Here is a 71,433-nt window from a genome sequence, read left to right as displayed (position 1 = left end):
TAAACAGATACAGAGGAAATAGAACAGAAAATAATTAAAACTTACAAGATCCAAAGGAATATCAAACGATGAAGAATCAGATCTTCTTTTATTCGTCTCTGAAATCCTTGATCTTATATTAAAGAAAGCCTTACAAGTAGGTAATCTTGTATTAACTCTAGAAGAAAAACCACTCAAGTTTCTCGACCAAGCAAGACGACTAGAATCAATCTTGTTTTCACATTTCAGTGTTTTCATTGCTGGATTCAGTTCCATCAGTGTTCCTCCAGTTGACGCCATTACAGATCAAACTATAAAATGAAAAAGAGAGAAGAAGACGAAGTTGTAATAACAGGAGAGAGAGAGAGAGAGAGAGAAGAAAGGAAGAACTTGAGAGAGGAAGGAGGAGGCGACAGACGAACAAAGAGAGCTTCGTGTATTTATTATAGAGAGAGAGAGGGGGGGAAGGCGGGTTGTGTGTGCTTTTTCTTGTTTGCGTTTGTGTCGTTAGAAATTAGGAAGGTTTGGTGGACGCATTGTGAAAACTCTTTTTAGAGAGAGAAAGAGAATTTTGTAGAGAGAGAGAAAATACCTCCTCCTGTTGTTTCTTTTGAACCCTCACAAACCAGCCTCACAAACCAGAGGAATTTTATTTGGTCGATAGTTTTTTCATGTCAGGGTAAACAAGGGAGATAGTTCAACAAAAAAAAAAAAAAGGGTAAACAAGGGAGAGAAACGTGTGAGGCTTTGTTTGATTTGGGACGGCACGAGCTTTGTTGGTTGTGAACTTGCGATCAGTCTCTGCCCTAGAAATTTATTTGACAATGTAGCCCTAATTTTGTTGTTATTTACACACACTAATAGGATGTTTGAGGTTGTCTATGTGTGAACACAGAAGAATGTTAGAAATGTTAAAAAAGACAAAATGGACGTGGACAAGTTGCAAACTCTCTTCCTTACATAAAATGTCTTAATACTAATTCTATTTCAGACTCTGCTTCCATTTGTAACATTTAATTTGTGTAAATTAATGTATTTTGATATTCTTAGGTAGGTGGTAATCACGCCTGAAGGTAATTTTGTGTGTTGTCCAGTATGTTAAAAGACTATAACCTCTAGTTAATCTTAGTGATCTATACAGGCGGGGGTGGATTCAGGGTGGTGTAGTGGTGTTTTTATCACATCGTAGAAGGAAAAACAGAAAAATAATGGACTAACTGAAGATATTGTTTAAGTATTTTCTTTATCAATTGCATATTTTATCATTTATAATTCAAGTAGGTCCATCATAGTAGTACAAACTATGTATTGCGCTTATTAAGTAGGTTGGATACTTTCAACAAAAAAAAAAAAAAAAAAGTAGGTTGGATACCTTTCAACCTAAAAAAAAGAAGTAGGTTGGATATCACAAATTGTTTGAAAATACTATAGAGGTCTAAATTACTTGACGACATAATCGACGTGATAGTCCATGCTAACTTGATTTATACACCCCCGTCTTCCTATAGTGTTTAACATGGTAGCTTATCTCATGTTGTTTTTCATCAAAAACGCCTCTCAACAAATATTTCGCGGTTTGACGAGAGTTCTTTACCATTTCCCTCCCGACACTTTTGTGCTTCATTTTCTTTTCGGCTTCGCCAGACATATCCTTTTTCTTTGGTTATGTACTTGAATCTTTTGACCTAGTCATCTCGCGGAATGCATAGAAAGTGATTTGTGTATGTAGTACATGAGAAAACCTGGAACTAAAAGAAAGATGATCTCTTCTCCAGTGTTTATCATCGAAAGTTTATGAAGATTGAAAATACTTGAAATGTATCATGCATTGAAAATTGTTTAATCTTTCTGCATCGCCTTTACCAAATCATCTTTTGTCTAGTTTTTATGTTCCTCATATACTTTTCTACTTCGTTCATCTGTCCAAGCCACATTTTTTTAGCCAACCATCCAAGTCGGTTTCAAAGAAGAACCTATTTATTCGTTCAACCATTTTTAAGAAAGATTATTTAACGTTTCTGTATCAACTTTCCCAAATTGTTCTCTTATTTTTTCTTGAAAGGAATTCTGAACATCCATAGTAAATGGGACAACATTGTACCCACCAGCTTCAACAAAATTCCCTGAAAATTTTTGTTTATTAGATACCTGCTTTATCACATAATTCGAGTTTCCTTTTTACTGCCTTACTAATACATTTGAAATACCGAGATCTTTTAAGACTAATGTTGTGATTGTGGATCACATGAACTTTTGAAATCATCGAACATCTATTTTATTCAACCGTAGCACTGACCTTAACCTTACAACCTGATTTAGAGCAACTCCAGTCCCAGCCGGGCTGAGGCCATAAATTCAAATTTATGACCTCCGCCCGGTGCTCCAGGGCAAGTCTCCTGGGGCAGAGGCTGGAGCCGCTCCTTCAGTCGCCCCTAACATTAGAGGCGACTGAAGGAGTCCCCAAGTGACCATTAGGGCCCCCAACGGTCACATTGGGGGACTGATCTTGGCCGTTGGATTATCCAACGACCAGATCTGCATTTTTTTTGTGTTGTAAAATAAAAATACAAAACAATTTAATATAAAATTTAAAATAACTAAAAAATCGAAACCAACATTAATAATAAAATTATATTAATACAAAACGACTTTTGCATTAAATTATCAAAATACATTGAACGAAAGTGTCGGTCCCCGAATAATTTTTCAACCTTGGAAACAAAATATTATTTCGAAAATAGTTTAAAAACGTGTTTTGTATATACACAAAACCACACACGTTTCCCGCACACTAACAAAAACGCCACACACGCATTTCCCACATAAACAAATTTTCGGCCTCTAGAGAGTCTCCATCCCCAGTTTGTCTTAGGCCGAAAAATCCACTTTTTCATCCAAAATTTTTTGCCTCAGCTCAACCTCAAAAATTCAGCTCCAACCCCAGCCTCTCTTGAGACCGAAAATTTGAATTTCCCTCTTTTCTACCATATTAAATATCTTTAACCATCCAACCACCATACTAAATATCTCATATTTCTCTATAAATACATCTCCATTTCTCTACAAACTCATCAAACTCCATCTTCTTCTTTCTCATCAAACATCTTCTTCTTTCTCATCAAACTTCATCTTCTTCTTTCTCTGCCATGGATCCTATGACTCCCATAAACCCTTTGAATCCCACAAATTTCAATTTTACTTTATTAATGTTGATGTTTGAAGAAGATGAATGGGCTCGACAAAGAGATGACGATGATCGTAGAAGGTTATTATCTTGCTGATGGGATATACCCTCCATGGGGTACTTTAGTTAAAACTATTGCTAATCCACATGGTCCAAAAGAAGCATATTATGCCAAAAGACAAGAGTCGGTTCGAAAAGACGTTGAACGAGCTTTTGGTGTACTGCAAGCTCGTTGGAAAATTATCCAGGGACCGTCACGTTGGTGGGACGTAAAGACCATGAGTGATATTATGAAGGCATGTATCATAATGCATAACATGATTATTGAAGACGAAGGTCCAAATGCTACAATCAATATTGAGGGATGTGAAATGGGTCCGATAGAGCGTGGAGAAGACTTATCGGACGAAGTGCTTGAACGTGTAGGTCGAATTAGAAGCCAAGATACTCATTCTCGGTTGAAGGCAGATCTTATTGAACACTTATGGAATACGAGATCAAACGATGACAATGAATAACTTTTAGTCGTTGGATTATTGGTAATGTGTTTTCGATCATCGGATTATTACTTTTGTGTTTTGATCGTTGGATTATTAGTAATGTGTTTTCGATCGTCGGATTATTAGTTTTGTGTTTTGGATCGTCGGATTATTAATGCAAAAGTCAGTTTGTATTAATATAATTTTATTATTAATGGTGGTTTTGATTTTTAAGTTACTTTTTAGTTATTTTTAATTGTTTAATACTTTCATTTTTAAAAAAGAAACAAAAAAATAAGGCAGAGATCTGTCCCCAATGTGACCGTTGGGGACCCCAAGGGTCACTTGGGTACCCCCTTCAGTCGACCCCCTTCAGTCGACCCTAATGTTAGGGGCGACTGAAGGATAGGCTCCAGCCTCTGCTCCAGGCGACTGGTCTTGGAGCGCCTGACTGGAGCTATAAATTTGAATTTATGGCCTCCGTCCGGCTAGGGGTTGGAGTTGCTGTTAGAGCTTAGACGTTGCCTCTAAAAACGTATTTTTGAGTCTATAGACCAAAAATAGGGTCCTAATAGGAGATTTAATCCTCTATAATCCTAAAAAGGATTTGAAAACCTAAATAATAATCTTAATAGATATCCGGTCCTTTTAGTGTCATCTAGAGAGATTACACAAATCCATATAATATTTATTATATATGCAATACCTATATTAACCTTCGGTTAATATCTAATCGTGATTTTCCTTCTAAACCGTATTAGATTTCTCTCCATATTTATCTCAACTTTCTCTCTCCAATCACGTTCTTTATGTAACTAACAACTCTCTCTCTATAATTCCGTAACCGAAATCCAGAAACTTTCCCATTACCTCTCTAAAAATGAAATCATCATTAAACCTTCATTAAACTCTCGCCCAGCTGTGAAAAACTCCATTGATTAGTATTCAATCAAGAGCCATCATCACAAACTCCATTGTCATTTAGATTTTTTACTCATCTTCTCTTTATTCTAGCCACAACTATTCAGGTTTAACATCTTCATTACATTTGCTTATAGTTAACGATTCATATTGAAGATTTCATAAATATCAAATGATCGTCTTTTCCATTCATCATTCAAAAATGAATCTGTATTGCTGTAATTTTCCATCAATAAAGTGTTATTTCATGTATTTGATATCTCTGTTTCATTTTTATTGAATCCATGGGTTCTAGATCTGATGTTTTCATTTAAATATTTAGATTTTTCACATCTAATATTATCTTCACATCAAATTGAACTGATAGTACAGGTAATGCTGGGTATTAGATTTCAGTCATTTAATCTCAGATCTGTATGGAAAACACTTAGTTTGTAGTATACATTATGTATAATTTACCTTACATAATATATACTTTTTAACAATATTATGTTGTAAATAACATGTACATATATAAAATTTATCACAAATTACGCATACTTTCTTACATAGTTGTCTATAAAATTTTGTAATAGGCATAAATTACAATTTTACATGCGACAAAGTATGCGTACTTTATTTACAAATGAATAATATTTTTCTGTTTTACAATATCAATAATTATGTTTTACAGAACAGATGGAGATTCAAGCAGATTCATCATTACAAAGCAAGAAGACGATATTAAAATCTGATGGTTGGGATAAAATGTTTACAGAACCTGGTCAATTATTTCCCGGGGGTGCTAAAGCATTTCGATTTGCTCTTCGTCAATATAGTATAAATACTGGCCATGATTTTAAATTTATTAAAAATGATTAGAAGCGGGTAACTGCTGTATGTCCTGTTGAAGATTGCAAATGGAGAGTACATGGATGTGCGCCATTGAAATGCGAATCCATGTTTATTTTGAAAGACATGGAAATGAAACATGACTGTGAAGATTTCATTAAGAAGACCAAGAAACCCAAACTAAACAGTTCATTTGTTGGGAAACTTATTTTAGATGATGTTACAAGAAGCCCGGATCGTTCGACAGCAAGTCTGAAAAAAGACTTCTTGAAAGATTACGCTGTCCAACTTCCATATTACTACACTTATGAGGGGAAGAAAGTAGCAATGAATGAAGCATTTGGTCAAGAAGGAGACTCATATGCAAAACTTAGATGGTATGCTGATGCCTTTTCACGTTCCAACCCAAACAGCATAGTACAACTTGAAGTTGACGATGTGTCTCGGAGATTTAAAAGAATTTTCATTGCACCACATGCTTGTATAGCTGGCTTTCAATACTGTCGACCAGTTTTATACGTGGATGGTACATTTTGCAAGACTCGTTTTAACGGTTGCATACTGGCTGCTGTGGCTAAAGACGGTAACAATGGTAATTTCTGAACATTTTATGAATTCATCAATTTAATCTAAAAAAGTATCTCCTTTCTCAACATCATTTTTCAAAATTTTATGTACATTATCATACATTTGCGAAAAAGTATGCAAAAACATTCATAAAGTATGCATATTTTACTTAGGTTTCAAACTTTAAAGTATGAACATTACTGTAAATTTATCATACAATAAGATAATTTTACATAAGTATGCTTTATGAATATTTAAATTTTCATACTTTCACTAAAATATTTTCAACTTACAGGTCTATTTCCGTTAGCATATTCTGTTGTTGATGTTGAGAATGACCAAAATTGGGACTGGTTTCTAAGGCATTTGCGGAATGCTCTGAATATGGAAAAGACGTATATCTTTATTTCAGACCGTCACAATGGTATAATCAACGGTGTCAAGAACATTTTCCCGACAGCACACCATTCCTTCTGTGTATGGCATCTAAGGAACAATCTGAATTTAAGATTGGCAAATGGAGCTAGAAAATCAAAATTCTTCCAAACATTAATTTTCAAGGCGGCTAGAGCTCTCCCCGAATCTGAATATCACGCAACTATTAATCAGATGATACAAATGGGTGGTTCAAAAGTTGCAGCATTTTTTAATTCCTTAGACCCTGCCTCTTGGGCAGATGCTTTCTTTCCCGGTATAAGGTGCGATCTGATAAATTTGTGTATTCATTTCATTTACTATATTGATATCTTTATTGACAGTACATATTGTACCGTATACAGTTTTGACTTTAAGTAACAAATAACATGTATTTTACACCGCACTCCGATAGTTTACTGAAAAGTATGTATTCTTTTTGTTACAGAATATCGACTTCAGAATGAAATATTTAAAATTTATATACGTTTTATTTGATACAGATACACGGCGATATCATCTCAACTCTCAGAATCCTTTAACAATCAGATTCGACATGCTCGTGCACTACCAATTACAGCAATGTTGGAGGCAATTCGTATTCATATAATGAACAAAATGAACACAGCAAGAGAATTGTCTAAAAAATGGACGACGTTCTTGTGTCCAACCATCACTGATTTGTTGAAAGCAAAACATGATAGTGCTGCAACCTGTAATATTGCCCAGGCTGCCCCATTTATATTCGAGGTTTACTCAGAACCTTCTCATTGTGTTAATCTTCTACAGATTTCTTGTACTTGTAGAAGGTGGCAAGTTGATGGTGTTCCTTGTGAACACGCAATGTTGTGTATTAAAAGCTTGTCTGAAGACCAACAAGATTGTTTTTACGATCCTATTTGGACAACGGAGTCTTATGTGAAGACTTACCAGGAACATATAATGCCTATATCCAATGTTGATGAACCAAGGATTTTTTATGAAGCCACCAAAATTCTCCCACCGTTGATTCGTCGTAGACCAGGTCGTCCAAGAACAGTACGGATTGAGAGCTCTGGAAATATGCCAAGAAAATTAAGGATATGTGGTAGGTGTAAGCAACCTTCATACCACAATCGGAAAACATGTAGGGTAAACATCTGATGTATTTAAATATATGTTACATAACACTTTCAATCCACTTAATTTTCAAATATTCAATCTTTTTTTCCTATGTTTTGTTTCACTATTCTATCTTTATTCTCTATCAGAAGTTTATTCTATACATGAAGGTCATACTTGCCTAACATATGTGGTTAATATGTTAGCAAAACCAATCTCACCAAATACAGTACAATTGATGTATTTGGTGCAAAATTGTTAAAGTTTTTACAGAATTTAAATTTACATACATGTTCTGGTTAAAAGTTCTTATTTTGTTTGATAAATTTACTGTTATTTATTCTTCAATATTCATACTTTGTCTCATGTTGTCCGTACTTTATTTCATATTTCATACGTGTTTACTACATAACACGTTATTTGTCAAAACGTTACTCATGTTTCTGAAATAAATGAAAGGAAGAAACTTGATATATTTCAGACATTTTTTAACAAATAAGAAATTTTAATTAGAAATTACAGTTCCACCCATCAAAATATTTTGTACTTCAAACTGGCAATTATAATTCATTACAACGATTTTAAATTTCAAAACATAAAACCATACTTTAATCTAAACTATATTAAAGTTTTTTTCCACAAATCTCTGGTTTCATTTAATAGCTCGTACGTCACTTCCGCTCTTCTACGCTGAGCTAGTTCAATCCAATCTCTTGCAAGGTATTCATCCGGTACTGCCCATTTGTAATGTTTCATAAATACTAAATCCATATGAAGCATAACAAATAGTCCACAATCCGCACTGTCAATCATTGATATAACATTTAGTATGAAACCACAAAATGATTTATAAACTATGTAATTATCTGTATGCATTACAGTAATCATAAAAATGTGAAATATTATGTACTTACTTTTCTCCTTGTTGATGATCATACGGCGTCTTCGAAATCTTACATTTCTTCTTAAATTCAGGACTCACATATTTTGTTTTGTGAAGCACATCTAATATGTATTGTCCATATCTTGCAGCATTTTCTTCACATTGTTTACGTAGCTTTATGTCAAAGAACAACGAGTTGTAATGGGTCCAAGACTGATCAAAGTAATCAAATACTAACAAAGTCCAATGAATACCCCTACTAACATCTGTACTCATCGCATGACACATTGGAGCCACTATATAAGATATAAGCCCTCTTTCAGCCTCCTTTAATAACCGTCCGGATAGGTGGGGGTCTATGTTTGACTGGGCTGACTTGCAATTTATCATTGTCTGTCAAATAAAAACAACATACTGTATAAAACAAAACAGATACACTGCTATAAAGTATTCATAATTTACAACAAACAAAACACTTGAACCTAATAAAGTATACATAGTTTTCTTATCATGCAAACCTTTTTATTTGACAAAACATGTAATTTATACACATAAAAACTTTTCTATTATGAAATTATGACTTCTGTAATTAAAACTTACCCATAATTCAGATGCGAGAACGAAAACTTGTCCAGCCCCTTTTAAAACTTTTGAAGATAGATGCTTTGACCACCAATTTATAAGCTGAGCATCGGTTTCACAGTTCATCATAAGCCAATTCACCTCTCTTCCTCTAACATCACTTGTTAGATTTGATTCCCATACAATTGTTCTGCATGTTAATTGTTGTTAGTTTAAGAGATGAATTTATAGCAAAATATTTATATTATATTAGATATATTAGATTATGTTTGTTACAATCATCATAATGTAACACAAACAACAAAACATTTCATAACATATTGAAAATGATTCGAAGCACTTCAAATTCATTACTTCATCTTCACTCCTTGGTTGAACTCCTCAAGCAGACCCTTCTCATTGTCTTTCACTTTCTTCCAAACCTTGCTCTTCTTCCAGTTGCTAAGTGGTTCATCATCATCAATTGAAACTCCCTTCCCCTTTTTATCTTGTTCTTCAACATTGACTACCTCCTTTTTCCCAATTTCCTTCTTTTTATCTTTCTCGGCCTTTTCTTTTGGCTCGGCCTTTTCAGTTTGTTTCCTTGTTCTCGGAGCTTGTTTGATTCTCTTAATAAGAGAATTCTGTTTAGGTGTTTCACCCCCATCAACTGTTCTGTCCGATCCACCCTTAATAGCTTTTGATTTTGTTCTCTTCTTCTTTACTGATGTTGGAGTAGTCTCGACAAAGTCATCATCTACGAGTCTTTCTGTTTCAGCATTCTCTTGATATGCTTGAGCAACTTGAACAACGTCGGTGAAGTCGGGTGCATTTGTGAGATCTATTCCCAAATCAAAATTGGGAGTTGAACTATATTGCTTCTCTTCCTCATTAGGCACCAACACAATGGCCGTGCATGGCACGTTACCATCATCAACTGAAAACAACAATCATATAAAAAAAAATGGATTCATCACGAAATTGACATATAAATATTATATCATTTATTCTGTGATAATTATATTTTATGTAAAGTATGCATACTTTACCAAAATGAGTAATAGACAAAAGTAAAAGTATGAATAAATACTGACCTTCCTGTTGTTGTTCTTCCACATTTTCATCTTCCTGTACTTTATCATCATGTTCTACTCCATCGGACATCTCATCATTGACATTTTCTTTCTCCCCAACATTATCTACATCCTCATTCTGGTCCCCATTATCTTGACCCATTCCTTCATTATGATAATCATCCATCAATGAATCCTCCCTCTTTTCAGACTTTAGAAGTAACCTCAATTGTATTACTTCATTCCTCAAACTTTCAATTTCCTCATCCTTTTTCTTTAATTCTTCTCTTTGATTACTTACTTCTCTACTTAGGGCTTCGATTTTCTCCACCCTATTCAACTCTTCATCAAAAGGTATATCCACAACTACCTTTTCTGTAAACTTCAACATTTCTTTCTCTTCTTCACTCACATCATCCACAACATCCTCATAAACCTGCAAGTAAAGAGTTACATAAATCACAGGGTGTTCTTTATATGCATTCGAATAATTTATCATAAATTATATGTAATGTATGATAAATCACATATAATTGAAAAAGAAATACAATATATTTATAAAGAAATTAAACTTTCATTAATAAAAGTTCACATAAAAAGTTGGTTTTACCTCATCAGGTTCAAGACCAGCTAATTCATTTTCCATTCCATTCTTGAATCCATCAACAGACCACCTCAAGAACCTTGGGGTTCTTGTTTCATTCAGTGCATTCTTCGCATACAGATTAGTATGCATGCACACCCAGAACTAAAGAAACAAAAAAAAAGTATTAAAAATTACTCATACTTTATAAGAAAGTATATGCTATTTAAATAACAAATTAATACAAAAAAGAATACTCACAGGCAACAGTAACAAGCAACCAGATGCTTTGGTGGGGTCTTCTGAATGCTTCTCGATCGTTTCCATCATATATGAATGTATGGCTCTTGGCCATGACACCCTGTTGATTGCTCTTCTAGACTGGATGTTCTTATAAATACTAGGCAATACAGTGAAACCAGCCAAAGTAGCAAATAGGAAGCTTGCCGAAAACATCATAATTAGAAGTTGAACAAATTCTATTGCTGGTTCACTGTTCCTTACGCATTTGATTAGTGCATTCCCAACAACAGCACTTGAGAGACCCATATTTTTGTTTCTTGATGCTTCAAGTGTTTCCTTGAAGTATTTGTTCAAGAAAGCACACTTCAAAGGATCTAGGTCATTTTTCTTAGGGAATGCCTCATATTCAGAACCCTCCATTGGCATTCCCAACAACAAAGATACATCTTCGGGTTTGAATTCTAACTCTTTACCCCCAATAACAAATTTCTTTGTCGATTTTTTATATCGACAAAGAACATCCAAAATGGCAATTGTAGGACGACTAGTATAATTCTCCCTTAATATCGTACTTTCTGCCATAGCATCAAACAATTGACTGAAAGGAGTTTTGCTAATCTCCTCCTTCATTTCTTCAGTCATGTAGGTACGTATGCTATTGATTAACTCTATTGGTTTGCTGAGAGTGTATCTGAATAGTGCCGATGTTTTTTGCACCGGTATTAATTTCTGTTCACCTATTATATCAATCCACTTACTAGAGCTTCCTTTGTCCTTAATCTTCAAACTTTTTGAACTACCACCAGCCTGCAAATACGACAAAAAAACACAATTGTAAACTGTCAGCCATTAATCATCTAAAGTATGCATACTTTAACTAACATGATTGGAAATTTGTTAGACAGAATGAATAATTTAAACTTATATCCAAAATTTGTACATCAAACTAGGCATAATTTGTTAAATGAAACAAACATATATGTATGTAAATCATAATTTATCAATTTTTCTTCGAAATAACAATAAATTAGAACAAATTCCAGATACTTTACTTCAGATACTGATGTTTCTTTTGTTTTCGATTTCTTCTTAACAACTTCTTCTTCGACAGTGGCCTTTCTCTTCATAGGACTCCTTCTTAATGTGCTTTTTTCTTCTGTAACATTCGTTTTAGATTTCCCTTTTGGAGCCATTATCAAACTATTGCTGCAATGTAAAGGACATCTCATTAAACCCTAAACCAAGATCAAATATTTCATTAAACCATTTTTAAGAAATATTGTTTAATTTTATATAAATTATATGTTTTTTATAACACAAAGTTATCTTATTATTAAACAGAAATAAAAGTTTAAAAAGAATATTTAGGTTTTTCAAGTAAAACAAAAGATTTTAATGTCGAGGCGTTCTTTGTAAACATCTAAAGATCTATTATTCATGTGACAAAATCGATTTTGTACCCCTTTTTTAAATAAAAACGAACGAAAAAACCCTAAATCTGTTTTAATCTCCTTTAAAACGAAAACAAACATCATATCTACAGAGAAATCTTTACCAAAATCAACAAATCCTCTTCAATATGAAGTTAAACTGACATGCAACAACTATTTATAACGATTTAAACTGAAAGAACCTCTCGTTTCGCTTTCAATCGATTTTATAACGAAAAGGGGTTTACTTTACAACTTACCTTTTCACCTGAAGCGATTCTTCAATGTAAAAGATGAATGGAGAAGATGAAATGATATAAACTTTCGGGGTTTCTAGATCTATTTAGGGTTTATCGTTTCGATCTTCTGAAGAAAGTTGATGAAAATAGAAATCGGGTATTTTAGAGAGAGAAAATGTATTTATGAAGGGATATTATCACTTTCTGTTTCGCCTTCCTTAGAACGGCCCGAAATCACGCCCGGCGGTTTTGGGAAAGTTTCCCAAAACCCTCGGAAATTCAAATATCCCGGGTTTTTTAGATTTAGGATACATTGGGTAATATCCAAAAAATAATCCATACTTTATGCCCTTCTTGTAAAAGGACTAAAAATCCATAATCTAAGAGGAATGGTCTATAAACCTATTATCAAAATGATTTTGGTCTATATACCCATGGACTCTCTAAAAACACATTGTCCAGTATTCTCTTCTGGATCAGTATTACAAGTTAACCTACTTATGGGTGAATTTTGGTGATAAACAATTGGAGGAAAGTCAACATCTGAATTTGTTAGTGGTCAAAGTTGAGTCAGGTCCAACATTAAACGCCCCGTTTCACCTCTCACTCTCAATTCCCAGGCAAACAGGGAACGATCTGCCCAATTTCTCTTCCCAATTTAGAGAGAGAAAATACATTTCCTCGGTTTCTTATCAGATCTCTCAATAGAGAGAGAGAGAGAGAGACTAGCGCCCTCAAAATGTGGAGAAACTCTGTAAATCAATCTTCAAAGTTTCTATCTTTCTCAAACCCTAAACCTAATCCAAATTCACTCTTATTTCTTTCTTCCAATTTCCTTCGACCCACGAGCATCTTTGCAGGTCATGGAGTTCGTGGAGGAGTTTCTCATATCCAGATTCACTCATCAACTGGGGGATTTCATAATTCACTAAGTTCATTAAAATTAGGGTTTGTGAAATCTGAAGGAGAAAGGGCTGTACGATTGGCATCTTCCGCAGCTGTTGTTGATCCATCGGTTGCTACAACTGAAGCAGCTGTAAGTAAAGCTAGTGATTTTGTTGAGGGGGTTCGTCATTATGGTAGATGCTATTGGGAGCTTTCAAAAGCTAAGCTTAGGTAATATGAAAAACTTCATTCTCCGTTTTCATGTATAAAGAGGATTATTAGGTTCATTTGATTATCTATGAACTGTAAATTTTTTGATCTGTATGTTTACTATGAACTGTAAATTTGATACTTTGCAAACTTTATTTAGTCCGTGCTTACGGTTGTAGATCATTAGACACAGTCACTTATATACTTGAGTACTAAAGTATAGGACAAAAGAGGTGAAATTGCTATGAACTATATTACACAACATGGATTAGGGCAAAAAGGAAATCGAGTCAGGTAATCAGCAGTGGTTCTCAATCAAGCTAGTGGAATTTTATATTTGAATTAAAGAATAGTTTGTCAGTATTTCAATAAACATAGGTTTTGTGGATGGAACCGACTAACTAGTGGAAGTGTTCATGGGGGTGGATGATGAAAGAAGTAAATTTAGAATTGTGAGTCGAACAGTAAGTAAACTAAAGAAATGCACAAACCGGTGCACGAAAAAAACAACTCAATCTAAGTTCCAGGCAGTGAATAGACACAACAAAAACTTCCCGTATCGCTAGACTGAATACTCGAAGCCCATATCTACAGGATTTTCTGACTGATTTCATGGCCACAACAACTTCGTCTAGATCTTGATTAGTGATTTGGTGTAACAATTCTTACAATTCATATAACAGCGGTGCTATTATTACAGTGATGGTAAATGGTCAGTTCAATGTCCCAATGACTAAAACTATCTTTCTTTTGTGTTCATTAGCATGCTTGTTGTTGCAACCTCTGGAGCGGGCTTTGTTCTTGGGAGCGGTAGCGCAGTTGATCTAGCAGGACTTTTCTGGACTTGTACTGGTACCATGATGGTTGCAGCATCTGCAAGTTCCTTAAATCAGGTTAGTGTTGCAACTATGTCATATATCACCTAATCCCACCCTCTTTTGGTCATTCACAGGTACAGTATTATTTGTAGGTAATCCTATTCATCAAGTTTCTTTGGCTTTCGGATGTTGTAATATCTACCTTATTTTTGTTTCACACAGGCCTTTAACTAGCTTTATACCACGTAGCTATGATGTATTAAGCGAGAGGTAAGGCAAGGCGACAAGGCTGCCACCTTGCCTCAGCTCGCCTAGGCGAGTGCCTCGGATTGGCATCCTTTTGCAATTATTTTTTGTCCTGAGCTATACATGAAAAAACAGAAAGAGTGATTCCCTTAACTATACTAAAGTGAAGAAGAAGAAAAACAAACATATATCTCCGAAAGAGAAGAGAAGAAGAAGAAGAAAAAAAAAGAAAATTGAATCAAAAAAAAGAAAAATACATACCTTTGAAGTTCAATAATGGCCTAATTAAAATGACTTCTAGGAGAGAGGAAAACTGCTTTTCTCCCTTTCTTTTGGTAGGTTTGGGCGGCACACACGAATTTCTAATGGGCACCCTCAGTTGCCTCTGCTTGACTAGGAGCTTTCCTTAGTCAAACTGAGTCGATCGACTAGACGACTCGAGTCGATATCAGGGAAACCAGAAGAACAATTTTCAGGCGAGTCGATGGTTTCTGGTCACCTTGCGCCTTGGTTGACTATGGCGCGCCAAGTCGCGTTTTTAACAACTTAGCGTCATAGTTGATTATGTATAGTATATGTACTCTATACAGTGAAGTAACCTAAAGTACATTTTTTGAGTGCACCATGAATGACTTGAGGATCTATAGTCTGCACATGAAGCTCCATATTTGTTATCTCGGTTAACTGAAGTAGTTTGTGGCCTTTGTATTTTTAGGTTGTGTCATGTTTCAGCTTGCTTCCTTTGAATGTCATGAGTTTGTTTGTATTTCTTGCTTGTTGGACTTGTAATATATTCATTCATCATTCATATATTTTTTTTGATGTTGCTCTGGTCATTCTTACTGCTGAATGCCTTAGACCTAGTCATCTTGAGATGAAACAATATATTGTAAAACTTGGAAACGATAAGTTGTTGCACCATGAGAGAACACACATTTTTATCTCTGACCCTTTTTTCCATTCACTTATCTTTTTTTATTGTTTTGAAATATTCTCAAGCAATAATTATTAACATATTATACAATAGGTGTTTGAAAAAAACAATGATGCTCTAATGAAGAGAACAAAGCAAAGGCCATTGCCGTCTGGTCGTGTTAGTGTCGCTCACGCAGCTGCCTGGGCTACTACTGTTGGACTAGCAGGCACATCTATATTGGCATGCAAGGTGTTCAACCAATCTTTTTTACCAGTATTTAAATTTCCCTTTCTAGAAAAGATGAGTTTTTATTCTAAAGATTTAATATGTCATGAATGCCTCTATGGCAAGGTTGTTGCAGGCTAATATCTTGGCAGCAGGGCTTGGAGCATCCAATCTTGCTCTTTACGCATTCGTATATACTCCTCTTAAGCAAATACACCCTGTGAATACATGGGTTGGGGCTATCGTTGGTGCCATTCCTCCCCTTCTTGGGTAACTTCTATATGTTAATATTTATCTTGCAGATATATGCTTGATGTGATTTTATGTTATTTCTTCCTTATACCCGGTGCATGAATGTCTATGGCTGTGAATGGTGCAAAATTTTAACCCACTTCTCTTTTTGTTATTTTCGTGGGAGGAATACTTAACTTGTGAACATACATTTGAAATGTGAATGCCTTCTGTAGTCACCAATGACCAAAAACAAATGGAGTTTCAGTTGTTCTGTCGCCCTAGAAATATCTTTTTTTCAACCTTGAGGCCATCCATTTGAATTGGATGGAGCAATGGTGCAAGGTATGTTGCTACCCTGCTTGGCTAATGATAACATTTGTAAGGTACTAAGATCAGTATCTGTCTTTGAGATTTTGGACCTAGACTGGTGCTTACCTTGTTGGTCCTGGTGATGTTCTGAACAAGCCTGACCAAGGTTCATATTCCTCAACCCAGTCCAAGCTGGCCAAACGTTGGGCATTGAATTTCTCTTCCCGACACAACATGGGCGGTCGGCATAGTATATTGTGAATTCTACTTGCTATCAGTTTCATCAGTTCAGACATATCTGTGAAGTTGCCCGTGATCATTAATCCGACCATGCATGAACCCAACCTAATGTTGAGGATTTGTATAAGTAGTAGCTTTTGAAAAATGACTCGTTCAATTGACCAATTGTAACTTCTTGATTTGAATATTTGAAACATTTGGGAAAGAAGCAGAATGATTAAGAATAGAAAATTTTATTTGAGTTTTTTCTTTCATATCTTGATTTCTGTTCTTCCAGCTTTCCCTCTGGATCCATCTAGTGCTTCAACAGATTCTTGCTTTAAGTGTACATGAATGATATGATACTTACCTTGGTATTTCACTGTACTTCTTTTAACTACATTGCTACCGAAGAAGGAATATTAATGAAGACGTTCCCGTGGGGTTGTGGATGTTGTTGTTAAATCTGTAACCTTTAGCCGAAGCATTTTTTGTTTCTGAAGTAGAAGTATGCAGTTTGTCTCGTGTAGCTCGCTGAAATTACTTTTATTTGTATTTTTAGGTGGGCTGCGGTCTCTGGTCAGGTCTCTCTTAATTCATTGATTCTTCCAGCGGCCTTATATTTTTGGCAATTACCCCATTTTATGGCTTTGGCGTACTTGTGCCGCAATGATTATGCTGCTGGAGGGTATATTTCATCCTAAAACTCTATTTATTAATAGATTCAGAATTTCTTAAATTTGTTGATCAAGAAATACTTGGGGTAGGATTTTCCACATTTGATATTAGTTACACCATTGGATGTGCTTGGACGTGAAAGGGGGTAGGATTGTAAAGTCTAAAGGATTAGAAGTGCATATGGAAATTGCAAAATATGTTGGTAGAATACGAAGACTGGTTATGTCCGTTCTTTAGCTTCTTACATTCTGCTATTTGTGTACAGGTTTAGGATGTTTTCTCTTGCTGATCCTTCGGGTAAAAGAACTTCTTTGGTGGCTTTAAGGAACTGCTTGTATCTTCTTCCGCTGGGGTACTTAGCCTATGACTGTGAGTTCTCTTATCCCGCCACTCATCAAATTTATTGTTTCACCAATAATTTCAGGAATAGCTCGACAAATCATGGAAAACATTATTATTATATTCTAATTGAGCTTATCTATATTGCATTTCATGTCATTCTATTTTGACACGGTAGCAATACATTCAAAATTAATCTGAAACGGAAGAGAGTCTACAGATGTAACTTACTTTTGCCATGTTCTTATCTAGAAGGGATATATTGCTTCTAAGTTCTAACTATATAAGATTATAAAACAAGAAATTCGTCAATTATTTTTAGATTAAGGTAACCTTTTTTGGTTTAATAACCTTGCTATTAAAAAACTGCATTAATTTGTACAAATTTTCCGTCATTTCATTGAAATTACAATTTTGTAGTTACTTTACATTAACTTAAGATATTTCCATTTCCAAGTGTACAATAATGTAGACTGAAACTGAAACATGGAACACTATGATTGAGATTGTGTCCATAACAGTACCAAACAATCACCTCATCATTTCTATGAATTTTTAGTTAGTTCACATGTACTTTCGGTTGGATATTGTTTTCTAATTCAAAAGCAGGTTTATGATACGAAATAGAAAAATAATTATATCAACGATTTCGTGTTAGAATCCGTCAATTGTTATCGAAGACTTATTCCAGTTACTGCTTTCTAATGAATTTTGCAGGGGGGCTGACTTCTGGTTGGTTTTGTGTTGAATCGACACTTCTTACACTATTTATGACGGCTGGAGCAATCTCATTTGTTCGAGATCGAACAGCAAGGGGTGCGAGGAGGATGTTCCATGGAAGCCTGATTTATCTTCCTATATTTATGTCTGGACTTATGCTTCATCGTCTCACTGATAACGAGCAAACCCTAACGGAAATCAATCTAGGTTCCCAGCAGGCTCACAAAATAAGCTCGGACGATGATACTTATCTAGTAAAACCTCGGAGGAAAGCCTCAATCGGCATTCAAGCACGACCACCTGTTGCTTATGCATCTGTTGCTCCATTTCCTTTCTTGCCGGCTCCTATTTACGCAGATTCTGATTTATGACTCGACAAATTCTAATCTCTGCTAGAAGCAGAAATAAACAGCTTTTATGTTCTTCTTTTGGAAGTGGAAGGTCTGAATCGTGTTTCAGATTAATTTTGTTTTCTTCTAGCGATATTGATATTCAAATATCTGAATGAGTGTTAATAATAAGTGATGTTTGTAATCATAACTTCTTTTTGCGTTTTCAACAAAAAAAAAGAACTTTTTTCATGTGAACTTCTTTTTTATTAATCCAAGGTAATTTAATGGGTTGCCCTGGTTTGCACAAGTTTTTGGTACAAATCACTATCTTGACGGCTGAAAATATTTTGGTTGAGCAAGTTGAGTAGAATTTGTTGTTACCTTTATCGCCTTCTTCTAATGGGTGAAAGGATGAGAGCAGAGTAACGAAGAAGTCAAATGATCTGCAAGTTCGGACGGAGAGGAATCGAGGAAAGCTATAATGTCTGCTTCTTCTATTGAGGTTTTACATTAATCCCCGTGGTTTTGTGTATAATAGTACTCCAAGACAGCATTATAATTGTTCGAAATAAGACTTCTGGACTATCAAATTAAGCTTGCCCACTTAGTTTCTTGGATTGGTATTATGCCCCTTCACTATTTTCGGATCAATATTAAGGTTAGTTACGGGTTAATTATCAACTTGTTCACTTCTCTTGGAACGATATTAAGCCTGTTCATTTTAGTTATGTACAACTTGGCTGTGCCAATCTTAGTAATTACAAGTAATATGATTCAAATCCGAATTTTAATACTAATGTCTTGTTATATATGCCGTTTTCTCAATTTTAATACTACGGTGAACTTTCACATGTTTGGAATGATCTTTCTAAAACCTTAACAGTATACATAATCAATTGTTTATGTCTCTAGGTTTAGGATTTCGTTATTGTTCGCGGACCGCTAATAATATTCAAACTGTTATGCTTATCCATTCATGGATTACTTATTTTTATTGGTCGTTTGGGAAAACTTGTCAGGAAGATGATTTAGTTTTATTGCAATGATGTTAGTTAGGACAATACATCAAACACAGAGTAACTTGTGACAGAAGTTGATTATAGCTACTTTTATAAACTTTTCTTTCTGATTATGACAATATTCAAGAATTCAGTGAAAAACACAAGAGCTTAAACGAGTTAACCTCTTTAGATAAATCATTTGTTTAACTAAAAATAAGATTTTCATAATAAAATGCGTCTACGAGTCTATAAGCACAATCTTTCTTTGTTCTTCTTTTGTTATTGTAGAAATAATAACTCTTGTTGCTTTCTAATGGTGCAACTCGTCGACCAGTGGTTGCACCTATAGCAGAGGAATCCCCTGATCAGGAGCTAGACCAGTGGTGGGTGGTGGTGCAACTCCTTGAGCAGTGGGTGATGGTGGTGGAGCACTTCGAACAGCTGGTGGTGGTGGTGGTGATGAAAGTCCACCAATGGAAGCACAATAGTTCTTGACCAATGGAGGAAATAGAGGGTTAAAAGGTGGTAAACCCCATACCCAACCTAATGAGAACATCTTTGAGAAGCAATTCTCACTAAGTTCATTAATGGCTTTGCAACATGCTGGGCCAAGATAGATATGGCCTTTGAGAATCGAGGTAAAGATCTCAAGCTGACAACCTTGAACACTTTCGATAGCCGACCAACATTTTCTGATGTCTTGTTCAATTGGTATTCTTGGATTCCATGGCCTCAGAAATATATCAGTTTGAGCTTCAGGTTTGGGATCAGCTTGACTTGTTGTGATCGATAACAACACCATTATCAGAACTGCCACCAACATCTGCACAACCTTCCTCATCATCTTCCTGTTTTTTAATCTTTTAATCTTTTTCTTTGTTTTACTTGTAATACTAATTTGAGCAGTACTCTTATATAGAGTTAGGAATAGTTGAGAGTGAACTTGTGGTTTAAATGCTGTAATTAAGATTTTGGGTTTTTCATCTGTATTTATTGGTAAAATGTTAACCTCCTGTGTTAAGATCAAACTGTTACAGAGTTTTAATGAAATATCTCTTTTCCTTTATCAGTTTCATTTGGCAATAAGTTTCTAAGCTAAAACCGCTTTCCATAATTATCTTACAGACGATAACACTTTTGACCAAAATGTGTATGTATGTATATGAAAAGTGGTGTATGAAAATAAAAATGGTTCCGAACTATGAGTGTAGTTGGTAAAAAATGGTAGGTGTATATAAAATTACTACTAAATGGTTGTTGACGGAAATACCCGTTTATGAAGAGCCATACGGTGGATTTGCACATAATATTTTCTCTTATACCCAGCTCGAACTTGTCCAACGAAATTAATGTTTTTGAATTTTAGTATCAGTACATCCGACCGGACATTCGGTACATAATCTCCACCCTATATCCCGCCCTTGCGTTTACTTTTATCCTCAGCATTCTAGCTCTGCCCTTGCAATTATGTGCAATTGAGAAACCCTCAAAGTTGTTGGAATCGGTACTTAGCTCAAAAAGAGCTGGACCGGTTTTTCCTTAATTTGAGGTACCTATATTCATCGGAATCTCGATCAAGACGTCTAGTTGGATTCGTCTCGTCGAGCTCTTGAATTTAGACTCAAATTTTGTCCAAATCCGATTCCGTATGAGTGAGTTATTACAAAATTCGTTTGGTATGGGTACCATTAACTCAAAACCGGGATTTTGAGTTAGTACCACATTTATGAAGGAGGAAACATTTTATTTCCTTATATAGAACCTTCCATATATTTATGGTATGTTCTTTAGAATAGAAAGGTGACTCACGTGGTTTGCACCACGCAAACCACGCACGCGCGGCGTGGGCGAATGGGCGTTTAGGGCGCATTGGGCGCTTTTGAGGCGCCCGCACGCACTTTGCACTTTGCACTTTGCATCGTCGCGAGGAGCGATTGGAGCCTTGGATTTTACGATCATAGATATGATCTGACGGTCAGGATATTTGGCGCTCTTTAAGATAGATCCGTTGATGATCTAACGGTGGGCGTTCAATGCACGAGATCTTAATAGATCCGTTAAGATCTGACGGTCAAAATGGCACCCGAAAACCAACAGACAAATATGACTGTTGGGAAGCATCCATTCTTTTCAAAGCACCTGTCTGAAGTGTCACCAATACTTCTATAAATACCAAACAGAATCCAGCAAACTAAATACGAAAATTTTAGCATTTAGAGTTTAAGAAGTCGATTATTCTGTCGTTCTTACTACTTGTTCTTAGTTCGCACGCTTTCAGAAAACGAAGTACTCTTAGTCGTCATACTGAAAGGTACAACCGTTGTATCCTGGGAGACAAACACCTTACTGGTTTTAGTACTAATACCAGGGTGTTCACTGTCTTAAGGAAAGAGACAACTCGACTCGGCTTTCTCTCTCTAATCTTTTATTTAATCCTTGGTTTTTAAATAATATTGTTTTCCTTTTAATCTGTTTGAGATATAATATTAATTTTCGTTTAGAAATAAAATTATCTCTGAATCTATTTCAGAAAGACACTCTAAAGTGTATCCTGTTTTAATACTAAATAAAGACAGGAAGATCAGATTCTTGTTTTCTTTCATAATACCAGAAGAACAACAAAAGTAACATCCAATTATGTATCTCCATGATTCCTAGCCACACAGAGATACACTACCAAGGTAAAACACTAAAACCTGAATAGGCCTTGTGCCCTTGTCAAAACTACCTTAAACCCTTAAAGATACTAAACAGGGTTGGCCCTGAGTTTGGTGGCCCAAAACGAATAGAAAAAATGTGGCCCTCTACTGTATGTGAATTCGAGGTATGTAGTTCTTGTGCCTAAGGTACAATCATAGTTCGATTTCATGCGAATTGATTTTATTAAAATTTTGGATGGAAAAATGACTTTGTTTTCCCCCGAACTCTCACCATCACTTCTCATCTTTACATTGAATACTGTCATCAATTGCTACTCTTCAAAAAAAAAAAAAATTAATCTATTTTCTCTTCCACGTCTCCTCCCACCACCACCAACCACCACGGCCGCCACCACCACCCACCACCATCATTTCTCTCCCTCTTTTCTCTCTATCTTCTTCCTTTTCTCTTTATCTGTTCTGGCGAAAGGAAGGGTCCTTTTCGCAAGGTTGACTGCCTGTTCGAGGTATTTCCTTCAAACCAGGCCGCATTTTGATTTGACGAAAATCCCTCAATAGATCGCCGTCTCGGGGAACACACATTGTTCTTCGGCAAATCGGAGATAAAGAGAGGTAGGAGAGAGAGAGAGAAAGGGAAGAGAAAAGAGAGGGAACCAAAGGGAGGAGGAGAGAGAAAAATGATGGTATGATGATGTTCAATGGTGGGAGGAGAGGAAGAAGGAGAATATCTAATATTTTTGAAGGGTTGTCAATAATAAAAGTCTACTTGTGACCCTTGCAGGCGTGATGAGAAGATCAAGTGAGTTTGAGTGAAACAAAAATAAGTTTCCATTTAGAAGTTTTGAAATCAACAAATATATTTTTTTCCCTAAAATATCGACCTTGATTTTTAGTGATAATCGTGTTATGAACCAAAGTAGATTAAAATTCGATTTTTCTTGTCAAGACATATCACGTTAAAACTTTTTGGAAGTCAGTAGTGACGTTGATTAAATTTGTCAAAAGATTCTAAAAAGCTGTATGTGGCAACTAAAATTGTTAACGTTTGAAGAAATCAGAATTATGATGAGGTACAGAAATAGAGTTGACAAATTATAGTACAGTTAAAGAGAGGAGGAAAATAGAGAGTTTGTCGGATTAATACGAGACATCTTTATATGGGTCATCAATTATTATAGATGGGGGCACTAAAGAAGGAAGAAAGAGGTCTAGCGGGTGATTTATGTGGCCAGTTCTATTAGGGGTGACAATTTGGTCTGAACCGGCGAGTTTTTCCCAAACCCGACCCTAATGGACGGGTTTTACCGCCCCGTTAATTAAACGGTTCGGGTTTGGTATGAAGTTAAAAAAAACTAATTGGGTTCGGGGCGGGTTTGGTATTAGATAGTAAATTCCGCCCCGAACCGATTAGTATGTTACATATTAAATATATGTTTTATTTAAGGTTATGTTTCTAAAACTTTAATCTTATATTATCAATTTAATTATTTTATGTTTTATATTGTTTAAGTAGTTGCAGTGTTTATGATTGATAAACTCAAAGTCTTATAAAATTTTGTTAACAATTGTCATGTTACTTCAAACTAAAATAACTTTTGTGAAACAAAATACTTTGAACCCGACCCGACTCGTTTTATATTAAACGGTGCGGGACGGGGTGGTAATGATTTAGCAATTTTTAATTGGGACGGTTATGATAATTGAATATCCACCCCGATTAATTATTAAGACGGTTATGGTAAAACCGTTTACGAATGGGACGGAATTGGGAAGGGGATGAACCGTCCCAAACTCGTCCCGTTGACATCCCTAAGTTCTATTCAATATTATATGGGCCTCCATCTAATATCCTTATTGATTTCTTCCTAGAACAGACTCCTAATATTGGTGGTCCAAAGCCAACAAAGGGTAGTCTACTAAACAAGGTAGTTACCGTTTATTTGTCCATTTATACAGGTATCTATTGTTGTTTTTTTTTTGAGTGAAGGAGAATTACCATTAACTAATAACATTCAGTTACATAGAAATAAAGTGAACAATGGGACTATCAGTAACATTGCCCTTTACACAGGGACTAAAGCTAGAGATGCCAGATTATGAGCCAATGAGTTGGCTGCCCTTAAACAAAACGTGTAAGTCACGCGGTATCTATTGTTGTTTTAGCGTAGAGGTGTACGCCTAACCACAGGGGACTCTAACTCAGAGGTCACAAGATCAAAATTTGAATAGAATCTATCATTAAATGATTTTATTATGTTAGTAACCGTATAAATATTTACTTAGAATAGAATATTCACTGTTTATAGTGTATGAGTATATTTATTTTGACAATCTCATGAAAATCACAAACATATTCCATTGTTATAATATATCATTGCCATATAATTGTTTTCGAACTCATATAATTTTACTATATGAAAGAAAAATAGGGACTCTAACTCAGAGGTCACAAGATCAAAACTTGAATAGAATCTATCATTAAATGATTTTATTATGTTAGTAACCGTATAAATATTTACTTAGAATAGAATATTCACTGTTTATAGTGTATGAGTATCTTTATTTTGACAATCTCATGAAAATCACAAACATATTCCATTGTTATAATATATCATTGCCATATAATTGTTTTCGAACTCATATAATTTTACTATATGAAAGAAAAATAGGGACTCTAACTCAGAGGTCACAAGATCAAAACTTGAATAGAATCTATCATTAAATGATTTTATTATGTTAGTAACCGTATAAATATTTACTTAGAATAGAATATTCACTGTTTATAGTGTATGAGTATCTTTATTTTGACAATCTCATGAAAATCACAAACATATTCCATTGTTATAATATATCATTGCCATATAATTGTTTTCGAACTCATATATTTTATTATATGAAAGAAAAATAGTTAATTTGATCAACCAAAGAAGAGGTAAATTTTGCAAAAAGAAAAGAGAGAGAACTCCTTCGGTTTTTTTCTTTGTTTTTGAGAAATCGACTACAATCAACGTTAGTCGTTACAAGACATTGGTAATACATCATAAAGATGTGATGAGCACGTTAACCGTCTAATTAAAACATAGTGAAAGAGGCCTAAAATTGGACTGACTGCGGAAATGGTGGTGGACACTCCTTTGGCTTTTTGAATCATACCGTAGCAAGCAAAATCTGGCACTACGGTCAGATGAAGGCACACGGGGAGTATTGATTTCCTCTATACATCTACGGAGGATGATAACACTAATTTTGAAATTCGAATTTTCCACACGTGTGACATTTAAAATTCCGACAAACATTTCTACTCAAAGAGTCAAACAAAACCGTCAAGATAAATAATCCAAAGAGCAATGTCACCTTATATCCGATTCTATAGTATCATAATTTCCACAATCTTCCGATTTCATATCACACAAATCTCTAGAAACTTAGGGCCTACTTTTGTTCGTCTTCTAATAACTGGATGATGATTCCAGAAGCACAACCTTCTAAAATAATTTCTACTAACTAAAAGGAATATTTCTCTCTCTAGTTCTTTCTCCATTTTCCGACCAGAATTTTTTTAGGGTTAGGTTTTTAAAAAAGATGGCAACGATGGAGAGTTTGATAGGTCTTGTTAACAGAATTCAGAGAGCTTGTACTGTTCTTGGTGACTATGGTGGTGATAATGCTTTACCTACTCTTTGGGAAGCTCTTCCTTCTGTCGCCGTTGTCGGAGGCCAGGTACTTCTCTCTCTCTCTCTAGGCTTCTTGATGTGTTCGTTTTGATAGCTCAAACTAATTGCCTGTTTGAATTTTGTGAATTTGATATGTGATAGAGTTCTGGAAAATCTTCGGTTTTGGAGAGTATAGTTGGACGAGATTTTCTTCCCAGAGGATCTGGTTAGGGTTTTCACTCTTGCATTTACTTGCTACCAAAACAAGTTTTTCAATTTTTTGGCCATTTCTTAAGAGTGTTGGATTTTTGTTCATTTTTTTGTTGTGTCTTCAGGGATCGTTACCAGACGGCCGTTGGTTTTGCAGCTCCATAAGACGGATGAGGGGCAGCAAGAGTACGCAGAATTTCTTCATTTGCAGAAAAGAAGGTTCACTGATTTCAGTAAGTCACAGATTTCTTCTGCATTTAGTTGATGGTTTCACCTTTTTTTTGTTCTTTTAGATATAGTATAATAGTTTTATTGATCTTATTGGTGAATTGAATTTTTAATATTTCTACTCGATAAGTTTATAGCTATCATTTATTTTGCTTTAAGTTCTATTTGGAATTTTGGCTTTACTTGATTGTGTTATTTGCTTCTGCAGGCTTGGTACGAAAAGAAATTCAGGATGAAACTGATAGAATTACAGGAAAGTCCAAACAGATTTCGCCAATTCCTATTCATCTCAGTATTTACTCTCCAAATGGTGAGAATTTAGAATATTGGTGGCTCTCGTAAGATAAATTAATGTGTCAAAATTGTTTTCGTTTGTGAATTCAAAGGTTTAAGTATCGTTGTATTGTAGTATGTAGATTCCATCACTAGTTTTCTTATTTTGGTGGCATATCTAATAGACTGAAAAAAAAAAATAGTGCAGTTATATGAACCCAGGGAATGATTTCAGGCTAATAACTTGTGTGCTTGTACTGGAGCTAATTGCTCCTATCTGTACTAAGATCATTAACAATGTGAAGGACATGAGCTAGTTTCAAAGACATTCAAGTACTGGAGTCAGACGATGTCTTATACAAGATCACCTAGTGTAATGATCCCTTTGTGATATTTCTAATAACAGAGTCAACCTGAGATGGGAAATCAACTCAGTAGAATGACCGAGTTAGCTCGTTATTCTCTTCTTTATGGATTTTGGCTGGTTATATCTATTTTCCCCATGTTTTATGTTTTCTTCTAAAGTTATCTTTGTAGTAGTTTACTCAAGAACTGTAAGGGGACTTCGTAGAAGTAAGGAGGAAGGCCCATAACCTAAGATTGGAATTTCAATGAATGTTCTTTCGGGATGATATTGCTGACTATTCAGTGCTTTCCTTTTCGCAGTTGTTAATTTGACTTTGATAGATTTGCCTGGACTGACGAAGGTTGCAATAGGTAAATAATTCTGGTATTGTTATTCCTTCCATCATTCTATCGGTGTTTATGCGCTTCCAGATTTATGAGGTTTTTCTTTGCAGAGGGCCAACCTGAAAGTATAGTTGAAGAAATTGAAAACATGGTTCGCTCTTATGTTGAGAAGGTATGGACATACAATCTTGGGCCTGTGACATTTTACCTTTTCGAGATCCACTGATTTATATATTAAAAAAGGGGCAAAAAATAGAACACTGATGTTCTGGGATTAGACTTGAACTTGTACATTTGTGAAGTGTATGGGGTGTAGTTTGACCGAGATCTAGCTTTTGTTTCTTGCTTTAAGGGGTTTTGCATGACATGAATCCTCTACTATTTGAAATATATAATAGATTCCATGAAACAAGCTAAATGTAATTATGTAAGTATATACCCCATTGTTTTACTTAATTTTTTCTCACCGAGTTTGCAATGTATATTCTAGTTTAGTTGCTTGATGTTACTGGAAAATCTGTTTCTTTTGACGTTATGTAATATGTTTATTTGTAGCCCAATAGCATCATTCTGGCGATATCTCCAGCGAATCAAGATATAGCAACATCAGATGCTATTAAGCTGGCTAGAGAAGTTGATCCATCAGGTACCTTTCCAGAAGTTAGCTACATAGACAGGATATGGTTGAGTACTTGAGTTTCACATGAAAAATCACTCAGTGCTATTGTAACTTTTGAATCTATATCACCTTTGTTTAGGTGAAAGAACGTTTGGGGTTTTGACGAAGCTAGATTTGATGGACAAGGGGACAAATGCACTTGATGTAAGTTTTCGTATCTTTCAGTTCATTAGGGCAAGGGCAGTCCGGACCATCAGATCCATCATGAAAACATATATAATCAGTAAGGTGGTGGTAGGCTGTAGTATGCAGCCACATGTTTACTTTGTCCACAGTCAATTAGGTCTTTTAGCCCCTGTACTTTTATCGTTTTGAAAGTTACTCCCGTTTTCGCCAATTGAATTAACTGGTAACAGGGAAAAGTTACATCCTGCTAGGTAAGTGGAGGAATGATCTACTTTCTAAATAACATATGAAGTTATGAACCTTTTACTTGAAGGTGCTAGAAGGGAGAGCATATCGATTGCAACACCCTTGGGTTGGAATTGTCAACCGTTCTCAGGCTGATATCAACAGAAATGTTGACATGATTGTTGCACGGCGTAGAGAGCGTGAATATTTTGCATCCAGTCCTGACTATGGGCACATGGCAAGCAGAATGGGTTCAGAATATCTTGCGAAACTTCTCTCAAAAGTATACTTATTGTGCCTTTTTTCGACAGTTAAATTGCATCTGCGCTTATTGAGAGCAGTCTTTAAATATGTGAGTATGGTTTCAGCACTTAGAGTCCGTGATTAGAGCACGCATACCGAGTATCACATCCTTGATAAACACAACGATTGATGAACTTGAAGGTGAGATGGATCACCTTGGTAGACCAGTTGCTGTTGACGCAGGAGTGAGTGTTTATTACTCTTTTCCTTCTGAAGTTAGACATTGACCATTTTAACTTCGTAAGTATTAACTGTTCTTCTACATTCTAGGCTCGGTTATACACCATTTTGGAACTTTGCCGTGCATTTGAAAAGATCTTCAAGGAGCACCTCGATGGAGGGTAATTACTTCCTTTCATTAGCATTCTATTTTCCATTGGTTCAATGGGATCTAAACATTTCTCTGAACTGTATACAAATATAAGATTCACATTATATATTTTTAGACTTCAAAATTCGATTGGGTTGATATACTTTTTCTGCACTGATTGCTCTAGTGGTCTGTTAAGTTTTACAAAGGTTTGGTAAAAATGGAAATTTAGTACGTCCTGGATTGTGCTAACATACTTCTGAACTTCAATTTATCCACAGGAGACCTGGTGGAGATCGTATATATGGAGTTTTCGACAATCAGCTTCCTGCTGCTTTGAAGAAGCTTCCATTTGATCGACACTTGTCGTTGCAGAATGTAAAGAAAGTGATCTCAGAGGCAGATGGTTACCAACCCCATCTGATTGCTCCAGAACAAGGTTACAGGCGCCTCATTGACAGCTCTCTGAATTATTTTAGAGGACCAGCTGAAGCTTCAGTTGATGCAGTTAGTATTCCTCTGCCTCATATTTTCCTCTCTAAATTGTAATAGTTACAACCTCTGATTAAGTGCCGGATAAGATAATAGTCGAATACCGTTTTAAACAAAAACCTCTGCAGGTTCACTTCGTGTTGAAGGAGCTTGTCAGAAAATCAATTGGAGAGACACAGGTAAGGTACTAGGAATAGTAAAGCTAGATTGATTTAGTTCTCTTGACCTTTTGGGGTCATGTCACCATTAGTTTCATAATTTTCGAGAGCTAAATAATGTATGTTGAAATGATGGGTTTCATGTTCGTAACGATAGGTAACATTTTAGAAGCAGTAGAGTTAGACGGACCCCATTTTTACTTTTTTGGGTCATTTCACCATTGATTTTGAAAATTTGTAAGGTAAATGAATCGTGCATCAGCGTAAAATGTAATAAATTTGAATTGTTAAACTGGGAAGTAAGAAAAAGATTTAATGGGTGGTCTTGAGTAAGCTCGGAAAGATCTTAAACTAATATTTTCTTATATGGAGCAGGAGCTGAAGAGGTTTCCAACGCTACAATCTGAGGTAGCAGCTGCCTCGTATGGAGCCCTGGAGAGGTTCCGAGAAGAAAGTAGGAAGACAACTTTGCGATTGGTGGACATGGAATCATCCTACTTAACAGTGGATTTCTTTAGGAAACTCCCTCAAGAAGTAGAAAAGGGAGGAAACCCTGCTGCTGCTTCTACTATGGATCGATACGCAGAGGGACACTTCAGGAGAATTGGATCAAATGTTTCTTCCTACGTCGGTATGGTTTCCGAGACTCTTCGAATCAACATCCCGAAAGCGGTTGTTCATTGTCAAGTTCGAGAGGCTAAGCAATCTTTACTCCATCACTTCTATGCGCAAGTGGGTAGGAAAGAGGTAATCTATGTCAACTTGTGATTCTAGACTCCTCGTAGATTTTCAATTTCAGTTGGTTAGAACAAGCTGTAGGTGGACAAAACACAACTTCACACTCTCTCTAAATTCTTTTGCAATTTGGTTTGTAGGGCAAACAGCTTGCTCAGTTACTGGATGAAGATCCTGCCCTGATGGAAAGAAGGGTGCAGTGTGCTAAGAGGCTGGAACTATACAAATCCGCAAGGGACGAGATTGACTCTGTATCATGGGCACGATAAGACCCCGCCCTATTTTGTTGGATGGCTTAGGTGTGTTTATTGAAGGTTTCTGTAGATGTTTACTCTGGTGTGGTAATTTCATACTTTTGGTGTCAATCTCAGTATTGACTGTTGTGAGATTGGTTCTCTCTCTCTCTCTCTCTCTCTCTCTCTCTCTCTCTCTCTCTCTATTTATATATATATACACAATTTTGATTTTGCTTTATTTTGTAGACCTCCATCTAATTTCTTCAACATATAATACTAGGAGATTGAACTTACCTGCTCCTTATGACCTCCCACTTGAAGACCCTTAAGTCCTTAACTAGGACCGCTTGACCCTCTAGTCTTCGACTCGGAGAACCCTAACAAGAATGTCTCTGACTGTCCTACGAGTTGATGTCGAAAAGAGCCCGGAATTTACTCTTATAGGTTCCAAGTTTCCATTGTTTACTAAAGAAAGAGGATGTGACATGAACATGGGCGAAAGATTTCTGACTGTCCAATATTTCAAACTATGTTACATAAACTTCGGGGATTTACTATAAAGGTGTGTATATATATATTCTTGTAAGAGACATATTTTAGTTGATAGGTGTTACTTTTGCAGCTTTACCTTCAATTTCTTCAAGAGCAGTCCAAAGTTTTGGATCTTCAAAATTGTTAATAACCAAAGAAGCTCCTGCTTTCATGAGTAAATGTTCAGGATTACCTGTTGTTAAAGCCACAACTGGCATTCCAGCTGCAACACCAGCTCTTGTTCCTGATACAGAATCCTTAACAATGAAAGAAATAGACAACATTAGAAGACGAGAAAACTAAATCAAGACCACATTTAGTTGTTCATTGTAAATAACCGAGGACATAGTTTGTACGTCTTTTTTTTTTTCTCATTTTGGAATGCTTTTGGTCAATAAATTCTTCTGAAAGATTTCAAGCTGAAATAGACGAAGGAGAGTCCATGTAGTTCACATTTATTTCGAAATTTCCTAAAGGCTTAGTAGACTGGTTAGAGGAGATCATTTCAACGTATCAAATACAATCTACAAACGAGTTTCACCACCTATAAATGTGAGTTTACACTATGTCTAATTTGACTAAAACAAAGGCTTTATTTGTTTTCGAAAATAGAAAACCCTTTTTCTGACTCAACGGACACATAGGAAGTTACCATTGAAAGAATGAGATAAGTTCTACTTCTTTCGGATTTAAACATGATAAAGATAAAGATTCTGTGAAGGAGCGAACATATTCTCTTTCCTTAAGATATTTTACACCCATGTAACAACACCAAGAGTTGAGTGAGTGTTTTCGTGATTTAACAATTATTCGTTTCAGAGTTGTGATGGTACTTCAAATTTTGAAAGCAACAGAACCTTAGTAGGTTCTGAGCTCTGAACTTCTGACTTAATCTTCTAAATGAAAGCTTCTTACTTGAAACTAGACTAGATGCTCTTTAATAGACCCAAGAAGGAAAGATTAGAATATGTTGATCAAACGTGAAAGGATGGCTTTTGACCTTCAGCGGCGCTTCAGAAAGCATCACGAATGAGGGGCAGGCCACGTGGTACACTTGGGTGTGTATGCACTACGTGTGGCGTGCTCAGGTGCGTTGTTGAGCGGGGTCTTCTCGCTTTAGATGCTCGCCACCTCATCACTCCAATTTACCATTTGATCGAATCAGATTGCCAAAACAAGAAGGCTCCAATCGCCACTCGCCTAAGTGCTAAGTGCCTCCATGCCAATCATTTCAAAGCACTTTATAATGGTAAACAATGTATTATATGGACTTAAGGAGAGGCAAAGCAAACGAGTCTTAGGTCTAAATTCAAGAGCTTCGGCGAATATAACTATCTAGAGAGCACCTGGTTTCGACGAGTTTAGGTCCCTCAAAATAGGGGAAAACAACCTAACTAAAGGGTCTGATTCCGATAAAAAAGAGAAATGTATTTTCACTCCAAGGTTTTACTCAGAAGGCGGCGTCCGATCTTTCTGGCCACACATTTCATCCATTGTTTTTTTTATATCTCAATAATTTAAAGTAAGGGGTAAAGAGAGTGCCATATAAGTACTGGTGGATGCACAATATGGTTGTTTGTATCGATTTACTTGAAAAAAGGAATGAACGCAACTTTATAACCTGCACAATTTGGTTGAGAAGTTAAGCATATACCTCAAATACAAGAGTATGATCAGAAGAAACCTTGAGTTCTTCAAGACCCTTTAAGTAAGGATCCGGAAAAGGTTTTGCTCGTTCACATTCGCTACCAATTACGACCCTTTCGAAAAAATCAGAGAGGCCCAGGCTTGACAAGATTAACTCGGCATTCGGCCTTGGAGCATTAGTAACTGCAGCACATTTCAAACCATGCTCCTCAACCCAATTCTGTAGTTTTTTTAGGCCTTTCACGGGCGTCAATTTTTCCGAAGCCAATCTGTAAAGACCTATCAAATATTATTAATCAAGAAAGAAGCAAATGAAGAAATGATTAAAGCAATACAAAGACGGGTGCTTGATGTTACTTGCGAAACATAGCTTCTTTATCGTCCATAAATTGTAAGGCTTTCTGAAGTTCCCAATCGGGAAAGAGTGCTCCTGAGATTTCATTGTTATGCTTGCCACTGATGTTCTCTATAAAGAAATTTTCGTCGATGGGAATACCACCATTGAAACCTACCTGTGAAACACCTATACTCAATTGTTTCCAAGAAGTATCAACATGAGTTGCTTTTAGTTTTCATTCAAGAATGTGTACCTCTTGAAGCATTACACGGAATGCATGGAAATGAAGAGGATCAGAATCACATAGTGTCCCGTCGATATCGAATAGTACTGCTTCAATAGGAGCTATACTTGAAATAGAACGACTGTCGCTTCCATTAGATGAAGGAAACAAGTCAAAAGTGCTAATAATAGTACTAATGACTAACTATATATCAATTCATTCTCCAAAAGAGTGAAGAACTTCTAATAGATATTTCATGACAAAGTGAGGAACATGAAACCCAAGCAATTGCTAATGCTGTCCAAGTGTTGCTACCTAGGTCCAAAATGAATGTGCATATGGAGCCCATCCGAAATGCTGACAGTCACTAAGTTTGAGCTTCCACCTATGGCCCGGGGACCGAATCGTCCTCGAGGAGAAATAGGCCTATCACATATCTTCTTCATATTGGATTGGTTATGAAGTAAGTTATGATGGGAAAAGATCTAAACCCTCCACCATTGCAAAAAGCTCTATAAAAGCTAAAAGCATTTTGACTGAATATAAAATTATATCAAATGAATCAACCTAGATTGGTAGAAGGAAGAACTTCACCACCACAAGCAATCCTTAATAACTAACTTAATGGTAAAAGAATTGGGTCTGGATCTGAACCATCCACCAATATGAATCTAAATCAAGATTAATCAACTATGAGTAGAAATTAACAAAAAAAATTGTAAACAATTTCATTCATGAAATTGGATTTTTTTGGAATTGATAATATGAACCAAAGTATACACAATTCCTAATGAAACCCAATATGATGATTTCAAGAAAACTGTAGAATGATGGCAAAAAATTTACCTTTCTAGAGAGTTGGGATATCTTGAAACTGACATCTTTGAATGGATGGACACAAATGTACTGAAATTATGTTTCTTTTTTATCTTTTTGAGATGGATTTTTGTGGGGAAATAATCAAGAAGTGGAAGGTAATGATGGTGGAGATGAAATGAAAGGAGTGAAGGCATAATAAAGAAATGAAAAACAGAGTGAAAATCTCTAGGAAAAAGTTTTGATTTTTTGCAACTTTGAATTGGAAAAATAATTATTCTGTTAAGATTTCCATCTTTCTTGGGAGCTTTGTTGATTGGGTTGTTAGATACCTTCCATCCACTTGTTTGTTTTTGTGGTTTGCATGGACTGAGGACATCTAAAAAAAATATTATATTTAAGAAAACGTTACAGTCGTAATAGTTCTATTTCGCCGGCGAGTGCCCAAAGCTTGGGCTATAACAAATGCTCAAGCTTTGTAAGTGTCAGAGACCTTTTGTGGGACTCGTGGAGCCTTCCCCAAGAATCATGTTCAAGTTTTCTGATTTGAATAGATTTGTACCCACAACTTTTTCAAAACTCTAGTATGTCGCATATGGTCGTTTGAAACTTGGAACGCGGCATTAATATTTTGTTCCAAACGAATTAGAAGAAAGCAGAAGAACAAATCGATTTTATTTTAACTCTTCCCATAGCATACGAAAAAAACCAGTAATTTGAAGTTGTTGATTGGATTAATACCTGAAAATTAGCCCGGAAGAGAATGAAATCCTAGTGATGCATAAGATATAACAACTCCATACTTGGCATTGCAAATATGCTAGATGCTAGGATATATACCTTAAAGTCCTTTAAGGCGAGGACGCCAAAATGAAAACATGGGTGATATTTATCTTGAAACTCGGCTTGGAAGGTGAGTGAACCCAGCACTTCATCAGCCAGTCTACGGCAAATTTGACGTCTGTTAATGCAAGAGCAGGTTTCATAACCAATGACATGTAACGAAAAATTGGGATTTGTATCTCGAAATCAACTTGGAAGGGGATAAGAATCGAGAGTAAAGTATGCACATGACGAATCTTTAGTTACAGAAGCACGGGTGGCGATAGGATTAATTACATGCAATCTGCTGGGAAGGGGAGATAACTAGTTCCTGAGCTTGTTTGTCACATATTCTAGTCATACTAGCAGCTAACTTTGTTTTCATTTTAGGTTATGAAATTCATAGACTCTCAGTTCTGACCTAAAGTGGAAATTTTGATTAGGAAATTATCCTGAAGCTCAATCACATTTGACCAGACCGAATAAACCGATATTACTAGTACCCAGACAAGTCCAATGCATTAGTGTTTCGGGCTTAGGTTATAGACAAATGGTAACAGTTACTGTTCGGATCATTGGTAAATGTACGCACATTATATTATATATTGGACGGTAAAGAAACTTAAGAGAACGCAAATCTTAATGTCTCACTCCATGTTACTTAAGAAAATGGAACTTCGAGAATGCAAATCTTGCCAACAAAATATTGTTATCGGAGTATTGGTGAGAAGGGATAGAAGGAACGGGGCTGTCCATGACCATTCTCTGTCGTTGTTTCAAGCTCATTTAGCTAAGGATTCCGTTAACTAATTACAAGTACGTGGAATAAAATTGAAAGAAACAGATATGAAGCTTGCTTTGAGATTCTGACCTTGATATGATGAATCAGTGTTTGGTTAACGCCCTCACTATTGCTTTCGTTTCAGTTTCTTCATTAGTGTGAGCTTTATAATAACTGTACCTTCTACTCTAAATATGTTTCGAATTGGTTGCTGGGTGGCATGTTAGACCTGCTACAACCTAGCAGCCCACTTCAAAACGCTAGGGTGCTAAGGCTTTCTCTAATATGGCCGCTTCGCATGGAGCTCGTTGCTTTCCACAGTAACCTGCTGCTTGTAGCCTCAAAACGCATTGAGAATCAACCAAAATAGCGATGTGTTCATGCACTTTTGGCAGATTATTTTTCTGTGATGTGCGTTTAGGGCAGTCAGATTCATACAGACACAAAGGGACCCTATAATAAAGTCGTAAAGTCATTTCGATTCATTCCATTCTTCGGGAACTGGGCAGATCATTTCTACAGTTCCCGACCCATTCAAGCAGTCGACCGAACAACAAACATGCCCAATAAGATGCTCTCTTGGATCCAATCGGGGACCAAGCAGTTAGAACATTCTCATGCAACCCTTGGGAACTACCTTAATCGCTAAGATATAGATGAAGATAGCTAATGAAGAAATTACATAACGAAGTCTTCGGAAATTTCTTCCCGCGTCACTCCGCGAATTTCATTTTTCGCGAGTGGGGGTATTTGGGCCTCACCCTGATCCGGGACGGTGGCTGTCCCGGTTTGGGTAGACAGATAGTAAACATTATGATTAATGTAAAGTAAAGAAGACTCATGTGGAATTAATTTATCATCATAAGAATGTAAAAGGAGAACTAATAAAGAAACAAACAACCATCATTTAAACATGTTCATTACAATAATAATACACAAACATAGTTCGTAAAGGTATATTTCTTGATAGTCGTGATAACATTCTAGTTAGGTTGGCAACCTTTGGTTAATTAAAAAAAGAAATCAAATAGTGTTTTCCTCATATAACATGTAATGGCTACAATTTTGAACCTAAAGAAAAATGGCAGAACTAAAACTGAGTTCAGACAAAAATTATCCCATTTTCTCTTATTGTATTGAGGATGATTTCAAGTTTACCTTCGATCCTTTCATTTTTCTTTGGCTCATAAGCCATGGCAAAGACATCAGCTTCTTTAGATCGCTCTGCTATCAGCAACCCAACAGTTCTACAAGCACTATCGTTCGTAAGAGAAGGCAAAGTGTTTCTTAGATCCTTCGCATTAGTACTAGCGACCGAAATAACCTTACAAGTTCCACGATGAACCACTTTTGCATGAATAAATCTCTTTGAGAAGAAAACATTGAGTAGGAATGGCCTCATATACATATCTGTTCTTTGTTTCCATGATTTCTTGTTGGGTCTTTTTGCAGCTTCACTACGAGATCTTCGTGTCCAAGCAGCGGCTTCAATTACGAGACCCTACAAAAAATTATATGCGAGAAAGGTTACTCATGTTTTCCATTCTTTTTTTTTGGAGAAATAGTGATCAGTTATATATTCTTACTCTTTTTGGTTGATTCTAGAGATAATGTAGGTTCACATTGATCAATTGTTATTGTTTAAGACAAATTCGACCATATCAGAAAAAAAAACATCCACCTCTTCCTAAATAAAGAGATTTAGGACGCAGTACTTTTTCATATGTAAGTGTATGCAAGTCCTAAATTTTTTACCGTCCTCAATGTTCCTAAGCTTGCATCTTAGAAATATGAATGATGTATACTAATATTGTAGGAAAGGAAATGATTCTCTAACGTAGAGTTCTACTCAGTGTCTGACTGAGAAGCTCAGAAGCTAATGTCGCATCATCTTGACTAGTAACTTTCTTTCATCAACTACCCATTGAAAATCTTTTTGAGTTAAGACATCATTAGGAAGGTTGTGCCATCAATGCTTAGAGTAAAATAATGAGTGATTATACCACTTATACAATAACTAACTCCACATTGCTAGACGGAGAATCTTATCATCAAATATATTGAAAACGTAAAAGAACTTATTCAAGCTTTAACCAGTATCACGTTATTACAGGATTTGAGATATAAATAAATACGGAGTACTAGTAGTCCTAGTTAGAAGTAAGAAATCTTCATATTGGACCAAGTTCAAGTGCAAACACACCCAAGATGAAATGCTTTGGTTCAAACTTGGGTGGGTTCGTAAGTTTTCTAATTCAACTCACCCGCACCGAGCATTAATTTAGGCATCAAATCATACATAATATAGTCACTTGTTTGATAGATAAATACTCCATTCATAACTTACTCGCACATAAGTCACACAACAAAGTAATAACTCTTGAAACTTAAACTACTAGTGAGAAAATAACCCAAGACTAATTTTAGAATAGTCTCTTGTGATCAAGTTCCAATTTGAACCAAACCATATAATTCTTCAAATTAGACTTTTTTTCAGACCTAATAACATAACTGAACCATTCCTATCCAACCCAAGTTTCCAAATTTACTATCTAGTTAAAATAATAAATCAAACAGAGAAAAGTGGGAAAAGAGTTAAGAGGATAAGGAAAGTTACCTTTTTGTTAAGAGTAAGAGGAGATGTGTTTCTGATTGAATCGACAGATGAGATCTTTAATTGAGGAAATGAAGAAATAAATGACAGTGAAGAAGGGTTTTTATCCGCTCTGTTTCTAGAGAAGAAGTCGGATGAGAGAATTAAAGATGATGACGGAGCTGATGTAGAAATGCAGCAGGCCATGTGTTCTCTCTGTTTCTAGAGAAGAAGTCTATTACCAACACATACACATACAGACATACTAACAATTAACACCAAATTTAAACAACAATGTTATATTGCTATTACTAACACCAATTTAAACAATTAACAGTGTATAACAGTAACACTAATACACATACTATTAGTATTACTAACAGTCTAACACATATTTCTTTATACACATACTAATATACTATTACTAACAATATACCAGTAGTTTGAAAAAAAAAAGAGAGAAATCGAGAGAATGAGTATGAAAACCTAGAGGGAGAGAGAAGAACACCTAGAGAGAGAGAAGAAAATCGAGAGAAAGAGAGAAGAAAATCGAGAGACATACCTGCTGTTGGCTGCTGCTGGTTTCTTCAGTTCGTGGAGAGAGAAAGAAGGAAAAAAAGCCCTAACATTTCTATTTTATCCCCAAATTCTAAATACACACCAGTGGTTCCAACTCCCCGTACGCTTTGATGCGTACCGTCCCGACTCGTACGCTTAGGTTCAAGAAGGCGTACGAGTTGAAATTGATGGCCAAAGCGTGTGACTCGATTCGGTTGGGTTACGCATCGAAGCGAAGCGCGCCTCGATGCGTCCGCGCCGCGACTTTGGGGAATAAAGAAAATTCTCCGAGGAATAAAGACTTTTCTTAAAACTAGTCAAATAAGATTGACTTTTTATGTTTCTTTTTATTGCTAAGGGGATTCTAATTTTAGAAGATGCTATAAAAAAGGCTCCTCCATCTCATCACCTCTCTCTGCCACTTCATCTTCCCGGCACCTCATCATCTTCTCCGACGAAAGTCGCCGGTCGGCGACCTTCAAACATAAAAAAAAAAAACTTTTTTTTTTTATTTTTCTCTCTCCTCTTCTCTCTCTAATTTTTTTTTCTTTTCTCTATCTCTAGAATAGATCTAGAGAGAGAAGGTTTGTTCTCACTGGTCTGTTCGTGAGAACATACCACAATTAAACAACCCGAATTTCCTTCTCAGAACAATTATCAGTATTTCTGAAACCACACGATAAGTACCAATGAAACCTAAGGCACAACAAAATGGGTAGAAACGATCCAGTATCTAGAAGAAATCATCTCAACAAAGAGAATACACCATTTTCCAGATCAAAGAGTTGCCCAATTCTAAGAAGAAGTAAATTATTACTAAATTGATCAAGCTACTAAACTCAAAAAACTACAATCTTTAGATCAATCAAACTATAGAAACTCTGATTTGTAAAATAAACCTAATTCTAGAATCAATTATCCCATCAGAATCATTAGTAAAAATAGAAAACGAGATCAATAAATAAATTCTTAATAAAGTAAGCAACTTACATGGCTGAACTATGATTCGAATTGCGAAGGCGTGAATTATACTGATTCAATTAAGGAAGAACTCTGGAGTTGGCAACCATATCCATGATGTGAAGAGACTAATCAAATCGATCGATCAAGGTAGTTTAGAGAGGGAGAGAGGGGGGGATTTAGGAATTAGGGTTTCTAGAGAGAGAAAAATGTAGAGAGAGAGAGAGAGAACAGACGGTCTGTTCTCTCTCTCAATTGAAAAATGTAGAGAGAGGGGGATTTAGGAATTGTGGTCTGTTTGTGAGAACATACCTTCTCTCTCTAGATCTGTTATAGAGAGAGAGAAAAGAAAAAAATTTAGAGAGACAGAGAGGAGAGAGAAAATAAAATAAAATAAATTTATGTCTTAATCGGCGGCCGGAAAATTGCCCGGCCGACGACTTTTGCTGGAGAAGATGATGAGGTGTCGAGAAGATGAAGTGGCAGAGAGAGCAGATGAGATGGAGGAGAACTTTCAAAAAAATGTATTATGTATTCCTCATAAAAATTTATTCCCCGGAGAATTTTCAAAAAAAATCTGGATTCCCTCGAAAATTTATTCCCCGGAGAATTTTCTTTATTCCCCAGAGCCGCGGCCTAAAAAAAAGGTTGATTAAAAGGGACAATGTTAAAGTGTTGTTTATAGATTGAAAGCACTCCAGTGGCATAATATTAAGCTTGAGTGATTTAACACAGGTAATAGCCATTTCGTTCGTTCATTCGTTCGTTCTAAGTGGTTAGAATCAAATCAAGTTAATATAGAAGTGCTCACCTGAAATCTTCACAGTGTTTTCCCCAAATTGGAGTATCCGAAAATCGAAAGTTTAACCAACCCAAACTTTAAAGAGAAATAAAAACCCCTAGTTGCTCGGTAGAACGGCTCCTTGCTGTGGCTACAATGAAACCATCCGAAACCTCGAGAGAGAGAGAGAGAGTTCAAAGTGAAACATTCATTAGAAATCCTACTCGAGTTTTTGACAAGTTAAGTTAAATCCTCCTTTTTTTTCCCGTCCCGAGATTAAAAAAATTTACAGCAGGTTAAATACCTGAACTGTCCCTACTTTTCCAGTGGGATTTGACCCTTTTAATTTTCAAATCTTATTATCAAGGCATCTTTTGGAGTTTTAGAGACGCCCCGCATTTTCTCACGCTTGCAGTCTTGCAAACGTGAATGCACCAACTAAACACCCATTAGGAAGTTTTAGGCGCCTCACAACAATGGGGCTGTGTCTATGTGTCTAATAAACTAAAGACATAAACTGGTAAAGGTGCTTTCCAAATCAGTTCTACCCGTTTCTTTTAATTTTGAGGAGTGTACATTTAGTGTCCGTACCGACCAAACCAATCCGACCCAAACATATTTGGGAACCGATACAATGTTTATCGGGATTGGTTTGGATACTAAAATGTCAAAACTGAACGGTTTGGTTCGGTCCATGGATTGTTTGAAATATAACCCATAAAACAGAACAAAATCATTTATTATTTATATTATGAATGTAAGATATATGATTGGACATGATTGATGGTGGAGATTCAATTGCTTATTGTTTTCTTCTATCTTCCTCGAATGCTGATAAAGTATGTCGAATTAATCACATACATATAGACTTAATGGTTTGTGAGGTAGTATTAATTTTTAGCATGTTCTAAGTATAATTGTACTAAGTTTTAAAGTTGAATACTCAAAATTTTGTTCTTGCCAAATTTTAACCTTTGGGCGGTTATCCAACCGAACCAAACCATGAACTGATTGATTCAGTTAGAAATTTACAATAACCGAACTCTTTAGATCGGACTACGGATAGTTTCAAAAAGTCGGTTATCCAACTTCACCCCGCCTTACTAATTTTCAAATCATTTGGAATCCCTTTATAAACCATAAAAAAATGAACGGGTATTTTTCATTTACAAAAGGAAGCCAATAAATCAACAATCCACATGCAACATCCTCATATAGCCATCAGGCTCCCAAGTCCCATGTATTTCAGCCTGGTGGTAACAATCCATAGTGGATAACATGAAAATATAAGTCTGAGTTTGCAATACCACGATTTGTAAATTATAAAGACTTAATGGAACTCTACTTTTGTTCGGATAATCCCCGTGAGTTTTATTTTCGTTCTTATTCGCTCAAGTACTTGTACTCGTTATTAAAACAATAAGGGTTGGAAAGATTATGAAAGGAAGACTTACAACGAAAAAGCCAAATCGACCCAATTAGCATTAGTAACGTACGACGATTTTAACCCCATTTACTAAACTCTTTCAATCGAAAAAAATACGAGTCTTTCATTTCATCATTTGATTTGGTTAATGCAAGAGCAGGTTTCATAACCAATGACATGTAACGAAAAACTGGGATTTGTATCTCGAAATCAACTTGGAAGGGGATAAGAATCGAGAGTAAAGTATGCACATGACGAATCTTTAGTTAATTACAGAAGCACTGGTGGCGATAGGATTAATTACATGCAATCTGCTGGGAAGGGGAGATAACTAGTTCCTAAGCTTGTTTGTCCCATATTCTAGTCATACTACCAGCTAACTTTGTTTGCTTTTTAGGTTATGAAATTCATATGAGACTCTCAGTTCTGACCTAAACTGGAAAATTTGATTAGGAAATTATCCTGAAGCTCAATCACATTTGACCAGACCGAATAAACCGATATTACTAGTACCCAGACAAGTCCAATGCATTAGTGTTTCGGGCTTAGGTTATAGACAAATGGTAACAGTTACTGTTCGGATCATTGGTAAATGTATGCACATTATATTATATATTGGACAGTAAAGAAACTTATGTTAAATTCACGATTATATAAATAATCGGAGATATGATAAACATGAAGTAAAGACACGATAATTTAACGTGGTTCGGTCGAATACTCAAGACCTACATCCACGGAGAAATAACTCTTTATTATAATTCACCACATACAATTGTATGTGGGTTTGATCAGTTACATTGGTCAGACATAACTCGATGAGTTTAATTCCTAGAACCCTCTCTTATTTATAGATGACTTAGGGTTTAGGGTTTCCTAGTTCCTAATTACTAAACTAGGAAATAATACAAAATCTATCTAATATTACCATTAGATAGTTACAAGAGATATTCTGAATATAAGAAACTAAATCTTCACATATCTTCAATATATCTTCAATATATCTTCTAATATCTTCAATATTCTGAACTCTTCTTGATCGTCGGATCTCGTCTTCTCGATCTGTCACGTACATACACGTGTTACACACGTATATTATTTCTGCAACTTATCTTGACCGCCGGATCTCCTATTTTCGATCCTCCTTATGTAACGTATCCTATTACCCCCCCGCAAGTTGGAGCACGTAAATTTTGAAGTGTCCGACTTGGAGAGAGAAAAAGAAAATACTTCTTGATTCGTCGTATTCGTCTTCTTGCAACCCTTGGATTGTGGATGCGTTGGAAGATGATTGAACGATGATTAAGTCACAACCAAAAGGTTGGTAGTTGCGGTCAAAAAATTGAGCGAAAATCAATGACAACGAAACTACATGTATTTTTCTCATGTATGTAAAGTTGGTCATTGTATGAAGAAAATGTCAACAACTAAAAGGTTGTGATGATCAATATCTTGTCGTATAAAAACGTCAAGTATGATTTAGGAGTGACAACAAAATAATGTTGTTTTCTTTAAAATCGACAAGAAATCATTGTCGTAATTGCCAAAAAATATTGGAGAAGAAACAACCACAAAGATGGTCGACATTAAATTCATTGCCAAAAATATGCAAGATCAATATAATTCCGAAAAAATAGAGATATTCTATTCATTGAATAGATATTCTATTCGGTGGAGAAATATTCCAAAATGTTATTTGGTAGGAAAGACAAGTCATCATAGAGAAAGTATGAGTTGGAAAATGTCACGGGAGAATCCGGAAATATAGGTCAAAATAGATATATTCTATTTGTGGTAAGTAAAAGTCCAAAATATAATTGGAAGAAAGAAAATAATCATGAGAAATATATGATTATGAAAATTTCGCGGGTTGAATTCCGGAATTAAAATCCAAAATAGAAATTCTTTCTCCGTTGAAGAGAAAGTCCAAAATTTTGGTAGAGAAATAAAGTCGTCATAAAGAAAGTATGACTTTGGAAATATCACGGGATATCCGGAAAGAAAATTAGATGAAATAAATCTATTTTTAGTGTCACAAATAGAAGAGAAAGTGACAGAAAAATTGTGTCACAACTAGAAAAAGTTGGTTATAGGTGACATTAGAAGTCTGTCACAAAATAAATTTTCGACAGATAAACTGTGGCAAAACAAAGCTGTCACAAAACAGTGGGATGAGAAACTGTCACAAATACTTAATTTGGGGAAATTTAGGAACTTCTATATTAGGGTTTATCAAAATTGAGAAATTTCTCAAAATTTGGATTTCCCGAATCAGAAGTTTACAATAAAATCATCTGTGATTTGTAAGAAACTCCAAATCGATGATTGATATAGACCATAGCTATCAAATTCGGTCAAAAACGACCTTCAATAGATTGTTTAGTCTTTAGAGAGAGAAAGCTCCAAAAAAATTATGAATTTTCCGGCTATAAAATTCTCGATTCTTCACCATATCAAAAGGGAATCGTCGGTTGTTAGTATATGATGTCCAAATCGATGGTAGAAGTCGATTGGTGACGAAAAACGCTGGAAAATGTCCCCGGAAATCGAATCAAACCGTGAGGGAAGAACACTTAGGGTTTTGCACGGACGAGATGTATCTCGCGTCTGGAAGAAAAAATATGGTAGGGGAGGTTCTAAAGGCGCCCGTACTTATTGCTATACCCGCCATAATCCCCTTCACTAAGTTGCCTGTACAGGGCGCTAAAGGAAGGAACTTAGGGTGTCTGTAGAAATTCTCAAGACAAAGAAATGCGCTAAAGGAAGGAACTTAGGGTGTCTGTAGAAATTCTCAAGACAAAGAAATCATGTTGATAATCCGGGTTGTGAATGGGGTCTTTAATGTTTAGTCAAGCTAAGGGGAACCAAACAGATTAGGTAAACTATGATTTAGTGAAAAAAGAAAATCTAAACAAGTGAAAATAATTGAACATGTAAAAAAAATGTACTCTGACCTTTAATGGAGAGGATTTCTTTGATGCATCTTTGGTGTTCTTCTTATTTTACTTGATTTTCTGGTGTTGTAGATGAAAATCGTTGGTGCTTCTTCGACATCAAATATTAGATGAATGTGATGAACCGAGTATTAATCACAACAAATTAAAAAAAACATTGGAATTTGATAATCACTTGGGAGTTTAAAAATCATCAAAATAATTGATTGATTATTATGTCACAACGAAAAAAAAAAACGTTGGAAATTTTGCGGAAGCTTAAATCAAGAACATTAACTTGCTCATGATACCATGTTAAATTCACGATTATATAAATAATCGGAGATATGATAAACATGAAGTAAAGACACGATAATTTAACGTGGTTCGGTCGAATACTCAAGACCTACATCCACGGAGAAATAACTCTTTATTATAATTCACCACATACAATTGTATGTGGGTTTGATCAGTTACATTGGTCAGACATAACTCGATGAGTTTAATTCCTAGAACCCTCTCTTATTTATAGATGACTTAGGGTTTAGGGTTTCCTAGTTCCTAATTACTAAACTAGGAAATAATACAAAATCTATCTAATATTACCATTAGATAGTTACAAGAGATATTCTGAATATAAGAAACTAAATCTTCACATATCTTCAATATATCTTCAATATATCTTCAAATATCTTCAATATTCTGAACTCTTCTTGATCGTCGGATCTCGTCTTCTCGATCCGTCACGCACATACACGTGTTACACACGTATATTATTTCTGCAACTTATCTTGACCGCCGGATCTCCTATTTTCGATCCTCCTTATGTAACGTATCCTATTACCCCCCCGCAAGTTGGAGCACGTAAATTTTGAAGTGTCCGACTTGGAGAGAGAAAAAGAAAATACTTCTTGATTCGTCGTATTCGTCTTCTTGCAACCCTTGGATTGTGGATGCGTTGGAAGATGATTGAACGATGATTAAGTCACAACCAAAAGGTTGGTAGTTGCGGTCAAAAAATTGAGCGAAAATCAATGACAACGAAACTACATGTATTTTTCTCATGTATGTAAAGTTGGTCATTGTATGAAGAAAATGTCAACAACTAAAAGGTTGTGATGATCAATATCTTGTCGTATAAAAACGTCAAGTATGATTTAGGAGTGACAACAAAATAATGTTGTTTTCTTTAAAATCGACAAGAAATCATTGTCGTAATTGCCAAAAAATATTGGAGAAGAAACAACCACAAAGATGGTCGACATTAAATTCATTGCCAAAAATATGCAAGATCAATATAATTCCGAAAAAATAGAGATATTCTATTCATTGAATAGATATTCTATTCGGTGGAGAAATATTCCAAAATGTTATTTGGTAGGAAAGACAAGTCATCATAGAGAAAGTATGAGTTGGAAAATGTCACGGGAGAATCCGGAAATATAGGTCAAAATAGATATATTCTATTTGTGGTAAGTAAAAGTCCAAAATATAATTGGAAGAAAGAAAATAATCATGAGAAATATATGATTATGAAAATTTCGCGGGTTGAATTCCGGAATTAAAATCCAAAATAGAAATTCTTTCTCCGTTGAAGAGAAAGTCCAAAATTTTGGTAGAGAAATAAAGTCGTCATAAAGAAAGTATGACTTTGGAAATATCACGGGATATCCGGAAAGAAAATTAGATGAAATAAATCTATTTTTAGTGTCACAAATAGAAGAGAAAGTGACAGAAAAATTGTGTCACAACTAGAAAAAGTTGGTTATAGGTGACATTAGAAGTCTGTCACAAAATAAATTTTCGACAGATAAACTGTGGCAAAACAAAGCTGTCACAAAACAGTGGGATGAGAAACTGTCACAAATACTTAATTTGGGGAAATTTAGGAACTTCTATATTAGGGTTTATCAAAATTGAGAAATTTCTCAAAATTTGGATTTCCCGAATCAGAAGTTTACAATAAAATCATCTGTGATTTGTAAGAAACTCCAAATCGATGATTGATATAGACCATAGCTATCAAATTCGGTCAAAAACGACCTTCAATAGATTGTTTAGTCTTTAGAGAGAGAAAGCTCCAAAAAAATTATGAATTTTCCGGCTATAAAATTCTCGATTCTTCACCATATCAAAAGGGAATCGTCGGTTGTTAGTATATGATGTCCAAATCGATGGTAGAAGTCGATTGGTGACGAAAAACGCTGGAAAATGTCCCCGGAAATCGAATCAAACCGTGAGGGAAGAACACTTAGGGTTTTGCACGGACGAGATGTATCTCGCGTCTGGAAGAAAAAATATGGTAGGGGAGGTTCTAAAGGCGCCCGTACTTATTGCTATACCCGCCATAATCCCCTTCACTAAGTTGCCTGTACAGGGCGCTAAAGGAAGGAACTTAGGGTGTCTGTAGAAATTCTCAAGACAAAGAAATGCGCTAAAGGAAGGAACTTAGGGTGTCTGTAGAAATTCTCAAGACAAAGAAATCATGTTGATAATCCGGGTTGTGAATGGGGTCTTTAATGTTTAGTCAAGCTAAGGGGAACCAAACAGATTAGGTAAACTATGATTTAGTGAAAAAAGAAAATCTAAACAAGTGAAAATAATTGAACATGTAAAAAAAATGTACTCTGACCTTTAATGGAGAGGATTTCTTTGATGCATCTTTGGTGTTCTTCTTATTTTACTTGATTTTCTGGTGTTGTAGATGAAAATCGTTGGTGCTTCTTCGACATCAAATATTAGATGAATGTGATGAACCGAGTATTAATCACAACAAATTAAAAAAAACATTGGAATTTGATAATCACTTGGGAGTTTAAAAATCATCAAAATAATTGATTGATTATGGCCGCGGCTTTGGGGAATAAAGAAAAAGCTTCGGGGAATAAACACTTAGAGACATATTTTCCTTTTAGACCAAAAATTGACATGATTATTATTAACCCCCTAATCTTCATCTCCTCTCGTCTTCATATCAAGTCCAAGAACAAAGTAAATCAACCCACCGACAGATTAAAGAAGATTAAGTTGACTTTTCTCTTTATTCTTGTATTTCTTTTTCACTCTCCCTCATCTCTTCCCTTCTTTCTATCTCCAAGAACTAATCTTCTTTAATTGTTTTTATGTATGAACCATAGATATTGAAAACGCTAATTGGCCATCAGAATCAGTCCAAGCATTAATCAAGGCACCTGTTTTCTCTAGTAAATTTCACTGCACCTAAGTCAGCAACAAGAGTAGAAGTCAAGTTGTTTAGATCCAAACCCACATGATTCCTATTAATATCATTAACTTCAACATCCATTAAAGTATCCAATTCAACTGCAACAATGTTGCTAGAGAGAGAAGCACTAGTTTTATTAACCAATCCAAGAACCCACCACCATTACCAACTGTTTGATCATTAGGAGTGATAAGAAAAGCTAGGGTTTTTAATATATTTGTTTCATATTCAACTCTTTACCCAATTGATCTTCGGTTGTATTTTGAGTTCAAGAATATAAGTTTTTTAGAGAGGGGAAAATAAGGGTCTTTAGAGAGAGAAAGATATGGGAAATAAGAGACGAAGAAGATTAGGGGTGAAAAGCAGCTTAATAAATTTTCGTGGTTGAAAAGTAAATTTGACCCCTAGGTCAATCTGATTTGACCAAGTCATTATGTCCCGGAGATTTTTCTTCATTCCCCAAAGTCGCGGCCTTGATTATTATGTCACAACGAAAAAAAAAAACGTTGGAAATTTTGCGGAAGCTTAAATCAAGAACATTAACTTGCTCATGATACCATGTTAAATTCACGATTATATAAATAATCGGAGATATGATAAACATGAAGTAAAGACACGATAATTTAACGTGGTTCGGTCGAATACTCAAGACCTACATCCACGGAGAAATAACTCTTTATTATAATTCACCACATACAATTGTATGTGGGTTTGATCAGATACATTGGTCAGACATAACTCGATGAGTTTAATTCCTAGAACCCTCTCTTATTTATAGATGACTTAGGGTTTAGGGTTTCCTAGTTCCTAATTACTAAACTAGGAAATAATACAAAATCTATCTAATATTACCATTAGATAGTTACAAGAGATATTCTGAATATAAGAAACTAAATCTTCACATATCTTCAATATATCTTCAATATATCTTCAAATATCTTCAATATTCTGAACTCTTCTTGATCGTCGGATCTCGTCTTCTCGATCCGTCACGCACATACACGTGTTACACACGTATATTATTTCTGCAACTTATCTTGACCGCCGGATCTCCTATTTTCGATCCTCCTTATGTAACGTATCCTATTAACTTAAGAGAACGCAAATCTTAAAAAATGTCTCACTCCATGTTACTTAAGAAAATGGAACTTCGAGAATGCAAATCTTGCCAACAAAATATTGTTATCGGAGTATTGGTGAGAAGGGATAGAAGGAACGGGGCAGTCCATGACCGTTCTCTGTCGTTGTTTCAAGCTCATTTAGCTAAGGATTCCGTTAACTAATTACAAATACGTGGAATAAAATTGAAAGAAACAGATATGAAGCTTGCTTTGAGATTCTTGATCTTCTCTATTGTTGCTTTCTATGGCCACTGAATTTCATTTTCTGACCTCGAAACCATGAATCAGTGTTTTGTTAACGGCCTCAGTATTGGTTTTGCTTCAGTTACTTCATTAGTGTGAGCTTTATAATAACTGTACGTTCTACTCTAAATATGTTTCAACTTGGTTACTGGGTGGCATGTTAGACCTGCTACCACCTAGCAGCCTACTTCAAAACGCTAGGGTGCTAAGGCTTTCTCCAATATGGCCGCTTCGCGTGGTGCTCGCTGCTATCAACAGTAACCTGCTGCTTGTAGCCTCAAAACGCATCGAGAATCAACCAAAATAGCGATGTGTTCATGCACTTTTGGCAGATTATTTTTTTGTGATGCGCGTTTAGGGCAGTCAGAGATTCATACAGACACAAAGGGACCCTATAATAAAGTCATAAAGTCATTTCGATTCATTCCATTCTTCTGGAACGGGGCAGATCATTTCTACAGTTCCCGACCCATTCTGGAACCAAGCAGTCGACCATTCTCCGACAACAAACATGCCCACTAAGATGCTCTCTGATACATTCGGGGACCAAGCAGTCGAACATTCTCATGCAGCCCTTGGGAACTACCTTAATCGCTAAGATATAGATGAAGATAGCTAATGAAGAAATTATATAACAAAGTCCTCGAAAATTTATTCCCGCGTCACTGCGCGAATTTCATTTTTCGCGAGTGGGGTAGTTGGGCCTCACCCGGATCCGGGCCGGTGGCTGTCCCAGTTCGGTTAGAAAGATAGTAAACATTATGCTTAATGTAATGTAAAGTAAAGAAGACTCATGTGGAATTAATTTATCATCATAAGAATATAAAAGCAGAAAACATAAACAAACGCATATATCATTTAATAATGTTCATTACAATAATAACACACAAACATAGTTCGTAAAGGTATATTTCTTGACAGTCGTGATAACATTCTAGTTAGGTTAGTAACCTTTGATTTAATTAAAAAAAAAAAAACATAACTACATCTATTATATAAAACGCAATGTTTTTTGCTGACTGAGACACTTTCTCAAATTTGTGATTGTCTTCGCAGAGTTTGATGTACCTATTGTGTAAAGGAGTTACACACTACTTCATAAGATTGTAAGAATAATTGAAAAAAAATATTTGTCAATTCAAAATTCACATTTCAAGTGATCTCGAATCTTCTTTTCTTCCTATTTTGGTTTCAATATATGTTGGTAGAGGGAAAACCGGTAAAAAAATAATAAAGGTATGTGATTTGTGAGTATTATACATAGTAGTGTATTTGATGGTTTGTGGTTTTGTATTAACATACTTGGCTATAAAGTTATGGAGTTTCTAAGAACGTGGACTAAATTTTAGTTAAGACTCTTATTTTTAGGTTAAGAAACATGAACATCATGTATAAATATGTGCATAAGATGGTATGATAAAATGTTATGGTTCAAATATTTTACTTCCAAGTGATTATTGAACCATCTTGGATTTTAAAATTTGTTGTATCCTTAAATAATGATTTGTCCAATTTTAATAATTTCTCATCTTTTAACTCATTTGGGTTGGGTGTTTATAATTCTTGATATTTTCATTCCTATTACAAGGAGATTTCCACTTGTAGGTAAGAACAACTATTCCACAAAATTATTAGATTTAGAATGGTCAAAATTTTATTGATTTCAATGAATTTCTTGATTTTTATTTCGTCAGGTTAGACCTCTTGTAAAGAGATTGGATCAACCTCAGAAATTCACCAGTAGATGCCTTGGGCAAGGTGTTCTAGATATTGGAAGTGTTAGAGCTAGAAGTCGATGTTATTCTTTTAAAGGGGGATCTAACAGTTGTAATCGAAATTCTATTTTTGCAACTTAAAGGTCATTTATTTGTTGACTGGGACAAACCAAAAGACAAATCAAGCCGTTCGTTGGTTTTTTTGTTAAATCTAGGCCACTAGATCTATTACCTACCTATAAAAAAAAATATTTAGTTCACCCACTCAATGCAACATAACTTTGTTCACCCTCGTGAAATACGAATATCAATGCACCTCATGAAATGAAATTGAATACCATTAAATAATAAAGATGACAGTTTTTTTTTTCAAAGAATAAAGAGGGCTATTAAGGCAATGGTTCAACTCTTTCCTTTGGCCCTCATGAAATGAAATTGAATACCATTAAATAACAAAGAGGACTGTTTTTTTTTCAAAGAATAAAGAGGGCGGTTAAGAGCCTTCCTACAATCCTACCTATCTCTCTCCCTAATCACTCTTTCACATGCAAAAGTTTCTTGTCTTCCTTCTCTTTAAATACCGACTTATCTTTAGATTCCTCTAACTAAACATGGACAAGGCCAAGTTGGATTCGAGGTAAGAATTAACAACCAAGGTGGACATTCGAGGTAAAAACTAACAAATCTTTATACTACAACTATGGTGAATATTTCATGTGGAACAACTTAAATCTTATCATGTGTGCCTCTTCAAATTGGAAGAAAGAGAACAACAAATTTTTATCATGTAAGTCTTTATATCTTTCATTTTTCTTTTCTTCATTTTCTTTAAAAGAGGGGTTTACTTAAATATTCTTCCTTCTCTTTAAATACCGACTTATCTTTAGATTCCTCTAACTAAACATGGACAAGGCCAAGGTGGATTCGAGGTAAGAATTAACAACCAAGGTGGACATTCGAGGTAAAAACTACCAAATCTTTATACTACAATTATGGTGAATATTTCATGTGGAACAACTTAAATCTTAAGTGTTTGTAGGAATGCCTAAAAGAAAAAAAAATGTGTGCCTCTTGAAATTGGAAGAAAGAGAACAACAAATTTTTATCATGTAAGTCTTAATATCTTTCATTTTTCTTTTCTTCCTTTTCTTTAAAAGAGGGGTTTACTTAAATATGAACTCACATGTTGTGGTTTATCTTCAGAATCCTCTTATTGAACATTGACAAAATCAAGGTGGAGATTTGAGTTCTACTTTTTTCTTATTTGGTGAATTAGTGAAGACCCTGTTCCATACTTACGGGTTATTCTACACAAAGAGACGGGAAAGGGGAAGAGATTTTCGGTGTATAGGAAACATGTTTTACGAAATTTTCTTTTTCTAGGGAATTACAAACCAACTTTGTTTCTTTTATGTAAATATCTCTAAATTAGTTTTTGTCACTGAATTTCACAAATTTTTAATTCCATCTTTTTAGGGGTTTATCTGTTTACTTTATTTAATTTTTGTTGGAGTGATTAAAAAGGTTTTCTTGTTTTTATCTTATGACATAGAGAAGCTAAAGAAATTGCAATGAAGAAAATAAAATGACGCACAACTTATTTGTTCCAATTTCCAATCGATTTAATATCCAGAATTGGAGGTTGAGATCTCGCTCTAAAATTCATTTAATTGTTCTTACCCATTTTATCTTTTTGAAATTCTAATTTATTTGTCCATTAAAATTTGCAGATTTTAGTAACAATTGAAGAATTAATCCGGAGAAATTGCTGAAGACTAGCATGGAAGATGATTGAACGATGATTAAGTCACAACCAAAAGGTTGGTAGTTGCGGTCAAAAAATTGAGCGAAAATCAATGACAACGAAACTACATGTATTTTCTCATGTATGTAAAGTTGGTCATTGTATGAAGAAAATGTCAACAACTAAAAGGTTGTGATGATCAATATCTTGTCGTATAAAAACGTCAAGTATGATTTAGGAGTGACAACAAAATAATGTTCTTTTCTTTAAAATCGACAAGAAATCATTGTCGTAATTGCCAAAAAATATTGGAGAAGAAACAACCAAAAAGATGGTCGACATTAAATTCATTGCCAAAAATATGCAAGATCAATATAATTCCGAAAAAATAGAGATATTCTATTCATTGAAGAGATATTCTATTCGGTGGAGAAATATTCCAAAATGTTATTTGGTAGGAAAGACAAGTCATCATAGAGAAAGTATGAGTTGGAAAATGTCACGGGAGAATCCGGAAATATAGGTCAAAATAGATATATTCTATTTGTGGTAAGTAAAAGTCCAAAATATAATTGGAAGAAAGAAAATAATCATGAGAAATATATGATTATGAAAATTTCGCGGGTTGAATTCCGGAATTAAAATCCAAAATAGAAATTCTTTCTCCGTTGAAGAGAAAGTCCAAAATTTTGGTAGAGAAATAAAGTCGTCATAAAGAAAGTATGACTTTGGAAATATCACGGGATATCCGGAAAGAAAATTAGATGAAATAAATCTATTTTTAGTGTCACAAATAGAAGAGAAAGTGACAGAAAAATTGTGTCACAACTAGAAAAAGTTGGTTATAGGTGACATCAGAAGTCTGTCACAAAATAAATTTTCAACAGATAAACTGTGGCAAAACAAAGCTGTCACAAAACAGTGGGTTGAGAAACTGTCACAAATACTTAATTTGGGGAAATTTAGGAACTTCTATATTAGGGTTTATCAAAATTGAGAAATTTCTCAAAATTTGGATTTCCCGAATCAGAAGTTTACAATAAAATCATCTGTGATTTGTAAGAAACTCCAAATCGATGATTGATATAGACCATAGCTATCAAATTCGGTCAAAAACTACCTTCAATAGATTGTTTAGTCTTTAGAGAGAGAAAGCTCCAAAAAAATTATGAATTTTCCGGCTATAAAATTCTCGATTCTTCACCATATCAAAAGGGAATCGTCGGTTGTTAGTATATGATGTCCAAATCGATGGGAGAAGTCGATTGGTGACGAAAAACGCCGGAAAATGTCCCCGGAAATCGAATCAAACCGCGAGGGAAGAACACTTAGGGTTTTGCACGGACGAGATGTATCTCGCGTCTGGAAGAAAAAATATGGTAGGGGAGGTTCTAAAGGCGCCCGTACTTATTGCTATACCCGCCATAATCCCCTTCACTAAGTTGCCTGTACAGGGCGCTAAAGGAAGGAACTTAGGGTGTCTGTAGAAATTCTCAAGACAAAGAAATGCGCTAAAGGAAGGAACTTAGGGTGTCTGTAGAAATTCTCAAGACAAAGAAATCATGTTGATAATCCGGGTTGTGAATGGGGTCTTTAATGTTTAGTCAAGCTAAGGGGAACCAAACAGATTAGGTAAACTATGATTTAGTGAGTTAAACCATTAATAATTAGTTAAACCATTAAAAATTGCAGATTTTAGTAACAATTGAAGAATTAATCCGGAGAAATTGTTCTTACCCTACTAAGTGAACATGGAAGCACATCATCCTACAATCCCTAGTCCAGGTCATTAGTTGGACAATAATGACTTATGAAGACTAGCATGAGTGATTGACAAGATAGCGCTGTTTCTTGGGCTATGGGAATAGGAGTATTCAAAGGTCAACTTCATGGGTGTATAGTTGATACACTGGAAACCCGCCGAATGAGAGTACTTCAAGAGTTGAAGTATAAGATGTCATAACTCTCATTTAAGCAAATTGGAGAGATTCCTCAAAACATGAGTACTCACTCAGTTTATGGAAGGAATGTCGAACTTTGGTACCGTCAAACGCCATCCGTAAAAAGTGGTTATAAAAGCGGCATACTGGGGGAGACAGGATAGACATGAAATTGAGTGGGAGTACAAGAATGGATTATGTTTTCCTGAGTAAAATCAGGATAAAGTATCTCCGGGCCACTTGATGAGAAATAACTGAAAAATGCATGGCCGTGCTCAAACGGATTAAGAGTTAATCGTTTGGATTGGAAGTTGTTCTCGGGATCAAGAGAGTCTGATAAATATGACATATCAGATGAGATACGAAAAAACATGGGAATCGAGCATTGCACTTGTTCTAAGTACAAGTGGGAGACTGAAGGATATGATGCCTAAAGTCTGAAGGAATGGTATCCTTCCGAAGGAGTGTCCTTCGACCAAGGATGCAATGCGTGCAATTTGGCTATTAGGATCTTAATGACCTTATTCGGAAGATCATTAGTCCGGTCCAATTAGGGGTCGTAATGCTTAGCTAGAAGCCAACTACGATCGTCGAATCAAGAGTTGATTCGAGGCTAACATAGACCGGATCCTACAAGGGTTACACAACAGAATAATGATTTGAACGGAGAGAATTGACTAGATGGATAATGGCAAATAAGTGGATTTGATCCGTTATTGATAAGTCCAGAAAGATTCGGAGAAGTCCGAAGAGATAAACATGTCCGGGCCCAAAAGGGAGGCCCGGAATGGCTTTAGGGAAGCCGACCATGTGATGGCCGGCTAGGCCCTAAGTGGGCCGGCCAAGGAAGCCCATAAAGGGCTATGTTGGCCGGCCACACTAAAGAGACCCAATGGAGGGTATTTTGGGTGTTGCCTAATAATTAGGTTTATGGAATCCTAGTTTGAGTCTAATACCTCTTCTAGGGATTTCTATATATACCTAATTATACAACCTAAAGAGAGAGAGGCAATTCAGAGATAGAATTGTGTGTGTCTGAAAGAGTTTCAGAATATACATCTCAGAGAGAGAGAGAGAAAAGGAGTTTTCTCAAGTATCTAGTCAAGAAGAAGGAGTTCTTCATCTCAACCTTCAAGAAGGTCCTAGCTGACTGAAAGGAGGGAGTTCAAGTCATTATTCGGTGTCTCAAGTAGAGGAGCTACACTTGGAGCTCTTATCTTCCGAATACTGAGCGGAATTTAGTTCGTGGGAAAGCGATTAAGAGGTAATCTTCTTTCCAATCTAGTTCATTGGTATGTTCATGTATAGATCCTGGAATTAGTGTTAAACATATGATGTTTGAGATTCCGCTACCAACACTATTCAATTAGGTGTATGAGATACACTAGGTTATTCCCCTACATTACCAACCTTTGATTAATTAAAAAAACGAAACTACATATAAAAAGATAAAAAGTATAGAATCACTGTATAAGAATATTGTTGTTCCTGTGGTTATGGGCTGAGTTCACTTTATCTCTGTCTTGTCTTGATTAAGACAAAGTCTAGGTTGATGTAGGGAACTTCCTTTCTCTAAGTTATTGGGAGATAAGATAGTCCATAAGCGAATAATAATTTATAAATATTCCTTCTTTCTAATTAACCGAGTTAAACAAAATTAATGGAGTCAAGGCGAGAATAAATTCTCTTTACTTAAGACATTTTACACCTCCGTAACAATACCAAACGTTAGGGTGTATACCTTCGGGATACAACGACCATCCTTTCAGAATTTTAAGATGATCTTCTAGACACTTGAATATTATAACTTCATTCAGATACTTCTCTCTTTGGAATTCCTGACGTACCAGAATAAATACTGATTTCATGAGAGAAGAGAAGAAGAAAATAGACGAGATTCACTCGAAGACTTCTTTTTTCAAAATTCTAGATATACTAGAATACTTTCAAATCAGATTTATATTCTAGACACACTAGAATACTGATTTTTAGAAGTGAAGAAAAGAACAGAATGAATTGAATGACGAATGGAACGAATTTGGTTTGTTTATATAGGAATCGAATAGGTACATTTGTCTTCTAGGATCAAAGGACATATTTCAAAATGGCGGACTCAAACTAAAAATTAGAGTTGGTGGCAATCTCGAGCGTTAAATCTATCTAGAAAACTTGGGTTGAACGGCTACTGTTAGATGGTGTTCGATTTGCCCGACAATTGCCCAACAAAGCAACCAGATGACCGTTAGATTGAAGATTCAGGATCATCCCTCTTCATGCCCGATATGGGATGACCCGGATCTTTAGATCCTAGTCGATCTAACGCTCTTGCCTTCATCCTGAAGAAATCCCGAGCACACTAGAGCGTGGCCGTTAGATCTCTTTCTAACGCGCGGGTCGAACGTCAGCCATCCAAATCTGGGCACGCTCGTTTCGCCCAAATGCCCCCCAAATGGATTTTCCTTTTTGCCTGTTCAGTTCCTTTGTTAACCGAACTTAATCAAAATTTAAACTTGAATTTCACATTCATCCAGAATTGGATTCTAGTAATTCTTGACTCTAAGTTTAAGAGCTCGACAAGACGAACACAATAATGCATTCCGTTTTTGGGCTTGACGAGTCTATTCGAGCCAAAATCGGCTCTAATTCTAACAAATATGGATACGAATTCCACAGTAACTGATAGTAGAAGCGGGAAGTATTATCGCAAGCGAAACTATAAGCTTAATTGATTGATATTACAAAATATTTGGACACAAACATGTTGAAAGTGAACATAAAACCTCAATATAAACTCTCTCTGATGTTTAAACGATTAAGGTAAAAAGGAAAGAAACTAGAGTCTGATTTCTATCTCTGAGTGGGCTTGGACCCTGAATTCCCAATTTTTATCAAGGGATCCCCTCGTCCCTTCATTGGCGATGCCAGAAATATTTATGAGTGGAGACACTTTTTTGTTATAGTTAATGAAAGAATTACATAGTATATGATCAGGCTGGAATCAAAAAGCAAATTCTCAACAAAATTTTATTAGTTTACATATTCCATGGTAATTTTGACATACAACAAGCAATCTCTAATTTTCTAATCAATATGGTTCGTGGATCTTTCCCCCAGCTGGATGCACAAAAAATATCTATAATAAAACAGAAGGGAAAACGATGACTGGGACAAACATCTTTTTTTAATAAAGGATATTGTCTAGAAGCCCTTCTCAAAATTTAAAATATAGTCCTTCGTAGAAATAAAGTTACCTATTTAAAAAATAATAATCCTTTCCTTCTTAGAAATAAAAATCCTTTTTTAATAAAGGATATTGTCTAGAAGCCCTTCTCAAAATTTAAAACACAGTTCTTCGTAGAAATAAAGTTACCTATTTAAAAAATAATAATCCTTTCCTTCTTAGAAATAAAAATTCTAATTTAAGAAAAAAAGAAAATAAATAAATTTCAAGACTTAAAACAAGAAATTAAAATATCTCTCTCTCAATAAAATAATAACTAATTTAAGAAGAAAAATAATACAAAAAATAATATAAAACATTAAATAAAAAATAATAACTAAATAAAAATCGCTCTCTCTCAATAAAATATAACAATAAATTTCGTAACATTTGATTGATACAAGTGTCCGTGCCCTAAGGCACGGGATATACCCTAGTTAAAATATAAAACAAATGGAAGGGGATGAAGAGACAGTGGTGAAGATTAAGATGAAACGATGGTAGAGATGATGAAGAGGAAATGATTGTAATGGAAGAAAAGATGAAGATAAAAGTTTTTCTTTCAAATAACATGTTTACTATGACAAACGTATAGAAAAGACGATTTTGAAGTCCAAAATACAAGTCGCCAAAAAATCAGATAAAATCAAAATTAAAGAGGTTATGTAGAAAACTCATCATCTCTGCGAGGTCATTTTAATAAGTTGGTCACTTTGAGGAGGTCAAAATAGAGTTAGCTCAATCAATAAGAACTAATTTTAAATCAAACATGCCCTTTATAATGTATTTTTAATAAGCAGTCATCTTAAACCAAACAATACTCAATTATCGTAAATAGTAAAAATTCTGGAACAAAAGGCTGCAGTTCTGAGGAACAAAGAAAAAACTCTAGAGAATAAAAATTTTCTACAAAATTGGTCAACTGAGATAGACTTTTAAATTATTTCTATTGGTTGTTATAGGCTTTCTAGTATTGGGAGTTAAAAAAGTTAAATTTATAGAAGATCCAATAAAAAAACTTAGAAAGAACTTTTATAAACTTTAAACAAAATCTTTCTAGTGATCTAAATTCTAAACTCCTTGTAAGTGTGTCTTCTTATTCTCCAAAATTTTGTTTTCTTCTAATCGCTAAACCTTAAAACATGGAGAACAAACCTAATATGTTTAAAGGTGATGAAAAATATGTTTTAGGGCTATAAAATTAACTTATTTCTAGGATTTAGAATGTGTTTACCTTTCTTGGGGAGGATAAATGAATAAAGAAATTGCTTTTGACGTCCCATGCAAGATGTATTAAGAGCTTTAAGAGATTGTTTTAATAATTTGTAAGGTTTACAATGTTTTTCCCTCTTTATCTCTCTAACTTTATTTCTGATTTTAGAGAAGTAAGGGTACTACGGTTTTGAGATTTGGGGAAGATAATAGATGGGGAAAGAAAAACAAAAATAGTTAGAAGTTATGGAGGAGATGATATGGATGAGTTTTTCTCTAGAGAATGAAGAGGGGGAAGAAGAAAGAGGGGAGAAAGGACTTCAAGTTAATTTTGTAAATTGTAATTCTTTTTTCTGTATCTCCATAGGAAAATTTGCCTTGAAGAGTTTACAAAAAACATAGATTCTCCGAAGGATTTATTCCCCAGGGATTTTTTTATTCCCCAAACCAAAAAATGTAAACAATATAAATTCAAGAAAAGAAGGTGTTGTGTGTGGAGCTTGGCCTCGAGACTGCAATAATATAACTCAAGCGTTTCACCTCCTAAGCTAGAAAAGAATTTTGAGTAAGAAACAGAACTATGGATATATAATATAGTGGCAAGTACAGGAATATCGAATACCTACGTATCGAAATCGATAATCAGAATATCATACATCAATCACCTCAACAACCCCCAAAACTACTGTTCACTGGCAATCTCAAGGTCACACATAAGAAATACAAAAGCTCACCTCGCAATTTTGAACGTGCTATCTTCACGTACACCCCACGCTCCGCAAACCAGCAGGCAAATAAATTACCAAAATGGGCTAGACGACATAAAAGCAAGATAGTGTTGAATACTAATCCCATCTTAGAGCTTGTTTTGTTCCCTCTACTTTTTTTTTCCCTTTTCTGTAGCTCTCAACAAAAAAAATAGTGGCAAGTGCAGCACAAAAACAAAACTGACTTTTACCTTCACTTTTTTTTTTGTGCAAGCTTATATTTTCATTTACATGAGAAAGCCAGTAAAATCAACAATACACTTCATACACATGCGACATCCTCATATACAAATCAACAATGTATTACGAGGTAACTACCATCACTACCACCAACAAGAAGTTTGAGCCGTTTTACTTCATAGTGTATCGTTAATGGAAAATATGAGAAGAGTTTGCAGTACTACAATTTACAATAAATAATAAAAAGTTAATGGAACTCTATTTTAAGTGTATCTTTATATTACTGTGCATCAAAATAAAAAGAGTTGGATTTCCACAAAAAGATAACAAGAGTTGGAAAGGGTTATAGAGGGAATATGTCCACCCCTTAATTTTCAAATCTTATTATCAAGGCATCTTTTGGTGTTTTAGAGACGCCCAACATTTTCTCACGCTTGCTGACGTGAATGCACCTACTAAACAGCCCATTAGGAAGTTTTATAGGCGCCTCACAAACACATAAACTAAGGACATAAACTGGTAAAGGTGCTTTCCAAATTCCAAATCCGTTCTGCTCGTTTCTTCTAATTTTTAGGGGTGTACAGTTAGTAACCGAACAGATCAAATCAATCCAAACAGGTTTGGGAACCGATCCAATGTTTATATGAATTGGTTTAGATACTAAAATGTCAAAACTGAATGGTTTGGCTCGATCAATGGATTGTTTGACGTATAACCAAAAAAGCAGAACCAAACCATTTATTATTATCTTTTATATATTATGTATGTAACCATAATATGATTGGACATGATTGATGGTGGAGATTCAATTGTTTATCGTTTTTTTCTATCTTCCTCGAATGTTGATAAACTATGTCGAATTAATCACATACATATAGACTTAATGATTTGTGAGACAACATTAATTTTTAGCATGTTCTAAGTATAATTGTACCAAGTTTTAAAGTTCAAAACTCGAAATTTTATTCTTGCCAAATTTTAATATTTGGTTCAGTTATCCAACCGAACCAAACCATGAACCGAATGGTTCGGATGGTTCGGATTGAGTTTTACAATAACCAAACCCTTTAGATCGGACTATGGATAGGCTCAAAAAGTTGGTTATCCAACTTCACCCATACTTTCACTTAAAAAAAAAAAATTCACCCCTACTAATTTTCAAATCATTTGGAATCCACTTTATAAACCATAAGAAAATGAACTGATATTTTTCATTTTCAAAAGGAAAACATATTTCAACAAAAAAAAAAAAGAGGAAAACATTAAATCAACCATCCTCATATAGCCCATCAGGCTCCCAAGTCCCATGTATTTCAGCCTGGTGGTAACATTCCATAGTGGATAACATGAAAATATAAGACTTGGGTTTGCAATACCACAATTTGTAAATTATAAAGACTTAATGGAACTCTATTTTTGTTCGGGTATCGTTATATTACTGTGTTCTTCAGTTTTATCTCATCCAGTCGAAAGGAGAAAATACGAAGAAGTTGCTTGCTTGATTTGGATAATCTCCGTGAGTTTTATTTTCGTTCTTATGCGCTCAAGCACTTGTACTCTTTATCAAAATAATAAGGGTTGGAAAGATTATAAAAGGAAGATGTACAACGAAAAAGCCGAATCGACCCAATTAGCATTAGTAACGTACGAAGATTTTAACCCCATTTACTAAACCCTTTTAGTCGGAAAAAAAAACAAGTCTTTCATTTTACCATTTGTTGTCTTCTCTCGAAACTATTGTTTCACAATAAGGGCCTAATAGTAGCGGCACAAATTTGGGCTCAAAATGAAAGCCCACACAATTTCTTACCCAAACAAACCTCGGCATAAAACGATGTTATTTTCCTTCATACACAACCTGTGGAGGCAAAACATTATGAATGACTTAAACTCGGGCAAAATGGCATTATAATATCTTATCAAGACTGGTAAGAACTTTATGGATTTCTAAATTAGGTTTAATATTAATCCAACCCTCAGACAAAGGGAATATGAAAACCAATTACTGAACATCCATTGAAGTTAGAAGAGTGATTTAATGAAGCTCATTTTCGTTTTCATTTATCATGATACTTGAACAAACCAAATAGTGTTTTCCTCATATAACATGTAATGGCTACAATTTTGAACCTAAAGAAAAATGGCAGAACTAAAACTGAGTTCAGACAAAAATTATCCCATTTTCTCTTATTGTATTGAGGATGATTTCAAGTTTACCTTCAATCGTTTCGTTTTTCTTTGGCTCAGAAACCATGGCAAAGACATCAGCTTCTTTAGATCGCTCTGCTATCAGCAACCTAACAGTTCTACAAGCACTATCGTTCGTAAGAGAAGGCAAAGTGTTTCTTAGATCCTTCGCATTAGTACTAGCGACCGAAATAACCTTACAAGTTCCACGATGAACCACTTTTGCATGAATAAATCTCTTTGAGAAGAAAACATTGAGTAGGAATGGCCTCATATACATATCTGTTCTTTGTTTCCATGATTTCTTGTTGGGTCTTTTTGCAGCTTCACTACGAGATCTTCGTGTCCAAGCAGCGGCTTCAATTACGAGACCCTACAAAAAATTATATGCGAGAAAGGTTACTCATGTTTTCCATTCTTTTTTTTTGGAGAAATAGTGATCAGTTATATATTCTTACTCTTTTTGGTTGATTCTAGAGATAATGTAGGTTCACATTGATCAATTGTTATTGTTTAAGACAAATTCGACCATATCAGAAAAAAAAACATCCACCTCTTCCTAAATAAAGAGATTTAGGACGCAGTACTTTTTCATATGTAAGTGTATGCAAGTCCTAAATTTTTTACCGTCCTCAATGTTCCTAAGCTTGCATCTTAGAAATATGAATGATGTATACTAATATTGTAGGAAAGGAAATGATTCTCTAACGTAGAGTTCTACTCAGTGTCTGACTGAGAAGCTCAGAAGCTAATGTCGCATCATCTTGACTAGTAACTTTCTTTCATCAACTACCCATTGAAAATCTTTTTGAGTTAAGACATCATTAGGAAGGTTGTGCCATCAATGCTTAGAGTAAAATAATGAGTGATTATACCACTTATACAATAACTAACTCCTCATTGCTAGACGAAGAATCTTATCTTCAAGTATATTGAAAACGTAAAAGAACTTATTCAAGCTTTAACCAGTATCACGTTATTACAGGATTTGAGATATAAATAAAACGAGTACTAGTACTCCTAGTTATAAGTCAGAAATCTTCATATTAGACCAAGTTCGAGTGCATAACAAGGCAACAACAAACCCACCCAAGATGAAATGCTTCGGTTCAAACTTGGATGGGTTCGTAAGTTTTCTAATTCAACTCACCCGCACCGAGCATTAATTTAGGCATCAATCATACATAATATAGTCACTTTTTTGATATAAAAATACTCCATAATTTACTCGGACATAAGTCACATAACAAAGTAATAAACTCTTGAACCTTAAACTCCTCGTGAGAAAATAACATAAGTCTAACTTTAGACTAGTCTCTTATTCTAAAATAGTTTCTTAATACAATTGTCATATTTGAAAATGTTCGAATTAGGTTTACATTCATTTCAATAAAAACTACAACTCACATAATAACTAGTAACTTGTTGAATTTCGGTAAGTTCCAACACATTTCATATTGAAACTTATGATCAAGTTCCAATTTGTACCAAAGCATATAATTCTGCAAATTAGACTTTTTTTCAAACCTAGATAACATAACTAAACCATTTCTATCCAACCCAAGTTTCCAAATTTACCTATGAAGTATTGAAATCAAATACTTGATAATTTAATTATGTTCCTGGTAAAAAATAACTATCTAGTTGAAATAGAGAAAAGTGGGAAAAGAGTTAAGAGGATAAGGAACAGTTACCCTTTTGTTGAGAGTAAGAGGAGATGTGTTTCTGGTTGAATCAACAGATGAGATCTTTAATTGAGGAAACGAAGAAACAAATGAAAGTGAAAAAGGGTTTTTATCCGCTCTGTTTTTCTAGAGAAGAAGTCGGATGAGAGAATTAAAGATGAAGATGGAGCTGATGTAGAAATGCAACAGGCCATGTTTCTTCCTCTCAATCTCTCTCTAGATTGAATCTACAACTTCGACAAAGGGTTTCAGCGACAATGAAGCGTTGAAATACAGAGTTTTATTTTGATTTGGGTGGGGGATTTGTGAGGGTTTTAGGAGATTTTCCAAGAAGAAGATAGAGTGGAACAATAAGGTTTGTGTTCTATGGTAAGCCGGAAGACCTGGACGAAACTCAACACTGGCTCCTAACCGAGGGTCTCCCCTTGTTACATGTTATGACTTGAGATTCAAAGAGGTTTTTGACTTTTTACATGTTATGTCCCTTAGAAATACACAAAAAAAAAAAATATTCATTATTTGATTTGTTGAGTCTTCACTATCTTTTTTTTTTTTTTTTGTTAAACTTGAGTCTTCACTATCTGAGTGGTAGCCTAAAGTCAATGGACATCATGAACCACAATGGTCTTTTAAAACAACTCGAGATCTTCAACAAGAGTCCTGTCTTTGGTCATAACATTTTATCCTCACTTCTCAAACTCTATCTCTCTCTGTTCAAAGACTAATATTAAGTAATTAGGTCATACAATGGTTATAAAATGGATGGGTGCGTTCCTTCAATCTTACATTTGCGGCTCACCCCTACTAATGTCATGGTACGTGCATGTGAAAATGTTTGGCTAGTCCTTTGCTATATTTTGGTGAAAGGTGAGTCTATATACACCTCTTCTTTTTCTTCTTGGGTCGTCCTCACTCTTAGCCCCTCCACATATCAGGGCAGTCTGAAACACTCAGACTGGACTTGATCCGTACTAGACTTGAACGACACAGACTCAGACTATTCCAAGTGTCGTTGGGTTGCTCAGTCTGAGACCTCACCCTTTGGTGAAGCCCTCAGGCCTCGACTCTATAGTTTGGGACTTCTTAAACATCTATCTTTCTCTCTCTACATTTTTTCCACTCAAACTCTTCCTCCAGGCTCCAGTTCCGCAATGGAGAGATGGAGTTCTTAGATGAAGAAAGCAGACCAAGGTTCCTCTTCTCTAAGGGATCGTCCTCACCAATCGAACCACAAACCCTAAAATTAAACAAAACCTGAGTTAACTAGCATGTTTGCAACTTTGAATTACTGGAGTTTAATTGAATAATTAGAGTAGAGTGTGTGCAATTTGTATAACAAATATCATTCGCATTATGTAGTATATATGTACCTTGTACGACGTATATAATATATATAATGATAGAACATGGGTATATAAGTGGGTATATATATATATATAGCTTGCTCGAAACGACTTAGTTACTCGGGTGGGATTGCTGGGATTGGCGGATTGAGCCATACCCTATTCCGCCCCAAACTGCATAGCTTAGTTGAATCTTTGAGCAGAGATATTTTTTAAGTTCTTACATAAGGGTTCAATGGTTATATCCTCGTTTCGTCTAGTCACAGTAACTTGATTATAGTATATAGTAGTAAAAACAACGCTTGTATGGAGCTCTATTTATACCGACAAATATAGACCTTCCTGCTATCTAAACCAGAGTAGATGGAGTTATCTGAAACATGTAAACTTTGGGCCTTCTACTTTACGAATGGGCCTAATAGTACAAGCCCAATAGTATGTCCCATCCAATTAGCCCATTAAGTATTAGGCTTAGGAAACTCTATATCTAGTTCAAGAATGAGTTGTGTTGTCACGTTGTCTTCACATCTTGTGGACTTGGTGTTTGACAAATAAGATGCACTTGTCTTGTTATCTTTACACCTCACGGTTTGTTGTCTTGACACATGGAATGTTTGTCACCAATATGAACACAACTTGTTGTGGTAGGCAAGACAAAATGCAATGATGGAAATGCATTTTGTTGTAGTATAAATAAGAGATAGATATGGATGGAAAATATGCTCTTGCTCATACAAGTTCAAGCTAGAATTTCTATCTCTATAGGCTTGAAGAAAAGAAGAGGAAAAAGTATACTTATTCATCTTTAATCAAAAAAGAAGCTTATCATCTATTATCTAAACACAACATGGAAAAAGGTACACGACCTATCAAGAACTTCAAGTTTCATTTAAAGATAAAATATTGTTGTGATGAACATCATGTCTCTAAGTCCTTTTATATCATGGGAAGAATTTTTTCGATTACATGTTTTATCCCATGAACTAATTGTATATGTTTATATGTTTGATCAACAAAACTAGCCGATTGTGGAGGAAAATCTCGTACCGATTTCACAGTATCGGCTTTCTCTAGATCGTTATTGCTTTTTCAGATCCAGTCTTTGAGATTGTGAGTGACACTAAACATCAAGTTTGGTCATCTGATCAAGTTTGGTCTATATTACCAAAAACATCAAGCTTAAAGGCAAGAAATTGGCGGGAGTGGATGAGTAACTAAAAAGTTCAAAAGAAATGGTAACTAGGTTGATCATGTTAATAGGGCAGTCTTCAGAAATTGATTGTTAATGTGTAGGGTGTCATTTCTTACTTAAACTTTACAATAGAGGGAGATGAACACTTCACTGATCTCTTCTAGCCAACATGAAGCCATGAAGGTTGATTGGCTTCATCAATATACTTCATAGAAAAAAAATACGTTTGATGCCCTAGGTTTTCACTCTTTGATGGGAGAACTGAACATAGCTTCTAATCTTTGTTTTACCTTTGAGCATACTTTGTAAAGTAAGATTTATCGTGATGCCCTAGGTTATTCTCCATTTCCGTCATCTTTGCCTTCAAATCCATGTTAATGGCATCTTATAAACTCCATAGGTTGTGTAGCCCAATATTCTCTTGAATTGAGGGTTTTAAATTACCATTCACCTAACTTACTACTCTCAACTCTCAATTTTTCTAGTCCGTGAGGTGGTTACATTCAGCAAGTTGCATAAACTCGTTTGTGCAGTTAGTCACAGATCTATTAATTTGCTAAGGACATATGGTACAGAAGTTTTACATAATACATAGGTAAGAAACGATCCATTAGGAATTTCCTCGTCTTCCTCCATGTCTAAATTCACTTTTTTCCTTGCCTTTGTTGGGTGTTCTGTAATTAGTCCCACCAAACAACAGTAGTGACTTTGAGACTAGAAAACAACCATTTTCACCCTCTGTCTCCAGAAAACAACAGTAGTTCTTTAGACACTAATTCACTGTCTTTAACGAGGGGCCTTTGATCTGCCCAATTATTTCCTCTTTTAGATCTTAGTTTTTTTTTTCTGTCCCAGGGTTTAAAGAACCATTTCTTACACATAGTTTTTGTTCTTAGTCGAAACAGAACACTCTGGTTATATTTCGAGTTGTAACTCTATTTGTTTCGTCAAACAGAGTTTCTGGTACTCGGATCATAATAATTATTTTTATAATTGTTAGAGAGATCAACAACGTTCTTTGAGACATAACTGAGATAGACAAAAAGTGGGGGGTTAAGTCGAGCGATAATCCTTCAACAAAAAAAAAAGTCGAGCGATAATGAATATATATCTTTCCTTAAACCCTTGTAACAGTACCAAGGTGTATGTCTCTTAGGATTCAACGACTTCGTTTAAGGGGTGTGATGGTACTTCACGGTTCGGGCAGACCTGTAGGGTTTTGGTGTATCCTATACACTACCTAGTGTTGTAAGCGGAATCTCAAACATCTCATGTTTAACACTAGATTGCCCAGGACCTATATGCATAAACTAATCAATGAACTAGAGAGGGATAAATACCTTAACGCGTTTTTCCCTCGAACCATTCCAATCGCATGCAAAGATCGAGAGCTCCAACTGTAGCTCCTCTACTTGAGACACCGAGTGAATAGACTTGATCTCCCTTCCTTTCAGACTGCTAGGACTTAGTAGAAGGTTGAGAAGAACTCTTCTTCTTGACTAGATTGATAGAATGGGAACTTTCTCTCTATATTCCTCTCTCTCCAATAGCTGTATATTCAGAGAGAGAGAGAGCTGTATAATTTTCCTTAGAGAAAAATCCACACCTTTTCTGTTCTCAACTGACCCAATATATAGACAAACCCTAATTAGAATCTCATTCAGATTAGGTTTTCTATTTTCTGGGTCACAGAAAAGATAATTACCAAAATACCCTTTTTGGGGTATTTTGATAATCCCCTTAAGTGTGGCCGGCCAGGGCAGCCCACTATGGGCCTTATATGGCCGGCCCACTTACTCTGGTCGGCCATCTCATGGCCGGCCCAAAGAGCCTCCTTTCTATCTTGTCCCGAATCTCCATTCGGACCCTTTCGGCCTTTCCAGTTGAATCCCATCCAACTTTTAGCCAGTTCCCGTCTAGTCAAATCTCTCCGATCAAGTTACCACTCTTATGTGTAACCCGTTGTAGGATCCGGTCTATGTTAGCCTCGAATCAACTCCTTGATCCGATGATCGTAGTTGGCTTCTAGCAAAGCATTACGACCCCTAATTGGACCGGACTGGATGATCTTTACGTGTGGTCATCGTTATCCTAACTGACAAATTGATCGCATTGCCACCTTGGTCGAAGGACACTCCTTCGGAAGGACATCTCCTTCAGACCGAACGGATAAATCCTTCAGTCTCCCATTTGTACTTAGAACAAGTGCAATGCTCGATTCCCATGTCGCTTAGTATCCCATCTGATACGTCACACGTTTCAGACTTTCTTGATTCAGAGAACAACTGTCAATTCAAATGATTAACTCTTAATCCATTTGAGTGCGGCCACACATTTCACAGTTGCTTCTCCTCAAGTGGCCCGGAGATACTTATTCCTAACTTAATAGGAGGACATCATCCAGTCTTGTACTCCCACTTAACTTCATGTCTTTCCTGTCTCCCCCAGTATGCTGCCTTTATAACCTCCTTTTACGGCGCGGCGTTTGACAGTACCAAAGTTCGACATTCCTTACATAAGATGAGTGGAGCACTCATGTTTGCGGAATCTCTCCAATCTTGCCCATGAGAGTTTGTGACGCCTTTTTCAACTCCTTGAAAAAACTTTCATCTTTGGGTTAATCCAATGTAGATTCCCCAATCTACATCCATGTAATTGACTTAAATACCATATTCCTATAGCCCATGGAACTGCGCTATCAGTCAATTCCCATGCTAGTCTTCTTGAGTCACTGTTGTCCATGCAATGACCTGGACTAGGGACTCTATAATGAATCTATTCCACGTTCACTTAGTAGGGTTCCATTTACCAGATCACGTATCTGATAAACCTACCTGGAATTCCTCATTATTTTGGACTGTCATTAAACACTAAACCATGATTTAACGACGAAATAATTAACTTATTTCTGATAATAAGAGTTTGTAAATCTTGAGCCTACCCGTGTAACTCCTTACACCCCCAAGTTTACTAGTCTAAGCTTTTCAGGAAAGCTTAATGCCTATGACCTTAGTATTACCACCATACTTAGTCAAGGTGACAGTTTAGTTGATAGATCAAATCTATATGGATTTTGTTTGTTATCATCCGATGATAATCTTCAGTATCGCCATACCGAATTAAAACTTCCCAAGTTTTAACTATTTTCTTTTATTTGTAAAGTTTGCAACAGTCTCTGCCTGGAACCCTTCCAGCTCACTGTTCTTCCAAGTCAAGATTGTCATCTTATTCTGGAAGTTTGCAACATATGACTTTTCAACCTTTTATTTTCATACCGAGATCACACAAGTTCTTCTCAAGTACATTGTGTGATCCAGATCAGCTTATCTGGATTTGATTGGTGACAACCATAAATACTCCAAGTATTTTGTGACGTCGAGGCGAATGCTAATCATGTCCCACATGACCGATCTTATGCCTTTTGCATAACCATCTTTCTCATGCGTGCTTGCTCATCAGAATCCTTCAGATTCTAAATCTTGCTAAGCTGTGTGCCATGAGACTTGGGTAGAAATACTCCGTTTGAGTGTTTCACATTGGACTTTTCAAGACCTTTTCTTGAACAAGTCTTATCACCTTCTCGATCTATCTCCATAGATCTTTGGTGCCCAAAAGCATTTCACCTTTATGTGGTCCTTTTATTGAGTCAGTTCTAAACTGTTTTCAACATCAGAATGTTGTTCTCAATCTCTAGTATGTCGTCTACATACCGGACCAAAGAAAACTGGGTTACTCCCACTAACCTTCTTGAACTTCTTAAATTCAAGATTTCTCTTCATTCCCAAAGAAAACAACTCTTGTATTCTCTGCTGAATCGAAGATTTCAACTCCTAGATCTTTAGTCATGCTCTGGGAAACACCAATGTTTCCATCCTTGTCTGTTTTTCACTTTGAAAACCTATTTCGACTTAACAGGAACCCTTCCTTTAAGCAAAATAGACCAAGTTCCAAACTTGATTTCAGACATGGATACCATTATGATCATATGGCTCCAAGCCATGTTTCAGAGCGATTCCGTCACAGCTAGCTCATTTTCTTCTTCAGCCGGATCTCCATCCTCTGAGACAGATTTATGAGCTTTCAAGGTCTATAAGGGGTGTGAGCAACTTTGAGACACTCTCAACTCCTTGAGGGTTCTCCTGCGAATCATATTCGCCCTGCGCGGGAGGATCTCTGAGATCTACCATCTCATCCTCTCTTTCCTTTTCTATCGGCTCAGAATAGTTAGGAATCGCGACTTCTGACATCGGTACAACGGTGTCAGTTTGTTGCTCAGATCGAATTTCTTCGATATCTAATATTTCTCCCACTTGTCTTCTTGAAATAACTCTTATTTCAAGGAAGACACCATCACGAGCAACAACCTCCTTGTTCTCTGATTGCTTGTGGAAGAATCCCCAATATTTATTTATCTCATAAATAAATATTCTTTCTTGATATGCAAACTTGGTTCTCGAAAACCATTTACGTTTTATATCTATAGACCTTCAGAAAAGACCACTTTTGGAACCCTTCCAAACCCATACTCTTATGGTGTCTTTTCAGCTTTTGACGGAATATGGTTAGCTAGGAAGAACGACCGTGTTTGAGAATATATCTTGGAAAGTGTTCGGAAGATTTGGCCTTAACCCATCACTGATCGACTCATGTCTCAC

The 71,433-nt window shown here is 35.6% G+C and overlaps 6 protein-coding genes, 1 long non-coding RNA gene and 1 pseudogene across 11 annotated transcripts in view; 4 read left to right on the top strand and 4 right to left on the bottom strand.

The window, feature by feature from the left end:
• The window catches only part of LOC147536745 (pyruvate kinase isozyme G, chloroplastic-like), a 10,268-nt gene extending 9,347 nt beyond the window's left edge, over positions 1 to 921 (bottom strand). The window contains exon 1 of the mRNA XM_086639537.1: positions 46 to 921. Within this exon, the coding sequence (XP_086495663.1) occupies positions 46 to 279 (234 nt within the window). The 5' untranslated portion in view covers positions 280 to 921. The remainder of the gene's footprint in view (positions 1 to 45) is intronic.
• Positions 922 to 3,225: 2,304 nt separating this feature from the next.
• On the top strand, positions 3,226 to 3,681 carry LOC147536744 (uncharacterized). The gene has a single exon (XM_086642699.1). The coding sequence runs from the start codon at positions 3,226 to 3,228 to the stop codon at positions 3,679 to 3,681; it is 456 nt and encodes a 151-aa protein (XP_086498825.1).
• Positions 3,682 to 12,971: 9,290 nt separating this feature from the next.
• On the top strand, positions 12,972 to 18,824 carry COX10 (cytochrome c oxidase 10). The gene is made up of 7 exons (XM_086641185.1): positions 12,972 to 13,604; positions 14,347 to 14,476; positions 15,675 to 15,812; positions 15,925 to 16,058; positions 17,113 to 17,238; positions 17,494 to 17,597; positions 18,285 to 18,824. Exons 1-7 carry the CDS (start codon positions 13,228 to 13,230, stop codon positions 18,656 to 18,658), a joined length of 1,383 nt encoding a protein of 460 aa, XP_086497311.1. The 5' UTR covers positions 12,972 to 13,227; the 3' UTR covers positions 18,659 to 18,824.
• Positions 18,825 to 25,445: 6,621 nt separating this feature from the next.
• LOC147536742 (phragmoplastin DRP1E-like) lies at positions 25,446 to 30,836 on the top strand. The gene is made up of 15 exons (XM_086639305.1): positions 25,446 to 26,000; positions 26,096 to 26,159; positions 26,269 to 26,376; positions 26,580 to 26,681; positions 27,311 to 27,361; positions 27,445 to 27,506; positions 27,890 to 27,980; positions 28,093 to 28,157; positions 28,453 to 28,647; positions 28,733 to 28,852; positions 28,938 to 29,008; positions 29,259 to 29,484; positions 29,598 to 29,648; positions 30,003 to 30,374; positions 30,503 to 30,836. Exons 1-15 carry the CDS (start codon positions 25,863 to 25,865, stop codon positions 30,629 to 30,631), a joined length of 1,845 nt encoding a protein of 614 aa, XP_086495431.1. The 5' UTR covers positions 25,446 to 25,862; the 3' UTR covers positions 30,632 to 30,836.
• Positions 30,837 to 31,029: 193 nt separating this feature from the next.
• Positions 31,030 to 34,517, bottom strand: LOC147536741 (haloacid dehalogenase-like hydrolase domain-containing protein Sgpp). Its single transcript, XM_086639306.1, has 5 exons — positions 34,183 to 34,517; positions 33,367 to 33,478; positions 33,134 to 33,288; positions 32,784 to 33,045; positions 31,030 to 31,386 (listed from the first exon to the last, which is right to left on the bottom strand). The coding sequence occupies exons 1-5, from the start codon at positions 34,347 to 34,349 to the stop codon at positions 31,195 to 31,197; spliced, it is 888 nt and encodes a 295-aa protein (XP_086495432.1). The 5' UTR covers positions 34,350 to 34,517; the 3' UTR covers positions 31,030 to 31,194.
• Positions 34,518 to 36,631: 2,114 nt separating this feature from the next.
• On the bottom strand, positions 36,632 to 38,999 carry LOC147536740 (uncharacterized). Of its 4 annotated transcripts, none has more exons than XM_086639300.1 (3): positions 38,911 to 38,999; positions 38,373 to 38,583; positions 36,632 to 37,256 (listed from the first exon to the last, which is right to left on the bottom strand). In XM_086639300.1, the coding sequence occupies exons 2-3, from the start codon at positions 38,553 to 38,555 to the stop codon at positions 36,858 to 36,860; spliced, it is 582 nt and encodes a 193-aa protein (XP_086495426.1). In that variant the 5' UTR covers positions 38,556 to 38,583; positions 38,911 to 38,999; the 3' UTR covers positions 36,632 to 36,857. The 4 variants fall into 4 exon arrangements, with proteins under 4 accessions (XP_086495426.1, XP_086495429.1, XP_086495428.1 ...); XM_086639303.1 differs by having other exon boundaries at positions 38,373 to 38,570; positions 38,911 to 38,998; XM_086639302.1 differs by having other exon boundaries at positions 38,373 to 38,613; positions 38,857 to 38,992.
• A 23,452-nt stretch (positions 39,000 to 62,451) lies between these two features.
• Positions 62,452 to 64,621, bottom strand: LOC147536739 (uncharacterized; annotated as a pseudogene). Its single transcript, XR_015225695.1, has 2 exons — positions 64,253 to 64,621; positions 62,452 to 62,931 (listed from the first exon to the last, which is right to left on the bottom strand). The product of XR_015225695.1 is annotated as an uncharacterized LOC147536739 (transcript).
• A 1,699-nt stretch (positions 64,622 to 66,320) lies between these two features.
• The window catches only part of LOC147536738 (uncharacterized), a 7,783-nt gene continuing 2,670 nt past the window's right edge, over positions 66,321 to 71,433 (top strand). Inside the window, exon 1 of the long non-coding RNA XR_015225807.1 lies at positions 66,321 to 66,443. This is a non-coding gene — a long non-coding RNA (uncharacterized LOC147536738). The remainder of the gene's footprint in view (positions 66,444 to 71,433) is intronic.

This window comes from Eschscholzia californica, unplaced genomic scaffold, assembly GCF_041429995.1.
Source record: "Eschscholzia californica isolate CP2 unplaced genomic scaffold, dmEscCali1.0.p SCAF_5, whole genome shotgun sequence".
Taxonomy (NCBI): Eukaryota; Viridiplantae; Streptophyta; class Magnoliopsida; order Ranunculales; family Papaveraceae; genus Eschscholzia; species Eschscholzia californica.
Note: the sequence above shows the minus strand (reverse complement) of the source record. Positions and strands in the feature narration are given on the sequence as shown.

Excerpts from the sequence above, each read along its gene's own strand:
- LOC147536741 (XM_086639306.1), bottom strand. The coding sequence starts at position 34,349 with ATGCCTTCACTCCTTTCATTTCATCTCCACCATCATTACCTTCCACTT. Across the intron at positions 33,046-33,133 it reads AAAGAAGCTATGTTTCGCAA|ATTGGCTTCGGAAAAATTGA; the intron begins GTAACATCAAGC and ends AGGTCTTTACAG. Across the intron at positions 31,387-32,783 it reads ATCATACTCTTGTATTTGAG|GATTCTGTATCAGGAACAAG; the intron begins GTATATGCTTAA and ends TTCATTGTTAAG.
- LOC147536744 (XM_086642699.1), top strand. The coding sequence starts at position 3,226 with ATGACGATGATCGTAGAAGGTTATTATCTTGCTGATGGGATATACCCT.
- LOC147536742 (XM_086639305.1), top strand. The coding sequence starts at position 25,863 with ATGGCAACGATGGAGAGTTTGATAGGTCTTGTTAACAGAATTCAGAGA. Across the intron at positions 26,001-26,095 it reads TCGCCGTTGTCGGAGGCCAG|AGTTCTGGAAAATCTTCGGT; the intron begins GTACTTCTCTCT and ends GATATGTGATAG. Across the intron at positions 28,158-28,452 it reads AGGGGACAAATGCACTTGAT|GTGCTAGAAGGGAGAGCATA; the intron begins GTAAGTTTTCGT and ends TTTTACTTGAAG.
- LOC147536740 (XM_086639300.1), bottom strand. The coding sequence starts at position 38,555 with ATGGCCTGCTGCATTTCTACATCAGCTCCGTCATCATCTTTAATTCTC. Across the intron at positions 37,257-38,372 it reads CTCTTACTCTTAACAAAAAG|GGTCTCGTAATTGAAGCCGC; the intron begins GTAACTTTCCTT and ends AATTTTTTGTAG.
- COX10 (XM_086641185.1), top strand. The coding sequence starts at position 13,228 with ATGTGGAGAAACTCTGTAAATCAATCTTCAAAGTTTCTATCTTTCTCA. Across the intron at positions 15,813-15,924 it reads CATCTATATTGGCATGCAAG|GCTAATATCTTGGCAGCAGG; the intron begins GTGTTCAACCAA and ends AGGTTGTTGCAG. Across the intron at positions 17,598-18,284 it reads GGGGTACTTAGCCTATGACT|GGGGGCTGACTTCTGGTTGG; the intron begins GTGAGTTCTCTT and ends TGAATTTTGCAG.